The 72,089-nt window shown below is 35.8% G+C and overlaps 3 protein-coding genes and 1 pseudogene across 3 annotated transcripts; 2 read left to right on the plus strand and 2 right to left on the minus strand.

Moving 5' to 3' along the window:
* Nucleotides 1-10,030: 10,030 nt before the first annotated feature.
* On the minus strand, nucleotides 10,031-11,328 carry LOC145075419 (potassium transporter 1 pseudogene; annotated as a pseudogene).
* Nucleotides 11,329-23,267: 11,939 nt separating this feature from the next.
* On the plus strand, nucleotides 23,268-28,515 carry LOC145075134 (ribosomal RNA-processing protein 12-like). Its single transcript, XM_079021433.1, has 14 exons — nucleotides 23,268-23,811; nucleotides 24,517-24,909; nucleotides 24,985-25,283; nucleotides 25,372-25,582; nucleotides 25,664-25,848; nucleotides 25,933-26,127; nucleotides 26,217-26,411; nucleotides 26,483-26,533; nucleotides 26,606-26,740; nucleotides 26,820-26,888; nucleotides 26,981-27,088; nucleotides 27,194-27,376; nucleotides 27,455-27,583; nucleotides 27,657-28,515. The coding sequence occupies exons 3-14, from the start codon at nucleotides 25,101-25,103 to the stop codon at nucleotides 27,945-27,947; spliced, it is 1,935 nt and encodes a 644-aa protein (XP_078877559.1). The 5' UTR covers nucleotides 23,268-23,811; nucleotides 24,517-24,909; nucleotides 24,985-25,100; the 3' UTR covers nucleotides 27,948-28,515.
* Nucleotides 28,516-30,301: 1,786 nt separating this feature from the next.
* Nucleotides 30,302-31,402, plus strand: LOC145074830 (uncharacterized). Its single transcript, XM_079021153.1, has 4 exons — nucleotides 30,302-30,429; nucleotides 30,517-30,764; nucleotides 30,834-31,159; nucleotides 31,225-31,402. Exons 1-3 carry the CDS (start codon nucleotides 30,303-30,305, stop codon nucleotides 30,888-30,890), a joined length of 432 nt encoding a protein of 143 aa, XP_078877279.1. The 5' UTR covers nucleotide 30,302; the 3' UTR covers nucleotides 30,891-31,159; nucleotides 31,225-31,402.
* Nucleotides 31,403-40,673: 9,271 nt separating this feature from the next.
* Nucleotides 40,674-44,883, minus strand: KT1 (potassium transporter 1). The gene is made up of 8 exons (XM_079019027.1): nucleotides 44,668-44,883; nucleotides 43,356-43,599; nucleotides 43,020-43,265; nucleotides 42,894-42,944; nucleotides 42,496-42,809; nucleotides 42,304-42,418; nucleotides 41,973-42,227; nucleotides 40,674-41,878 (listed from the first exon to the last, which is right to left on the minus strand). The coding sequence occupies exons 1-8, from the start codon at nucleotides 44,719-44,721 to the stop codon at nucleotides 40,887-40,889; spliced, it is 2,271 nt and encodes a 756-aa protein (XP_078875153.1). The 5' UTR covers nucleotides 44,722-44,883; the 3' UTR covers nucleotides 40,674-40,886.
* Between the last annotated feature and the right edge of the window lie 27,206 nt (nucleotides 44,884-72,089).

The raw sequence follows: 72,089 nt of genomic DNA on the forward strand, positions 1-72,089 counted from the left end.
GACGTTGGTAGCTATGGATTTAGTACCTGTTAGGAATTGGTAGCTATGGACTTAGTACCTATTAGATGAACACTGGTAGCTATGGATTTAATACCCGATGAGTAGACTATAGCAGCTATGGAATTAGTGCTTTACAAACGAACATTGGCAGCTATGGATTTAGTGCCAGTCCTATAACCCTGGAAGTAAGGGACTTCGGAATAAATGAATGCAGGATAGATGATTCTTAGGTTAAATCCTTAAGAGTAAAGAAGATAATGGGGATGGGTAATTGGGTGGATTGTTTGATTGTTAACATAATAATTATATTATTGTGGGTTGAAAACCCTATGTACTCACCAGGTTTCCCAACCTGACCCACTCAGTTTATTTATATCACAGGTATTGATATGAAGTCACTTTACACTGAGAGATTTAAAGAGATGTAGATCACTAGTGTAAACAAATGTAAGTTCTGTTTATGCTTATGTTTCTGTATTAACGATGACATCCCAAACGTTTTAAGGTGAATAAAATACGTTTCTTCGAAAATGTTTTAATAACGTATTTATCGTGTTTTTCTGGGAACAAATTCCGCAACACTTTCATTAAAAGAAGTACTCTGATTTTTACAAAGCATAAACAAACCGGTCTTTTCTGGCCGTAATTTTGGGGATGTCACATAATCTTATCACATTATGTATTAAGAATCTAGAATAGAAGCTTAAAAAGAGTTAGTTAATGGATTTTACCTATATTGGAGCCATACATTTCAACTCTCCCATCTTTTAGATCTCTTAGGTAAATGGGGCAGCTTCGTCTCCAATGCCCCTTCTTTTGGCAATAAAAGCAAATTGACTCTTTTGGAACATGACATGGAACTACTTCAGACATTGCCTTTCTCTTATGATCAAACTTTTCAATCATAGCATGTCTTTCGTTGCCATTGTCTATATCCATAGAGGTCTTAAAGGCAGATTCACCAATCAACTTTGCTTTTCCATTGCGCCAAACCATTGCTGATTCAGCAGCAATAAGCATATAGGTGAGATCTATAAGGGTCACGTCGCGGTTCATCATATAGTACTCTCTTACGAACTCACTATATGAGTTAGGAAGTGACTGAAGAATCCAATCAACAACCATTTCCTCACATACAACAGATCCCAACATTCTTAACCTATCAATGTATGACTTCATCCCTAGGACGTGTGCACACACTGACTTTCCTTCTTTATGTTTACTTGCTAAAAGGGCTTGAGTGATCTTGAACTTTTCAAGCCTTCGAACTTGTGGGTTAGGGAGAATAATTGGAGGAGGTGGAGGAAATGAAGCATGATTTCTTGTTCCTCGATCGAATCGTGGAATATCATGTTCATGTCGAAAGCTTGTTCCACGGGATTTGGGAAGACCATAGTTGTTGAACTTTGACATCTACAAAACGGGAGAAAACGAATTCAAGTTAGTTGATTGATTGAGTCCTTAGTAAATCACCCAAATGAGATACTTAGGCTAGGGCCCAACACAATATTCTACAACTCGGGAGAGGGATACCGTAACCCAAATTGTAGAACATTTTAAGGTAAGTGAATGACGATTCACTAATTTCCACCATGAAAAACGAAAAAGTAATTTTAAGTTTTAAATCTATGAAAACTCCTAGATCCTTTGAGATTCATTGAACTTTCAATGGCATGTTTAAATCTCGATATGCCCCTCTTGTTTGTGACTGAGATGCCGAGGATCACAAAGCGGGTGTGAATAACCATGCAAACTTACATGGTTCCCTCACATGTTACAGTCACCTATTCGATGTGCCGGTAATCCACACACGCTCCACCGAACCATGACAAACATTGAGTCACCCTTTGCTACCTTTGCTTAGAACCATTTAGTGTGCCGGTAAACCACACACGCTCCACTAACGTCTTTGCAAGGGCACAAAGTGTAATTTCATGGAATTGCATCAATTCACTTTTGCCTAAATAACTAAGATTGGGAATTTTATGAAAACATTTAGTTACTTTAATAATTCATTATACTTATAATGGAAGGTTTCGTCCTATCCTACCCGTTCGGCTAACGACCCTCCACTAGTCAAGAGTGCGGTGGGTAAGAGTGGATACCCATTCAATCACCATTTTATAGGCAATTTCCTTAAACACCCCTTATAGACCAGCTTCGTGAATGAGGCCTACTAACGGTAAGACTGACTTTTACTCATACATATATATAATGTTAGACTTTTAATGTTATATATATATATATATATATATATATATATATATATATATAGTATAAGGTGTATTTTACACTTTTAAAATACTAGGTGGTTTAATTTAACAATTATACTTTTAATTCAATTAAATTGTTAACCTAAACTTTTATGGATTTATTAAACCTCTTTTAATTATACTCCTTAATTAATTAATAAAACCATAAGGGTATGATTTGAACTTTTCAAAACAATACTAGGGTTTTAGAATTTAACATTCCTAATTAAACTTTTAATCAACTTTTAAATTCCAAAACTTGAGGGCAAGTTTTTGAAACATTTCAAAACATTAGGGTTTAGAATTTAAATATACATCAAAATTAAACTATTAATCAAAATTTAAATTCCAAAACTTGAGGGCAAGTTTTGAAACCTTTTTCAAAACATTAGGGTTTCAACTATTTAAATTTCAAAACAACAAAACTTTTGGGTTCAAATTTAAACTATAAAACCTAAAGGGGAAAATATGAAACTTTTCATAACAGCAAGGATCAAATAAAAATAATCTTAATTAACATTTAATCACATAATTATCCATATTTGATTTATTTAATGATTTCTTGCAAAACAATTTACCAATTTAATCAAAATAATCAATCAATTATCACATAAGGAAATAAATATTTTATTAATTGATAAATATCTTCAATTAGATCATGAAAATAGTCAAATATATCATAAAATCGAATTTATATTGATCTAATATGATAAGGAAACTATCCTTAAGCAAAAACAGCAAGAAATCCCGGTTTTCCCTCCTTCTGACGAGCCGACTTGCCGAGTCAGGCATGGACTCGTCGAGTCAGCATGGACTCGGCGAGTTCATCTATGGATTCGGCGAGTCCAGCCTCCAGAATCACAAAAATCGAATTTTTCAATCATACAATGCATCAATACAATAGAAACCAGTCTAGGCTCTGATACCACTGATGGGTTTTGGTCATAAGACATCCTATGTGCTCATACAAACCCTAATGTTTGGATCTAGGTTTCTCTATTGTACATGCAAGTTATCCAAGACTATAAACCCTAATTCTAGCATACAAGTAATCATATTAACATGATAATAGGTTTAAGATGTTACCTTGATTGTTATGTAGCAATAACAATCCCAAATCTCCTTGTATTGACTTTAGAAAGCTTAGAGTCACAATTGTCACTCCTCTAATGGTTCACAAACACCATAAGCAAGAGGATGAAGAGGAGAGAGGATGGAGGCTGCCCAAAACGTGTTCTAACCCTAGAAGAATGATTCTCCACGTTTTTGGGTCATAAGGGTCTTATATATAGTTAAGCAATTAGGGTTATCTAACAAGGAAACCCTAATTTGGATGCTTAAGCCCTAAGCAACCCATGGACTCCTTTAATTAGGGCCTTGGACGATTTCCTTATGGGTTTCCCCATAGAATTCGTCCACTCCTTAATTTAAGACAATCCATGGCCCAAATTGCAATTATCCTATAACTACAATTCCAGTCCCTTAAGTTTAATTAATCTCTTTTAGTCACAAAACTAATTACTAATTAATTATTGACTAATATTAATTAAACAATATGATTTCTCCTTTAATATATTATTCTCATAATATATTAATAAATCATATTTAATCATTTCTCTCCATAATTCATCCTATCAAGTTGTTTTGGTGAAGGCAACCCAAAAGGACCATGCACCATCGGGTCAAGTACATACCAAAATAGTTATGGACTTAGACACTAATCCAACACTAACTCCTTCCAACATAGAGGGAAAAATGACGTCGTCGATCAACCAAGATGGTGGCGGTTAAGTTCGGCGGGACAAACCGGCGGCTAAAGGTCAATATAAGGAGAAGAAGAGGAATTCACAGAGGGATGGTGGTAGACCTGAGGTCGCTGGCGGCCATAGGTTCTCGGAAGTGAGTGGACTCGATGATGGCGGCTGGAGGAGCATTCCCAGCTACTAGAGAGAAATGAGCTAGGGTTAGGGTTTGCTTAAACCTTTATACCCGGCTCCACTCAATACTTTTTCATAATGGAAGTAATAGTCCTTCCATGCCCCTTCTATTCAAATGTAATCCATCTTTTACCTTTTAACCCCCTGCCATCTAAATACAATACAATTTAGGTCTGAGATTTACAATACAACCCCTTCCCCCACCAATCCTTTTCATATTTGGCCCATACTTTACCAAATACCCCCTGTCTTCTTAAAATCTTTACAAATAAATCCTAGAACTTACACTTTTAACCTCCAAACTTCTAAAACTGACAATTAGCCCCTCAAGGCCATCCTTTGATATATAATTATTTATTTTTGGGATACCCTTCGTACATTAACTAATTTATTTATTAAATAAATGAACGGGGTGTTACATAGAACCTTGAGTACAATGAGGATAACTCTCCTCGAAAGTAGCTCAGAAAGTAGTGTCAAACTCTTCTAGATGTAGCTCCAACTCCAACACCTATATTCACCAATATTCAATTTACCAAAATACCCTCAGAAGTCAACTGGTCAACCCTTGGTCAAAGTCAAATTCAACTGTCATAGTCAACAATCCATGTTGACCTCAACTCGTCGAGTACCCTTAGCTACTTGCCGAGTTCCTTGCATAACTTGCCAACTCGCTGAGCCACTCGTCTGACACGCCGAACCTAAGGCAATCTTCATCGGTCTCGCTGAGTCACTCTATTGACTTGCCGAGTCTACGACAATCTTCATCGGACTCGTCGAGTCGACCATGCCACTCGCCGAGTCCCTTTGGTCCTTCATCCATACAAATGCTTTTTAAGCCAGACTATGGCTCCATACTGCAGATCCAAGCTCCTAGGGCATGTTTATCACGTAAAGTTGCAAACTTTATGTGCATGCAAGGTGCTAATGACTTAAATCAAGCTAAAGAAGAGGTTATAGGCAAACGAGCTTCACCAACATGCTAATGACTGAGACTTTATGATGATAAGAGCCAAGATGAGCCTAGATCTGAAGTTTCAACTTCAGATCTTGGTTCATCACTCGAAATGCAACACCAAATGCCCAAAATGGTCCCAAAACTCAAATATAAAAGGGATCTAGTGTCACACCCCTAAACCGGAGCGATGGAAATGTTCGGGGGCGGAGGACGTCATGTTTAGTATCACAACACATGCATCATAGTAATGAAAGTAACAAACAACCATTGCATTAGTATGAAAGTGTTTACAAAGTATGTGGTTCACAAAAGATAGACTCCAAAAGTAAATAACAAAACAAGACATGAATCTACTATACTTCATCTTCTGAATCCCAGTGTGCGTACCTGTCTACTAGTTTCTTGAGAATACATGTTATTTTGAAAGAGTAGATCAACATTAAAGCTGGTGAGTTCATAAGTATTTAAGTGATGTAAAGTATGTTGTAAGTTCTTTTAGAAAAGTTCTCCTGTTCCTCCAGAAAATCTTATATTTCTTGATATGATGAATGAAAGTAAAAATGACTCTACAATTCCTTATATGAGTACTAAATGGATACAAGTTATATACAATTTACAGTAAACAGACAATCGATTGTGTGAATCGACCCTAAGCCCACAACCAAACAAGGAACAAGGAATGAGGCAGAAGTCACACATCCCATTGTTTGTTAGATCTTCACTGTATATAACCCTGGTGTATTCATTTGGTACTTACGAAGTTAACTGTAACAGTTCTTTATATTTGATGAAAACATTCTTTAACAAAATCATATATTTCCTATAGTAAAAATGGTAACCAAAATAGTTCCTTCTATAATCACTTGGTTTATACAAGCTATATATAATCTAATATCGAACGGACAGTTAAATGGGTGAATCTGCCCTAAGCCCACAACCAAAAAAGGAACAGGAAGTAAGGCAGAAAGCACACATCCAACTGCCTATCGGATATTAATTACATATAACCCTGATGTATAAACTAAGGTATTATAGAATTGACTACTAAAGGTCCTTTAAGTTATACTAGTTTAATAAAATGGATTAAACCCTTTTGCTGATAAGTTTCTAGTTTAGCCTAATAAATGTTCTATCTGAAAAGTATGTTTTTGTACTAGAAAACGGTGTATTGAATTTGTATGTTATGACCTGACCTGTACCTGGTACTCCTTATGATTACTTGGTGTATACAATATATATATATATATATATATATATATATATATATGGCTAAGATCAAATAGATAGTAGACTGAGTGAATCTGCTCTAAGCTCACAACCAAACAAAGAACAGGAAATGAAGCAGAAAGCACACATCCTACTGTCTGTTGGATCCGATTAATATATATCCCTGATGTATTTACTAAGGAATCATAAGATTAGCATTATAGGCCCCCTTTTTACTGAATGTACTAAGACTCGACTATACTATTTGTCTTTTGTAATTTTTCCCAAGTTTAAGACTATCTTTACTAGAAAATAGTTTGCATTACCTTTTATGTGAGAAGATCACTATATGAATGTAATGGGAAAATGAAAGTATTCAGTAGTATTGTATAAGTAATTACTGAAGCACTTACCACCTTAAAACTAGTTTGTTAATTAAGGTTAAAATTGTGATGTGGTTATAACCATACTGATCGAAAAGTGTTCAACACGACGATCTACTGGTGTCAAAACTAATGTGACATTTGTCACCCCTTGGCCTACCGGCCAAACTGTAGCGAACAGTCGGGATGCGGGCTTGTCAGTCTCATATAGATGTATACACACCATGTCCGTTCTCCCTCCAGGAGACTCTGGTTACAAAACTCGACCTAACAAGTATATTACTAAGCCGTGAAGTAGTCTCACATAAATTTCATTTTGTTCTTGTTATCGTATGTTCCTTCCTGTTCTTGTTATTGTATGTTCCTCCCTGTTTCTCTTTATAGTATGTTCTTTCTGTTTCTTGTTATAGTATGTTCTGAACCCCTAAACTATACTTATTATAGTTTACTAGTATGTTTGTTTTGAATTGTCTCTGATTTGTAGAAAAGACTCGATTATCTACTGAGTTATGCTTGTACTTTAAAAACGAAGTTTTATAAACAATAAAGTAACATAATTTAAAAAGTGTTTTTGAAATGATTTTGATCACTTATAAAAGCATAAGAAATCCTTTAACGTGATGGCTATCACAAATAACATTTATACAATTATCATTGTGCTCAACTTGTATTCCCCCCCCCCCCCTTAAAAACATTTAAAACATTTAAAAGATTGATTATAGGGTATGAACTCACCTTATGTGGTTGATTTAATTGAAGATTCGCGTAAGGATGAGAAGTTCCATGAATGAATTCTCGAGACACAAACGAGTCCTAAATGACATATAATGGCATATATAGGCATGTAATTAGTGTTTAAAACAACTAAAATGCAAGGAAACAACCTTAGGGACTAGGAAACACTTGTAAGGAAGTGTTACAATCACATGTGATTGTATGAAAAGGAGTTTACGACCAAAGGAAGATGTGTTAATGGCCATGTAAGGGTTTATGGCCATACAAGGGTTTACGGTCGTAAACTCTTGATGTTCATGCATTTTTGGGTCCATGATTCATGCTAAAAGAGTGTTTGCTTCATGAGGATTCAAGAGTTTCTAGTGTATAACAAGAATATGGAAGAATTCTTACGATTTGGAAACTTTTGGGAGTTCACGGCCACACAAGAACAAGTGTGTGTTCTTGGTGTTTTTGATGATAATTGAGAGAGAATTGAGTGTTCTTGACTTGAAGATGTGAGTAATGAAGAACAAATGAAGGAATTCTATACTTATGATGAGGGGTTCACGGCCAAACAAGAGCTTACAACCGTAAGCTCTAGTTTACGACCGTAAAATCCAAGTGATGGAGTTTTTCAACTTGAATGCTGCACAATGAACTCTAGTAGATACTTCCTAACATCCAATCCTTGAATGTACTTGGCTTAAAGCACTCAAAAAGGCCCTTAACAATGCTAAAAGATAGCAGAAACTAGTCTGACTTTTGATTGAATTGAATGGCTTTAATAGATAGATATTTTTGGGTTGTCACATCTAGCTAGATGAAGCTCAAGGTGATGACTTGATACCTTCAAATGATGATAAACTGAGGTAGACTTCAGATCCCCAACTGTTCCTTGCTCAAAGCTTCTTGATCTTTAAGCCTTTCCTCACCAAGATCCACCTTTCAAGCTTAAACACACAAGTATGGAGAGAAAATGGAGATTTAGGGTTTCTGGACTCACAGGGGCTGTAAGGGAAGGCCAAGGAGGGCAGATGATCCTTTAAATAGGGTGCAAAACCCCGGGGATTAGGGTTTCACCCTCCAGCTCCAACTCGTCGAGTCACTCTTCCAACTCGGAGAGTTGGTCACTTAAATACGTGGCCCAAACCCGCTCTTACTTGACGAGTCAGGACATCCACTCGTCGAGTAGACCTTGAAACTTGAAGTTTAAAGTCATACTATCAATACCTGAGAATTGGAGCGTTACAGATGTTTTGTTTGTTGTATCATCATGGGAATGCCTTCAAAAGACTCAGTAAGGCCAGCAATTAGTTGCAAGACAAGGCGCCGATTTGAAACCGGTGAACCCACGTTAGAAAGTTGATCAAATAACATCTTGAGGGCTTGGCAGTATGCTGAACAGTTTGGGAAGTTGGCAAGTTTGGTGGTGACTACTTTGTGTTCGAGATAGAGTGCCCATTCGTTTTGATTATCTTGAAAAATATTTTCAAGGGCAGTCCAAGCTTAGTAGCAATGGAGTTGGGTTTAAGAACTGTTTGGAGGAGGTCATTTGAGATGGTGCTGTAAATCTATTTGATGACAATGGCATCAAGGAGACTCCAAAGTTCTTTAGACATGACTGGAGGAGTTTTTTTTGCCATCTACAGTAGTAGGAGGAGGAGTCGATTCAGCTATAGGTTGAATGTGATCAATTACTTCAAATGCATGGCAGTGAATCTTGAAGGGTTCGACCCATGGTGTATATTGTGCATTCTCTATCTCGAGAGTGATTGGAATAAAGTTCCGAATGTTGGTTATCATGAGAGCGGGGTGAAGTTTTTCAGCCATGTAAATCACAGGTTGAAGGAGAAGATAGAAAAGAAAGACAGAAAAGAAATATAAATCACAGGTTTGAAGGAGAAGATAGAAAAGAAGGAGGCTACGATTAGGGTTGGATGTAGATGCGCTCTGATACCATGAAAGTTGATAAGACGATCTTCCATATGTTATTCCACCAATCTTAATGGTCTTTATAATACAAGAATGCTTGGCCTAATATAAGTTAGAAAAATATTGAATTTCATCATTATACAAAATATACGGTTAATATAAAATATATGGCTAATAGTAATAGCTAGGATGTAAGCTTGTTATAGGTAACAATATTTAATCTTGAGCTTTTGACCCTTGAAGCATAAGCTGGAATGGTTTTTTTTTCTTCTGAAATTGTAAGTTTTATTTATTTATTTATTTATTTTGAATTCTCAGTTGGTTGAGAACGGTTTAGACTGGTCTCGGTGCCATGTCTATATAAAATGTAACATCAACTTATTCAAATTGTTCTTCTGCTCGTTGTTAAAACCAAACAAAATATGGCCTTTACAATTACGAAAACACAAATACGAAGCAATGGAAAAAAGGTACGTATATTTGATCCCTTTAAGATCCATCTTATTTTTAATCTCTTCTGAGTGTAGTGTGATTCAATGTACATTTTACCTTTCTATGATCTATTATCTCAACATATACACTAAACTCCTAACGTATACATATCTCTATCATCTCCATTACTCCAAACCCAAAACCAATCCTCCATCAAACATAATAAATCATACCAACTTCTAGCAACAAAGTATGAGGCACACACAGAACAACATCGGTTCCCCTACAATTCCTGCTCAAGAACGAATAAACAACATCAATGGCAAACTTCGCAAAAATCGATGAAGATTTCTTAGCCTTCGCATATGAATGCCCAAGTATATATGCAATCCCGGATTCCTGAGCTTTAAGTATCTGAATCGATTCATCTTTAAGAGCTGAATGAGTCTCTAAACACCCCACAAACGACTCCTCAATATCCTTCAACGAATTCACCATTTTTGTTTCATAATCTTGAAGCTTAAATGTAGGCCCACCGGGGACACTGACATCTACATCGAAATTTTCACTGTCTGTGTCCCAGTCTTTTCTTTTTGTTCCAACATACTCAACAAGAGCCGACTCGACACGATTTTCAAAATTGTAATTCTCTTGTAGGACGTCTTTCTAACCGTATCTAACAATGCATCTAAACATATGATACTCATGGGGCCCGACCCCACCCACGAGTATCCGCTCCGCGGCCCAAACATATGAGACTTGAATCGATTTCACACAAACGAATACCAAAACTTGGTGGAATGCGGTCAAGTTGGTGACAAAATGCCTCAAAATCGCGAGGATTCCTGTTATCAAATTTCTATAAACGAGCCCGATTCCCAGGACCCGCACCATCCCGAGGCTCGGGCCTAATGAGAGAATCCGGTTCATTGAGACTTTGCTTTCTAAATCGAATTCATGTTTTTTTTTAATTTTCCATAATTGCATACGAACATGATGGACATGAAGGTTAGTGAGAGGATGAGTGGGATCCATCCACCTTCTGGAACCTTGAAAAAGGCGGTTGAGAGGTAAAAGAGTTCGATTGATCCAATGAGTACAAGAAACAAAGCAACGGTTACAATATGCTACTTCCACACAATTATCATAACCATCGTCAATAAACAAGTTGTCACGAACATCACAGTGGTCACCGCTAGCCCTAACGGATTCAAAACCAGAAACTATTGCTCAATTTTGACTTTCGAGTTAAAAGCCAATAAATTGAAAAGGATGAATGATATGATACCATAAGAATGGCCAATCATTTTCATGTCCCGTAATCCGATCGTTACAACTAAACACAAGCTCAATAACATCCAATTTACCTCCGGGATGTGCACCTGTCTGTATATTTTTCTTGATGTATGAACGATTTTCACATGGGGAGCTCCAACTCGACGAGTTGGGGATCTCCAACTCAACGAGTAGGGCTGCCTGAATGAAACCCTAATTTCAGGGTTTTGTACCATATTTAAGGACCATAATGCCTCATTGTGGTCTCCCTCATTGCCCCCTCAGTCTAGTAAACCCTAATTCGTGAGCTTGAGCCCTCTTGAGTGTGTAGGAGTGAAAAGAGAGTGATTCTTTGGTGATTTCTTGAAGGAGTTGAAGTTGGAGGTGCTTGGTTGAAGGAAGAAGCTTTGGATCCAGGGGTTTCTCTGTTAAGGCAACTATATTAAGGTATGATTCTGCCATGCCCTCCATGGCCCTCAACTAATATTTGGCCTGCTCTTGAGCCCACATCATAAGTCTAGTTTACCCCCGGGGCCTACAACTTATGTCTGGCTTGCTCCAACCTAGTTAGTCCTCGGACTGAGATTCCAATGTTCAACCCTCAACACGAGTCTGACATGCCCTCCCTGTCCCTTAGCTCGTATCTGGAATGCTACTGAACCCTTAGTATGAGTCTGGCATGCCCTCCCTGGCCCTCAGCTCATATGTGGTATGCTCCAGGGTTTGTTGGCTACAACACGGAGCAATACAACCTCAACCCAACCCACACAATATGTCGACATATAACAAATAATATTATATACAAATAAACAGGCAATATCACGAGTAGTACTATAGATCTACCAACCTAACATATCAATAAATAGCATAATAATGCATATCTATTTTATACTCAACATATCAGTGAATATCAGGATATCAAACCAATTGGCCGGCCTTGGTGCCGTCGACCCATAAGTACAGTGAGGAAAAATCACCTCACAGATTGATGAATAGTTGAACAAAACACTGCTCCAACACCAGCTCTACAAGTATTCTTGAATACCAGACGTAGAAAAAAACCCAATCAATATCACAAAATACCCAAAATACCCTTTTTGGTCAAACTTGGTGAAGGGTCAAGTTCAAACGAGTCAACCGAGTTAAACCACTTCGAACGCGGGGCGTTCACACCTTGACCAGAATTGCAAACTCGAACCGGAACGCGTTGCGTTCCTCCCACTTACTTGGGGGCGTTCCCACTGAATCCCCAAACTTTCTATTAAGGGCTTAATACCTTAAGTCCTTTTTTACAAACACAAATCTAGGTCTAATATGTTACTGAGGGTCATAAAGTTTCCAACTTTATGACCTTGCATGTCCATTAAGCGCTTAAAGTCAAAGTTTTAACCTTTAACCTATTAAGACCATCTAACACATGCATGGGTTGAATACAACACCCAAGATTACATTTTTATGCTCTTAATATCTCAATAATGGATAAAGTTTTCTACTTCATCCATTACAATGGTCCAAGAAGTCAAGATCTGATCCTTTAAGTTAAAAAGGGGACCAAAAGTGAATCTTTTTTCAACTCAATCCATTAAGTCTAAATTTCTAACTTCTAGATCTTATTTCAAGGGACTTCTTAAGTCATAAAGTTTCCAACTTCATCACTTAGCATAACTCAATGGAACCCAAATCAAAATCCTAAGTCCCAAGCCTCATCAAATGACCACCAAATGATGCATGGAAGGTTTATACTCATTAAGAGCCCAACTTTATGACTCTATAACCCCAAAAAGGGCCAAATATGAAGCTCAAAGGTTCTGGAGAAACTTATACTCACAAGAACCACCACAAAGGGACCAAAATCATAACAAATTTCCACCTAGCTAGATCTACATGAAAGAGTTGTCAAGGTTGAGACTTTATACCTCCAGAGGTTAGATCTAGGTGAACAAAGCCTGAATCCAAAAGCTCCAAGTCAAGCAATGACCCTTCAAGAAGTTCCTTATTCCTTCTCAAGCACTAAAAACACACATAAATCACTTTGAAGCTCAAGAATCACTCAAATGGGGGTTAGGGTTTCGTTCTTAGAGTCAGAGAGGATGAAGGCTGAAGAATGGAAGAGGTTTGGGTATATATTGATGCTTATAAAGGGGACAAACCCTAAAAATGAGTTTTTGAAAATGCCCAGCGAATGCCCTGCATTCCCAAGTTGGCCCGCGTCCATTTTCCTTTGAACGCCTAGCGTTGCCTCCTGGTACACCCTGTGTACCCGGTTTGGTCCAAAACCCTTCTAACTTCAAATGATCATAACTTTTGCATCCCTTATCCGTTTTTGATGTTCTTTATATCCACGGAAAGGTAACGAGAAACCCTACAATTCCATCAACTTTATTTAGCCTGAAAACCAACCGAACTAAAATCCAAAATTCATAAAAGGCCCGAACCAACGTCTTTTTCGATACCCTTGGCCTCTAAAGTACTAACTGAACCCTTTCATCACATAACCAACATCACCCACATCCAAATGGGTCTAAACCTTTCTTCCCTAAGGTCCTAAACCTTATGATAACTTATGATTGGGACACAACCCCAAATAACAAAGCGATTCGAAACCGAGTGTTACAATAAGCATTGCAAGCAAAGTTTTACTAGGTTTATTACGTGAAATAAAATCACTATAAATTAAAGACTTGAGAACGCGAGGTCCGGGGTGTCCCAAGCATTGGTGCCAAAGAGAAGCGGTGGTAATGAAGGCGGTCGCGGATGGAGTGATGGGATAGAGGTCTTCGGTGCTATCACATCTAAGGAGCTCTTGTTTGGTCAGCAACTCCTTCACATTAATACCAGAGGGATCAAATTTAATGGAAGTATCATTATATGTAGTAAATATGCGAACAAAAATAAGGTTTTTGATGATATCGGGTGTGACAAGAATGTGGTTTAAATGAAAGGGGCAATCATAAGAGGGAATGGTGGTATGACCGATTTGAGTGACCGGAATGGATGAATCATTGCCAACAAAAGTTGAATTATAGTGACTCATATTACTGATAGAAGAGAGAATACCTGAATTTGAAGCAAGGTGTGAGGTGACACCTATATCCATGTACCGGCTTGGATCCCCGAGATCGTTTAGAGTCATGACATTAAATGCAACGTCAATGTGTGACAATCGTGAAAATTACATCATTTCTATGTAACTCTTCCGTTTTGAAAACACATGTAACAGACCTAATATATGTGTTTGAATTATTGAATAATAAATTTATGAAAAATATGGTCAAACAAGTCAACGGTAAAAATTTTAAAATCACCATAAGTAAAATGTAAATTTGTTCGGTAAAAATCAAACCAAGAAAGTAAAAATACAATATTTACTATGTTAAATATTTGGAGTAATTGAAATATATAAAACATCAATCCATGTGGGAATTTTTATAAAAAAAAAGTATTTCTTTATAAAAACATAATTATACAAGTAGTTGAATATAAAACATTACATAATATAAGTTGTTGATTTTTTTTATCAAGTTAGTATTATTAAAATAAAAGTATATACTCTTATTTATACAATAATACGTAAACACATATTCACTTTTACTGGAAACTATCTAAATGAAAGTTGTAGTACTAGAAATACCTATAAGTGGATATGAAGAACGTCGAAAACGAAGCTCGTATGAAGAATATACGGATTTTACAAGTTAACTTATCAATCAACAAAGTTTTGTTGGCGGCCGGACCACCATGGCTTGTGGTGGTGGCGCATGCGAGAACATGGAGCATCTACAGATGCTGTTTTCGGTCACGTTCTGAAGCCAGTTCGATCTACTTTCTAGCCGTATTGGTCCAGTCGATGCATGTGAAAAATGAGCTGTCAAGAACGTGTCGAAACTGACGGATGTTTTAAGAACCTTATTTAAATTGTAATCTTCAAGTATAAATACATATGTATAGTATGAGAAATGAGGAAATTGAGCTAAAACAAGCTTATTATACACAACTTCATACACTATACTATATTATATTAGTATTATACGAGTATAATACAGAGTGCAAGCTAGAATAAAATATCAAGATTTCAATTGTTCGTGTTTGCTGTTTCTGCAAATCAAGTGAGTTTCACGATTCCCATTTCTATTAAACTCTTTTATTGCTTTCGGGAGAGAATACATGTCAACTATATTAATGATTTATATAAACTAAATTGTTTGTATTGTTTATATAAAGTCTAATTATTTGGTATATAAAAATGATTATAAAGATTGTTAGTTTTATAACACTCTTATTCCTATATTCATATGACTTGTATATCATCGTACTCACTATATACTCGACTAGTATAATTATACCATATATATATATATATATATATATATATATATATTATAATTATACAACTTATATGACTAAGAATAATTTATATATTAAATTATTCGTCGTCTCATATAACTCAGAGTTTGGTTATACATCACCTACATTTTGACTCGTATAATTATACACCGTAAAATATCACTACAGTCCTTTTCAAATGACTATTATTTATATGTTATCTTGTGTTTCATATAAATTGGATTTTGATATATATCTTAAATACTCATTAGTATATACATAAAAGCTTAAAAAGTTGGGCTACAGTATATTTTTTTCTCTTTCTAAAACAGACACCAAACTTTTCCCTCTTTCTTTTTAGGACACCGATTTTTCATCATGCGTAGAGAAACTTTTCCTCTCTTTCGTATTTGCACACGGAACTCTTCTCCTTTCTTATTTTTCCGCGCACGTATGTCTTTTTCTTTCTTATTTTGCCCCCGTAACTTGTGATTTGGGTGATGCTTATCTTCTCTTCCTCAACGTCGGTTGCCGTCATTCTCCTCCAATGCGGTTCGTTTCTCTTTCTTTATTTCTTTCCCGTTTCTTCTTTACTCTTCCTTCTTCTTTGCTTTTCTATTTTTCTTCCTGATATGTTCACCTGTTTGTAACGACTCTTTGATTTTGCCTTCTTCTTCGCACCAATTGTCTGTCTCCTTCCAGTTTTCTCCCTTTAATCAATGTTCGTCTATTTCGCTGAAAAATCTATTTGTGTCTTAGAGTCCCAGAGGCGGAGAGAGAGAGAGAGAGAGAGAGAATCGACACCTCTCCAGCTGTTTCTTTTCCCACCATATACTTTAAATTGTTGATACTGATCTTCATCGCTCCTGGGTTAAAGTAAGTTCGATTCATTGATTTTTTTCATTAATCTGTATATCTACTGTATTGGTCGAAATCAATTCCTAATAAGTTGTTAATCAAAAACACCCATGATATTTTTGGTTTGATTTCAAGAATATCGTCAACATAATTATTATTATTATTATTATATTTTTGTTTCTTGTAGATAAGGAGTTGTCGGGTGTTAGGAGTTGCTCATTGGTAACCATTAATGACATGCGATGATCTATCCAAAAAGTCATGTGGGGAACAAATGGAACCATGTACGTAATATCACTCAATTTTAATAGCACACACCAAAAAAAAAAAGAATTGTACACATTGTTTGTGCCTAATAATGTCCTTTCAGCCATCACCATAATTCAGGTCTCATGTTCAAGCAAGAAATCAACAGTGGAGGGTTACTATGCTTTGTTGTGTTTTTTTTATAGTGGTAGCCGTCCAACAAGAATGGAATGAGGAAGGAATGGAATTATTCATTCCGTTCTTCGTATTTTGTGTTTATAAAATTATTTACAACTTTTTATCTTCTAACATTATTCAAACCATTGCGAACAGCGTAACCGAATTCATTCTATTATCATAATATCATAAGATTGTTGTTCCACAAAAATTGGTTTGCTTAGGTGGTAGGCCTAGCCCAAACAATAGTCGGACTCTGACAATCTCATACACTTAAAATATGATAACATGGAGGCCTAATTATTTAAATTCAGGAAAATTCGTCATTTGTTTTACTTTCAACTGATTGAGGCCACGTTGGTCATAGGGGATGAAGAAAATTCAATATATTTACATAGAAAAAATTATCTTATATTTGATTTATATGGTTTCAAAAACAATTGCAATAAAAACCATTTTGGAGAATGTAAATACTATTTTTTTTTGTGAAAATACAAATATACTCATCATATATCTTCTCTTTGTTTTTTTCATCTCAGAACCTCTTTACCACACAGGAAGACCAATATTTGAAATTAAAAAACTTTCAAGTTTGCCTAAGAATGCAAAGCAACCTATCTGATTTTATTTAAACTATGACATTATGGGTCACTCACCTGCTACAGACTGCAGGAAAGTTGGGGATATAGTGAAAGTGAGTTTAATCAAACAAAAATCTTGAAATTTATTCACATTTTTTTAAAATATAAGTTTCTTGATTGTTTGTTTTTTTCTTTCAGTTAGGTGAACCCCCTCAGCTTCTAATTTGGGTACACCTTCTTGTAATCCTCAAAATGATCTACCAATTTATGGGGATTGTTGGTATAATTACACTTCAAATGATACAACAGGGGAGGATAAAAGGCATCTGTAACGTCCGTAGATCCGGGCTAGTCAGTTTAGAGACGATAAGCATCAAAAATGACTTTTTATGGAAGATTATTTAGAAGGATTAGTATTAAGTAAGTTATAGTATATGTTACAAGGATTCCGTACATATAAAGAACACCAAAATCCGAGTTATAACGAAGAAGTTATGACCTATTGAAGTTTCACGAAAGAACCGACACGACACAACGCGACGTAAATAGTGAATTTACGTTAGAGCGATATTTAGCGGAAACAATCTAAATGAGAATTGAAGATCTCATCGATAGTAGTGCAACGGCGGAAAGACAGACGAAAACGGACGTTAGACGAAGGAGTTATGAGTTTATAACGGAGTTTTTCCTGTCCCGGCCTACTAAAAATAATATATAAGTAATATAATTATAATATATTAAAAATAAAGTCAAAATTAGCCGATGAAGTCTAATCAAGAGTTGTAGAGCGTAATCTCACATTCACGTCGATATAAAGAATGGCGAAAACGGAGTTCGTATGCGAAAGTTATGAATTTCTGAAGTTCGGGGCGTGAAACCCCAAAACTGTCAGATACCACGATGTGGCAAGCAGTACCACGACGTGGCAAGTCTTCTGACACCTCCGGGAGTCCCCCAGATGCAACTTGCGATGACGCATGCAGTGATGACCAAGCCCACGACGTGGCAAGGGCAGATTTTGCCCTATAAATAGATTTGAAGGGCCAGTCGTTTAGGGTTGCTATTTTCTCTTCTCTCTCTCTCCCGTTTTACCTCGATTTACGTGCAAGAAATATCCCGAAGCCCCGGTATCAATCCTGAGACCCGAAGCAAGTCCCGAAGATCCCGAAGAGCGTTATTCCCGAGCCGAAGCTCTGCCTGCGAGGAGCCCGGTTTTTGTGAAGATCTTCCAGATCTACTGAAGAATACTACTTCTGCAAGTTGTAGAGTTGTCCGATCATTTTCTGATCAAGTGAGTGTGTGGTCACTTTCTTCTAACACATAAATATTAAGTATTTGCTATGAAATACGTGCTATGTGTATAATATAAAATTGTTTATATGTGTAAGTGTATAGTCCCTTTCATAACATAATTTTAATACAAGTATTGTGTGGATGTATTAAGTATATGTTTTGGGTGAGTATGTGATCACTTTCTTCTAACATATATATATATATATATATATATATATATATATATATTAAGTATTTGCTATGAAATACGTGCTATGTGTTTATATATTGTTGTTTATTTGAGATGAGTGTGGAATTAATGTTTTATATAGGTGTTAAATGAGTTAAGCTGTATATGTATTTTATATCTACAAATATGTTGGGTAGAACATGGGTAGATGATTTAGATGATGTGTGATGATAATTAGGTGATGAGAAATAAGTGATGATAACTAGGTGATGAGAAATAGGTGATGATAATTAGGTGATGAGAGATAGGTGATGATAATTAGGTGATGATAGATAAGTGATGTGAGATGAGAGGAGATACCATAACCTTGACCGGCGATGTGGCAATTTGGCGATGTAGTCATCTACCATAGTATAGATGGCGACCACGGACTATTCTAGATGACCCCGTGGAAACACCAGCAGGCTCGTAACCTTTAGGTGATGAATTACGAGTTCAGGCGATGTTGTAACTACGTATTCATGCGATGATACTCTAATCCTTATTATGAATTACGATTCCAGGCGATGTTGTGGCTGCGTATTCATGCGATGATAATCTAACCCTTATTATGAATTACGAGTCCAGGCGATGTTGTGGCTGCATAATCATGTGATGATACCCTAACCCTTACTTGACACATATTGAGGGAGTGATCCCCGAATTAGTATTGTCTATGCGATGTAGGCGATGATCCTTAGGAAAAAGTCCTTAGGAACAAACATATAAGGAAATGTGATGTAAGGAGATGAGAGGTAAATACGATGTAGGAGATGACCCTTAGGATAATTCCTTAGGGAAGGTACTTAAGAATAAACGAAGATAATTGGGATGGGTAATTGGGTTGATTGTTTGATGATTATATATATATATATATATATATATATATATATATAATATTGTGGGTTGAAAACCCTATATGCTCACCAGGCTCCCAAGCCTGACCCACTCAGTTTAATTGTATCACAGGTATCGATACGAAGCTGCTTTGCACTGAGAGATTAAAGGAGATGTAAATCACTAGAGTAAATGAATGTATGTTATGTTTATGCTTATGTGTCTGTATTGGAACATGACATCCCGAGGTTTTATTATTTAATGAAAATACATTCTCTTTGAGAAATGTTTTGATTAGTTTTTATCATATCTTGTTTTGGGAACAAATTCCGCAACCGTTTTCTTTAAACGAATACTCTGATTTATAAAACAAAGCATAAACAAATCGGTCTTTTCTGGCCATGAAATCGGGGATGTCACAGCATGGCCTTCAAAGGGTACTTTTCAAGTTCGCATTTTCCTTCTTAGGTTTTGTGTTATTTGAACCTTCCCATCAGATGTTAAGTTGATCAAAATAGTAATATCCTTCTTTAAACCACAAAAGACCAAATTTCCCTTTACTAGTTTTATTGCGCCAATCCCACGTAAAACCAAGCCACAATCTTATACTTTCATGTCTAGCATTATTTTTAGCCTCCAGAAGAATCAACATAAAATCAGAGATCATAAGACACACAAATAGACCAAAATGCCCCTCTTTTCTTCATCTGCATCAGAACTCATAATGTACATTCCCAGAAACCATCTTTTGTTAATGTACTTGTCGGATGTGATCATCTTTTTCTAATATAATCCTCGCAATGTAACTGATTTCAACCTCCGTTTTCATATGTGTAATGCCATTTCGTCAATATTATAATATGGTTGGTTATGTACTGTAGTTTCAGATTACCAAACAAAACAATGTACACAACGCCAACGACGCATCTAATTCCCTCTAGTTTCGTATAATTTGATATAATTTTACAACTTCAAATGGCTAATATTTATTTAATATGATATTATAAATTGTCGTTTCATATTTCAAGGGTTTCAACTCATATTTCCATATAACTATACTGGGCAATTGTATATTAGTAAAATTGGCGGATGCCTTTAGGGGCCCGGGGAGGCCATGGCCCCCCTGGTTTTTTAACCTGTTAATATCTGTTTAGATGCTGAAATTGTTTATAAGTGATTCAAAAGAAAGTTTGTAGAAACCCGAAAGAGCAAACCACCCTAAACATAAAAAAGAAAAACTAATTTTTTAGAATACCAATAACTCCTAATTTGTAGAAATACGTTGCTACCAAAAATAAAAGTTTAAATTATTAGATATTTAATTTAATAACAAAAAAAAGAAACTAAACAATCTCAAAAATAAAACTGAAAACCTTAACCCTCAACCATCATACGTCATTGTCGTTCTTCTTACTTCACATCCTTTCTCGTGGGGTTTCTCCGGTCTCAGCATCTTCATGAATTGTTTAACGATGTCCTGCTCTGGATCTCAGCGTCTCCGGCTGCCTGAGCACCTACCGGCTCCGGTTCACCTCCACACTCAGGTTTTCCCTTTTCTCTTGATCTTGTTTTTTCTCTTGTTAAAGTGTTTTACGGAATTTGGGGCATTGATTTTTATCCGTTCTTGTGAAACTCTTATAAAGAAGCATACTACACTGTCGTCTCTTGAGCCTCTATATTAGATTTCTTTTCAATATTGCTTTGGACTTTTGTGTAGATGCCAGACTATTTTTACTTTTTACCTAAAGCAGTGTTTTCATTATTCGTTATATTTTTGTAGTTTTACTTTGCCTTCATGTTTAGTTCTCTAACTATAAGTTTTAGGAGACATAAATAAATAATTATTATCAACATATGTTTGGGGAGGGAAAAATCACAAAAAATAAGTATGATTTTCAAAAGAAAATGCGTTAAAAGAATTTAGATCAACCTAAAATTTCATAAACCTAGTTCTTAACAGTTAGAAGTCAATTTATGTACAAAAAGTAAAGGGTTTTTGTATGTTATAACTTTAATTCAAATTAAGTTTATAATTTTGTTTTCAAGTTTTGGTTTTGGCCCCCTTAATATTAATGGTCGTGTTCCGCCCCTGAGTAAAAACTTGGATTTAAAACCTTTTGTAAATATATTATAATTCTTTTACAAATGGTTTCAATACATATACATACATATGCGCATACAGACACATATATATGCTTTGTGCATACATATACATAACTATGCCTTGGGTGCGTACATATACATACATATGTTTTGTGCATATAGATACATACATATGCCTTGGGTGCATACATATACATAATTACATACAGAACAATACATTTCGATGTAAATTAAAAATACCCAAACATATAACTACTTTTCAGTTGGTCCTACAACAATGACATCTGTAATTTAAACTCTGAAACGTTGTCTATTCATCCTGGAGGTGTTCTACGCATTCCGGAACAGTAATTGTAGATGAATAAGCACTTTATAAAAATAAGAAAACTAGTTTTTTAAAGTGAAGAACGTACCCATAAAATAACAGGGTCGTAGTGGTTTTCTTCCATGTTGGAGTTGCATGCTAGAGATCGAAGTTGCGTGTCAGAGATCAGAATCAGGATCGGGGTTGCGTGTCGGAATCGATCGAAAAGTCGGAACAAGATCTAGAATGAAGCCAAGGGTCTTGATTTTTTCAAATTATATTCCAGAATTTGAATTTCAAATTCTCGATCCGGAACACGGACAGATAGTACGGAATTTCCATTCCGGAGGCAAGGTAATGGGGCGACCCACCCAAAAATGAGTCTAAACTATGTTTTGGAATGCCCAATTCTCGACCAAGTGGTAATTTTTTAAAAAAGTTATATTTTTAAAAAACACCCAAAAGACAATGTTTATACTATTTTCCTAAAAACTAGTAAAAACCCGGGCTTCGCTGCAGGTCGTTTTATTATTATTATTATTATTATTATTATTATTATTATTATTATTATTATTATTATTATTATTATTATTTTTTAATTTTTTTTGTATTGTGTTATAACATATTTGACAAAGATTACCAAAAATACGTTGTGTACAATTCATATCTAACAATTGGTAAAAACATAGTATTTTTACAAAGGGTATACTGAGAATTTAAATGATTGATTTTTTTGTTTCTTTTGGTGTAGATGTTTAACATTTAAGTCTATTCGTAGCTATTAATGATGAAGTTGGTACCCAACAACAACCAATGATATTCAAATCCTTCAAACATAAAACACAATTAAAACTACAAATAATTGTATGTATCCAATCCATACATACATTTCTTTCATTACTTTGAATGGTCATTATAACTCATCTTCAAATGGCTTGTAATTAGGGGACTAAAATGCTAAGAAACAGTGAAATATGTTCGAAAAATGCAAAAAGATTGTTTTTTTTGGACATTGTAGCGAAATTGATATACTACAAGGACCAAAAGTGTATTTTTCTAAAAAATACTGTTTTACTATTCCTAGCTTCAATGCTAAGAAATAGTGAATAGGAACGGAAAATCCGCCATGCATATATTGTTTGTGTACGCTATATCATTATATATAAAGAGAGGGAGTCTTTTGTTAGGGTAAGGTCAAAGTATCTTCCGATATACTAATATTTGTTCTCTCGTCTCTCTCAAACCTGCAATTAGGGTTTCGTCCGTCTTTCTCGATTTCGTATTTTTATTCCCAAATCGTTTTTTTTTGATGGAAACTGAAACGCGCAGTACGAGTAAGGAAAAACGACGGCCACAATCTGATGATATATGCGACCAAGTCTTAGGCCGTTACGGCAAATCCGTCGCACCTCAACACGTCAAGCTCTGCAAAATTGCTACGCGTACCCGCAAATCCCTAAGATCTGGATATCAGCTCACGACTCCCCACTCTTACCTCCAAAATATCATTCACGCCCTATCTACAAACTATGACACCGGTGCAGACTCAGTGTCTGCGATGTGTTTGTTTTTGGAGTTTGTGTTGCCTCGGGTTCCTAAGGAGTTTATAACCAAGTCCGAGGCCACTAAGGCTATGGAGATTGTTGTTAAGGCTTTGCATGCTACGAGTGATAACACTTTGGTCGAGTGTTTGGCTTGTTTGCTGGAGTTGTGTGACTTGGACAATTGGGAATCTATAAAATTAGGCGTCGAGGCGTTTATCTACTATTCAAGTCATACACGGCTGGAGGTATTTAATTGTTCTAGCTATTCCAAACTCTTACGTAGTTGATATATTCATGGAGTGTTAATTTACCCCTCTATCTCTAGCTACTAAAACTATACAGAATAAATTTAAAAAACAAAATTAAATGACTTTTTTTTTGAGCAAGGCAGAAATATTATAAGTGATAGGATGCCAATAAGTTGTTGAATCAAAATGCAACCATCAAACAATTCAGAGGAAATCGATACTTTTTGAGGTCTATACAATTTGAAAAATGCATGCATTCTTCGTAGCAAAAAAAACAATTATCCTATCACATTAGAATTTTTGAAGCAAAGTGACAAAAATAATGAAAACCACACAAACATGAAGTTGGATAAACTAAACAATTATACAAAATTTTCCTAATTCACTAAACTAAAAGTTAAATCATGAAGAAAATCAAATCAATAACAAATGTTAATAATCACAATGGGCTAAATGTCAAATTTTTACTTGTTATGGTATGAATTTACATTTCATACAAAAGTCATATGAAATAATTTTATACATTTATAGTCATAAACACACACAATCATATACATACACATTGTATTGCTTGTTGATGTGCTCTTATATATCTACAGAAACTAACATTTTGTAAAATATTAAGATTTGCTTCTCTTTCAACAAATAATTGCCTATAAATCTATGATACTCGATCAGAAATAGTTTATTCTGTTGTTGCAGGTTAGAAAATCTGCTCAGATTTGTGCTGTGAAGGTCTTCCGTTCTTTTGAATCCGAAAAGGTCAAAGAATGTGCAAGTGAATTGGTACTACAAATGTTCACTTCCCATGTGTCTTTACCCATAGACGAATCGGATACAATAGATCCATGCATTCTTCACATGATGGATATGATGAGATTCCTAATACCTGATTTACCACCAAATTTCGCATCAAAAGCAATTCGAGCATTACCTATAGGAGCCAAGTCCTCAATGGTGATGAGGCGTATTTTAGATTTCATGGAGATTCTACTCAAATACTTTGAAGATGAATCCGAGCTTACACCGATAGATACCGAATAATAACAAAAAAGTGGATTAGCGAATATTCCTTAATCATTTGTCGTATAGCAGGTAGACATATATGATATAATATATTTCCTTGATATGATTAGTTATATGACAATATTATTTTGCATGTGCTTTTAGGTCTTCTGACATCTGATCATGCTACTGCTACAAGGGCTTCAAGTATTCTAAAAGAAAAGTTGGGACGTGTATTTATCTTTGAAGATCAAAACATTGTTGCACCGAAGGAAACAAAAATGGTGGTAAACATATGCGATGCACTTTTAGAAGTTCTCAGTACTCATGCAAACGAGCATTCTTTACCTGTCATTGCTGGTTTATTTCAAAATATCGGGAACAAGTCCATTGTCTACATGCACAAGATACTTCTAAAGCTTGCTGAATTTATGACAAAAGCATCTGGTGATGTAAAAAAACATGTAAGTTTTTCTTTCAAGTACATTTATGTCTTGCATGTTTCTTTTTTTTAAACATATATAATGACTTTTGATATATTTGATATTACAGGTTCAAGAGTGTATCGGGTGTGCGGTAATTGTTATGAAGCCGGAAAAAGTACATGAATTCATACCTATTTCCGTTGATCCCGATGAACTTACTTACTCAAACACATGGTTGATACCTATTTATAGGGATCATGTTGTTCTGTCATCCTTGGGGTTCTTTATTAGAACAATAGTCCCTCTCTCCGAATCTTTCATGGAAGCATGCAAAAAAGGTAGCCTCAAAACATACAAATTCTTAACATTAATTTATCATCATCATGACATAATAAAATTTTGTTTTTCTTTCTTGCAAGTTGAAGAAAACTCAGAAATCAGAAAACAATTTGAGTCTCATGCACGAGGTTGTTTGGGATTACTTCCCGCCTTTTGTCGCTATCCAACTGACGTGTGTGAAAGTTTTGGATCCTTAGCAGATCACATGATTAAATGGCTAAAAAAGGATGTGTTTATGATCGAGTATGTTGGCATAGCTTTGCAGGTAATAATTGTTTTTAATGTACAATTTGTTTTTGTACATAAATGGTTTTGTTTTACTAGTTTTGCTTGCCTTTTTTGTTTGTAGTATCTTGTCAAGGGAAACAAAGGCCTTCCTTTTCTCTCTGGTGAGGAACTTTTCAAAGATTGGGGGATTGAATACGGTAAAAAAGTCGAAATGGAAAACATGAAGGCCATGTTACCATGGTTAGAGGAGTTTTTGAAAGCTTTTATCCAAGTTTTCTTTCAATTGTCCCCTGAGAAACCTCCTGCTTTTGTAAAGGTCATGATAGTAACTTCGTCGCTTGGGTAATTTTATTTATAACTTGGTTTCTGACTTTATTATATATTAATTATACTATGCATTTACAGGACACGATTAGATGCTTGACACTTGCTATTAAATCTTCAAAAGTAAAAGTGATTTTCCGTTGGTCACTTAAGAATGTTTCTGTAGATGAAGGTAGACCTTCAAATTTGATACTGGAACTTGCATCATTGTTTGTTGAGGCAACTGGAGTTGATTCTGATGATATTATATACAATTCCATCGAAGAGTGTTTGAAGGTTTGTTTGCTTTTTGATGTTTTTTTTTTTTTTGGGTAGAATCAAATCATACTTATTTTGTTTTTATGTAGGAAGGGGTAGAGGATGGGGATGCATATGCTGCGCTTTACAAAATCTTGGTGGTAAGAACCAATACTACTTAATTAATTACTCTCACCCCATGAAATTTGTCACATAACATTTTTGTTTTTCAGGAATCTTCCGACTTCAGATCTTCAAAGTTTAAGCAAGTTATGGATTTATTACTTGGTTTGAAACCCCCTAAGGATATAACTTCACTTAGATGGCGGTTTTTGTGCTTCAAGATCTTGTTAGTTCGCTCAATGGAGGTTGGTTATATTCTGTTCTAGTATTATTTATTTCTATACCGTGTGAAATTCGCTGTTTGCTAATAATGAATTTCTGTAGATATTTCATGCTGGAAAGAACATTTATGGTATTCGTATGCTGTATAAAATCATAGTGAGGCCACAAGATGTAAGATCTTTAAGCAACTTAATTACTTGTTTCATTTCATTAAGTTCTTTTTCTTATAGTTGTATTGTTTGTATAATCTACTTTTGATCTAGAAAAAAAGTAAAAAGGTGGCAGCCGAGATCCTTGTAGAGACAAGTACCATTTTCAAAAAAGAATCATCTCCGTCAAAACCAGGAAATTATCAAGTATTCATCAGCATGGTATTTTTACCACTCGATCAATATATATTCAATTACATAAATTATTTCTTTATTAGTTTCTGAAATGATGAAAACATTCTTTTAATTATATTTTTAACTTTCCAGATAATGTTGTTACTCTTTTGGAGTCCTTATCACGGAAAAGCTCCTTCTCACGTAAAAGCTGATGCAGTCTCTGCGTTATCACTACTTGTATCTGATGACCCACAAATCTGCCTTCTCATGCCAGATGTTGTGCCATCAATCCTTGGATTGCTGGATAAGGAAGACAACATACAAGTTGTGAAAGTAGGTGTTTTTTTTTAAAGCTTAGCTGTGTTTCTTCTACCATTCATGAAATTTTTTTATATGTATATATGGTGACAGGATGTTTTAGGGTTCATAGAGGCGTTAACTGTCAATCTTCCAGTGAAATACTTGTACGACTTCCATGCTGATATTCTTGGTGGGATTCTTCCATGGTCGTATGTTTCTCTACATGATATCAAATCAAAGGTATGCGTGTTAAGTTATGTATGTATGTATGCATGTATGTATGTATGTGATCATCATGTGTTTTCAATTACAGGTGACTATGATTTTGGAGATTATGATGCAGAAGTGTGGTCCTGCATCACTCAAATCTCCTGTACTTGAGCAATACCAAGATTTTGTTATGAATGATTTTGGGGTAACAATCACATCACCCATTACCATTAGTAACTTTAAGCACCTGTCATCACTGGAAGGAGATGATGATGATGATGATGATGATGATGATGATGATAATAATAATAATAATAATAATAATAATAATAATAATAATAATAATAATAATAATAAAAAGAAGAAGAACAAGAAGAAGAAGAAGAATAAGTAGGCCACTGGGGGTGTGGAAAGCAGTTGGGAAGATACTCAGATAGCAGCCTGAAATGGAAATCTTTCAGGATTATGCGTGTATATGAGTGAGATGGAGATACATTATGATCTGAACCACTTTATACATGTACCAAAGTTGCTGCACAACTTCCTTGGTGGGCTTCTTCCAGGTTCATTTGTTCATCAACATAATATCAAATCAAACGTATGTTTTAAATTACAGGTGACTGATTTTGGAGAATATGATACAGAAAGGTGGTTCTGCATGCATCACTCAAATCTCTTGTACCTGAGCAATAACGAGATTCTGTTATGAATGTTTTGGCATCAATTAGTTTTATGCACCTGCCACTACTTGAAGAAGATAAGAAGACAGAAGTAGACAACAGTTGGGAAAAGGCAGTCTTTCACAATGTTTGCGTGTATAATGTGAGTGAGATTGAGATACTTTATGATCTGAACCACTTTATACATGTACCAAGGTTATTGCTTCTCACCTATGTGTGCATGTTACATGTTGAATGCTGTTGATACTTTATATAAAAAATTAAGTGTTTTTATTTTTGTAATTTTAATATTTACTTGTATATTTAATCTTACTTTTTACAAAAGAACACAAGTATCAAAAACATTAAAAAAAAGTCATTATATTTAGGAGAATCACAATTTATACCCTACATTTTTCTTGCATATTCTCTACCATAAGAATAAACTGAAAGCCAAAAGTCTAAACAAAAGTTAAAGATTTGGAAAAGCTTTGGGCGAATTGAAATCATACGCTCCAATTGGTCATCAACGGTAGGTACTTTATTTCATAATTACAAGAAATGGGGCATTAGCGGCAACACCTAGCATTAGCGGCTACATGTAATTGACGCGTTACATGTCGCCGCTAATAGTCGCATAATAGCGATCCGCGTCAAACGAGCCTCATCTGTTCGATTTGGTTTCAATCGTAGGGTTTAAACGGAGCAAGAAAAGGCGCTGATTTTTCCCTCCAGGTGGTCGCCGCTAATGCCTCTGCTTCGCCGCTAAAGCCCTTTTACAGATAACCCCCTTCCAGCTTCCTTTCTATTCCTTTCTGTGTATCATGTCTGTGAAACCCAGCGACTTAATTTCGTTCGACAATCAATCGCGTCCAGCCATCATTCCTGCCACAAGACCGCCAACACCGTCGACCCAGCCTCCATTTCGTCAATTTCGTCGAAGACTCGTATCACCGGCGACGACAAATCATTACTACCGGCGACGACGAAGTAAATCCGACGACCACAGGTGGTTTTTGCCTTCTTCTCCATCGTTTTTTTGTTTTAATCTTCTTCTCCTACTGATTTAAGAGTGGTATTGTTGCAGCCCTTGTAGACTTTTTCAATCTCCAGCGGGGTTTTTTCGTTTTCTGCCGGAATTTAGCCGGAAAAAACTTGATTGTCGGAAAGTTGTGTCAATACGTCATCACCACCCTTCTCCACTAGATTACACAACTAGGTTCCTTTATAACTTATGTATTTTTGTATTTATATTATGTGTATGTACATACGTCATCACCACCCTTCTCCACTAGATTACACAACCAGGTTCCTTTATAACTTATGTATTTTTGTATTTATATTATGTGTATGTACATATGTATTTGTATGTGTTTTTGTAATATGTATAATGTATGTATATTTGTAATGTATGTATAAATGCATGTTTATATGGTGAAAACAGAAAAAATTATATATGTTTATGTACGTGTGTTTGTTTGCCATATGTGTATATGAATTTGTATGTATAAGTCAATATGTTTATATATGTATATTTGTTACCATTTGTGATTGAAATGTATATATAAGTGTTTTTAATATGTTAATTTTTACCATTTGTGATTGATATGTATGTATAAGTTTTTTTTTAATATGTTAATATTTTACAATTTCTATGTATATGTAATATGTGTATGTATTGTATGCAATTTAGAAACTAGAATGCTATAATGAAAAAAATGAAGAAAAAAAACAAAAAAACAAAGTAAGATGCGATAATGGAAAGTATTATTTTTTATATATGTATTTGTATGTATAGAAAATTACATATGTAATTTGTGTATTTGTATGTCATTTGGAAACTATAATGTTGTAACTTTTATTCATATTGTGATTTTGAGTGTCGATCAAGCCTCTTGTTTGGCTGTAAATTGATGATTTTTGAGTGATTATGTATGTTTTATCATATTTTATGGAAAAAAAGTATGATGTTATATTGTGTATGTATTTGTATGCAATTTGGAAACTACAATGTTATAATAGAAACTGTATTATTTTTTTATATGTAATATGTGTAAATTCTATTCATATTGTAATTTTGCAGGCTATATATGGGGTTTAGTTGGGCGATACTCTTCTACGTGATGACGGATGTTATGGGCTTAGGACATGGAGGTGATGGAGCCGGGGATCCACCACCTCCCGTAGGCTTTGGTCGTGGTCAACACGAACAGGATGGTAAGTCTTATTATGATATATTTGTTAGATATTTTTATCCATTTATTATAAGCTATCGTGACTAATATTTTTAATTATATTTTTCAGCTGAGCTCCCTAAAAAAAGAAGAGGCCTAGCAAAAAACATTCAACTATCAAAGATAATACAGACAAACAAGGGAAAACCTGTAGATTTGGATTTCGATAGGGAGCTGACAAATTCCCCTGTCGGGAACCATGGTAATTGGTTTACCCGTGAGATTGGGAAGTATATATGGATGAACATCCCTTTGAACGTATCTGGTTGGGATAATGTTTCCCCCGCTTTAAGGAATGCAACCGTGGTTCATTTAAAGGTAACTTGGACAATATTTTAAGTTTAGTTCTAATTGGTATTTAACTAACTAACTTTTTTGTATTTGTAGAATAAGTTTGATTTAGATAAGGTTAACTTGGATCCCGAGCGTGCTCAGTTGTTGTAGAGCATTGATGCGACCTTGCAAAGAATTTATAGAGGCCGAAAAAATAAAGCGCATACTTATTTTGAGAATGTCGGGGGGCTTACAGATATCCCAAGGGCATTAGCCAACCCCCCGATGGTATGTCACGTGAAAATTGGCCGCAAGCAGTCGAGCATTTTCAAACTCCTGAATTTCAAAAGCGTTCGGCGTCAAACAAAGGAGTCTGTGCACAACAACAAGTTGTAAACAGAGGGGGATCGTGCTCGTATAGCAATGCATGTTTCAAAGAAGTAAGCTATGATATATTTAACTGTTTATTTAAGTTATAATTAATCTAATTTTTAATGTTAAATAGGACATCGCTCGAATCGAAGCATTTCGTAAGGCCAATACTGATCGCCAAGGGGTGTTTAGTAGTCCTGAAGTCGAGCAACAATACGTAAGTGGTTAATTTGTATTTTCATATAGGTGCTTATATCGTCAAGGGGTAGTTAGTAATCTAATTTTTATTATATTTATTTCTTTTTTGAAAATACAAAATGCTTTACTCTTTGAGATCAGTCAACAAACTCAAGCTTCTTCTGAAGCCAATGGTCTAACACCAAAGGATACACAAAATTGTTTTGAAAAAATATTGGGTGTTCGATGTGGCCATATCAGAGGCATCGGACGAAAACCTTCTACGGTTGTGTCGATGTAGGATCAGGAACAACCACTGACACAACCACCACCACAATCACAGGTGACAAGACTATTTAATTTTGGTAATTGTTTAAAATGTTGGTAATTGTTGGTTTAGTAATAGTTTCAAATTTTGGTAATTGTTAGTTATAGTACAATGTTATAATGTTTTATATGCAATATGTGGAATGTATATTTTGTATATAGAATGTTATAATGTTGGTTTAACTTATAAGACTATGGTGTTTTCTTTGTAGTTGGAAATGCTTCAAACAATGTTAAAAGATTCGGCATGAAGTGCTGCACTTGAAGATTGGTTTCGTTCGTTGCCACAACGAAATGAAACTGGAGGAAATGAGGAGAGCGATGATGACGAGTAGATAGTTGTAGGATTTCTTTATGTTTTATTTGTGCAAGTATTTTAGACTAGTATTTTCGATATTTTGTTATATGTTAAATCAGACGAGTATTTTAAATAGATATTGTATTAATATTTTGAAATGGAATGATGTAGGATTAGATTAATTAATCTAATACCAGTTTTTTTATTTAATTTTAATGTGAAACATATATATATATATATATATATATATATATATATATATATATATATAAAAGAAAAACACAAATACCGGCGACGCCTTTAGTGGCGACAACAGGATATTACCGGCGACTGGTCTTTAGCGGCAACATGTCTTTAGCGACGACAGACACGCATTAGCGGCGACAATTTGATTAATAGCGAAAAAACATCAGCGTCGACAAGCCCCACTTTTAGCGACGACGTCTGTCGCCGGTAATACTCTACTTTCTTGTAGTGTAATAAGAATTTGAGATAGAAACTGGTTTATGGATTTGATTTAGGAGAATGGATTTTATTGGTCACTTTTGTTTAACAATTTTTTTGGATGAAGTAACAATTTTTTTTTTGTTTAACAATTTTTTTATCGTCTAGTCCTTTGTATTTTTTGTGTGTTTTCTATTCTCCTATAAATAAGGGAAGATCTAGTAGATAGATGAAAACTTTTGCTACATTTCTGTCTAAATCTCATTGTATCAAGAAAGCATAATACAAGTTGAAACAAGATTCTATTTACTCTAAGTGTTCTTAATTATGTTTGTTTTCTGATCTCGTTTCATTACTCGATTAAATCACAACTACATTTGGTATGAGAACATGAATCATACTGCAATGATCTTATTTTCATCTTGTGTCAATCATATTTTGAGTCTCGTATTGGATTCAAAAGTTTCCGCACTTTTGATACTGAAAATCATCTTTGATCTTCAGTTGTGATTCGATTCTGCAACTAGTTTGTTTAATCGTGTGTTCTACTTGCTTTTTCTGATCAATTCATCCAATAATTCTCAAATTTCTAAAGTTTTTCTGAGAATTCATCCGTACATCAATGGCAAATTTCATTATGATCAATGGGATGATCGCATGGAAGACTACTTGAATGGATTGGCTGAAGAATGTATTGATGGAAATGTTCTTCCTCCAGCGAATGTTCAAACCATTGGTTCATCTGCTTCAACTCAAAGTGTTTATGAACAATCAACAAGGCTGAAGAATAATGAGAAAATATGTATAAGAGAGCTTTGTGGTGCTCTTCCTCCTGTTGTTTATAACTACGTTCGTAGTTGTAAATCTGCAAAAGAGATCTGGAATACTCTCAAAGAGAAGTTTCAAGGGAGTGAAAAGACGAAAATCAACTATGTGAAGCATTGTTTGGTGGAATTGAAAGAGTTCAAGCAAAAGGAAGGTGAATCTATCGAACTTTATTACGATTGCTTAAATGAACTCATCTACAAATGCAGTCGTAATAGAATAACCAGGACAACCATGGAGTTTAATCTCACTTTCATTATGGGACTAAGAAAAGAATAGCGAAATGTTAGTCTTATGGTGAAAACTCAACAGAGCTTTGATACCTCAACTTTGAATGATCTTTATAATTTGCTGAAAACTCATGAGCCTGAAGTTATCGAAATGGCTGAAGAATCGAAGATAAGCTTGGGGGGACCACTTGCTTTAGTTTCGAAAGTATCTGAGAAAGAAGCTACTGAAAAATACAGTTTTGATGACGAAGGCTTGATTGTTAACTTAGATGATGAAGCCATTGCTTTTTACTCTAACAACAAAGTGAAGAAATTTTATAAAAAGCCATTTGGTTCGAAAGTAAGGCCTGGAGAAGCGAAAGTGAGTTTTGCTGGAAAAGTGAATGAGGGGAAGAAGTTCGAAAAGAAAGATTCAAAGTATGAAGATTCGAAAGTTGAAAAGAAGCTCAAAGGTGACTCATGTGTCGACTGTCACTATTGTCATGGTGCAAATCATATGGCAAGTGACTTTATGCTTCGAAAGAAAGAGGAGAAGAAAAGTAAGATCAAAGACGAAGCATATTATGTCGAACGACTGGAGGAAGTAAGAGCAAAAATGAAAGGTTTATCTTTAGTGGCAAGAGGAGACGATGATGATAAAGGAAAGTATCAAGTTTGGTCATCAAGATCTGATGATGACGAAATGGGTAATCCTACGCATGGCGCAATGTATGCGAAGTTTGAGGATTAAGATGAAGAGAATGTATTCTATACTTCAATCTTTTAATATTCCTTTGAATGCTTATGATTTTGAATTGACTGCTTTTCATGACATTGTTGCTTATTTTGATAATTTGGTTATCTCTATTAGTAATGAGGCTAAGAAATCTAGTACTCAGTTACTAGAGACAAAGAAGCAGTTGGATTCGAAGAAAATGAAAGTAGAATATCTAAAGTTACAAATAACTAATCTCATGTGTGATAGGGACAATTTGAATAATGATGTTCGCATGTTAGTAGCTCAAAGAAACATATATTGTAATTCAGCTAAGAGATTATATGCAAAGTTAACTACTTTACATCACTCTTCTGATATAAGCAAAGAACAACATAGGACATTATTATCATTCTTAGCTTTTGAAAGAGAAAAGATTGATTGTGTGTCTTATGATTGTGAAAAGACAATAGCTGAGTTTGGTAAAGTTCCTGATAATAGGTTTGCTTATGGAATTGTGAAAATAGATGAATATTTGAATGCTAATGAATTAGTTGACATTGTGAATGAAACCTTAACCAAGAATGAACAAATAAAGATTTTGAAAAGGACTGAGAATTCGAAATCTGACTCTCAATCTAATTTTGCTGATATTGAAGATAATTCTAATAATGTTACGACTTTGCTTTCTTAGTTCGTACGCAACACATATATGTTCCTTCTCAAACTTTAGAAAAGGTAAGCCTCGCACAAGATCGCCTAGTACCAGTTTGTTGATGTCCTTGAAATTGAGACGCGGGAGCCTTTAGTGTCATAGCCAACAGTCATCTGAAGATGCTTCCATAAGTAGGCAAATAGAAGGCTTCCCGATGATTGGTTTTATGTTTAAAGGAAACATCTCTCCATTTCTTTTGGATTTCAGAAACACCGTTTTTGTTTTCTTCTCAAGAATCTCTGATCCTTCATCATCGAATGAAAATTTCATCCCTGTACCTACAACCAATTGAGAAACACTTATCAGATAATGTTGCAGGCCTTCCACATAAGCTACATTCCGAATGGATAGTTCGTCATTCGTGATCATGTCATATCCTTTAATTTCTCCTGTGGCATTATTTGCAAACTTTACTTTGACACCATCCTCCTACGGTTTTAATTCCCGCAGCTCTTCTCTCCTTCCTGTTATGTGACGTGAACAACCACTGTCGATGTACCATCTAGAGTCATATTGTTCGTCACACATTACCTACAAAATTAAGAGAGATTTAAGAACACAACCCTTCGTGGGTCCTAGTGAGGATTTATTAAGAACATGAAAAGTTACATTCGTATCAACCAAGAAGGTTCTTTTTAGCAAAACACTATTCTCTCCTTTGAGTATTTTAAAAACCTTCATTTTATTGTCACCAAGATTACTTTCAACCACATTTAATTTCCGTTGAATAAATTCTTTATGTTTCTTAGCCATTATTTTTATACAAATCTTTTTCCTTCTTTTTCAAGTTAGCTTCGTATTCCTTGAGAGAAATTTATGGTTAAGAAACAACTTTACTTTTGTCTTTAACATTTTTCGATGTGTTAGCAGATTTTGAAACATTCGTTTTTGGAGAAAAAATTGTTTTAAGCTTTTCAATCGGATTATAAACTAGTGGTTCTGAAACCGGTGATTTTGAAACATATGGTTTGGAAAAAGATTTGGATTTCGGTTTCTGAATTGGAGAAGAGTTCATATTTTGAACAAAAGATCTTTCTGAATTAACAGAATTTTGATTTGAATTCTTGTTTTTCCAGAAACGTTTTCTTTCTTGCAAGTTCTTCCTATATCTAACATTCAGTTGTCATTTCTTAGCAATGAGTTCCTCAACTGACTTATGAATGTTAGTTCTAGGTTTCTTTTTTCTGATTGGTTTTTCATGTTATTCAGAAGAGGTTTCACTAGGGATATTCTTAGTGCCACTTGGCCCTGCCTGATCATAACGAAGGTCAACACGATTCAGTGGTTCCAAAACGTATTTTCCTTTCGTCTAACATGAGGTCATTTCGGAAAGACCTTTTGTTTTGTCTGCCTTGTCTATTGGCCCAGACCAGAAAAATTCGTCACAACCATCAGCATTATCAGTATTAACAATGGACGTCAGTTCTGATATATCAGTTTTGTCCAGTCCAGTTTTTATGAAAACTTGATAAGGGATGGTTTGTACTTTCGGAAAAACCATGGCTTTGCTTTTAAAACTTCTGAACCTTTATTTTCAACAACACGAATATATTCGATTGAATTTTCAGAAATCAACTTTTTGTTTGGTTCAGCCTCATTTTGTACAGATGTTGAACAATCTATCTCATCATTTACAAAAATCTCATTCATGTCACTCTCGTCAAATTCAGAAACATTTTCAGCATTAAAAGTATTTTTTGAACTTAATTTTATGCACAACGAGTCAAATTTTTGCACAATATTAGATTTAATTTGTTATTTATCCTTATCATCCAACATTTGTTTTAACATATTTTTATGTTCTTTGGATTGAATATATACTTCTATTTTGTCAAGGCCAATTTTGTACGAATCGGAAACATCATCAGAGGACACAATAGATTCACACTTATAGCACTCTGCATCGATTTCATCCTCTTTAAATTCAAGAAAGTATAAAATCATTTTATGTATATTTTTTACCTATTTCACAATCAAGATGCAGTTGAATAATATTGAAATTGTAACGCTTGTTTCAGGTATCATTCATTTCTCAACAATTTAGGGTTTTGGACTGGAACTCGACGAGTTGATGAACCCCAACTTCTCGAGTAGAGATCTTTGTGGACACGAGATTTAGGATCTACTCGACTAGTTGGAAGGCCCCAACTCGACGAGTAGATACTGGAAAGGAAAACCCTAATTTTTCGGGTTTTATACCCTATATAAAGAACTTATGGCTTATTTGTGGCCTCCCTCATCACCTTTACAGTCCAGAGAAACCCTAGTTTGTGCACATTTCTTAAGACCGGGTGCTTCCAACCTCAAGGTTGTTGGTGGAAGAGTTTCCAAGACTTGGACCATTTTACCCTATTGGAGTGTAGAAGGAAGATTTGGAAGCATTTATTAACCAAGAAATCCACGCCTTGACTATTTCTATTTTTTGCCTTTTATGTATTTCCAAAACACATTATACATACATTTCCATAGTAGGTTTAAACCATATATAATAGCCATGCATGCTTGTACGTGTTGGATTAGGTGTCTAAGCCTATAACCATAAATTGTATAAACTTGAATTGATGGTAACACAGTCTTTTTGGTTGCCTTCAAACCTGGCAAATGAATAGGATTACTATTAAAGAGAGAAAAATGATTTATTAATTTATTACTTGGTTAATAAATTAATTAGAAATCAAAATAAATGATTTATTAATGTATTATGGAAATAATATATTAATTAGAAATCATATTTTTTAATTAATATTTAATCCGAAATTGATTTGGAATTAATTTTGGGATCAAAGGAATTAATTGAAACTGCAGGGACTAAAGGTAACAATGTTCAATAGTTGAGCATTGGGCATTCTAGAACCTTCCTAGGGGGGGGGGGACGAATTCTAGGGTGTTCTAGGGTTTTGTTGGACTCTAAGGGTGCCTTGGATGCCTTAAGTAGGAAGTTAAGAGATTAAGGTTATCTTGGATACACCTGCCTTATCCATACCTTCCAAACATCTATATAAACCCTCCACCATGAGGACTTCCGGTTATGCTCTACCAAGAGCCCTTGCCCGAAATTTTAATCTACCCTCTCTCTCTATATATAGTATTCCTTGGTAGCTTGGTTTGTTTGTAAGCTATTATAGGTGTCACATTTGAGGCACCTGCTCTCAAGAGTTCAAGATCTATAAGGATTAATTTTTATTACTACATAACAATTGAGGTATGTATCTAAACCTTAGTATTAGGTAAATTTCGATTATTATACATGCTTCCTAGGGTTTCTCTTTTGTATTCAAGTTTGCATGTTCAACTAGTGAAAACCTAGATCCAAAATTATAGGGTTGCATGAACACATATTATTTGTAGTTATTCTTAAAACCTATCAGTACGATAGATATTGTAATATGTCAACAGGCGATCTATATAACAATATATGTCTATTAACTTAAAAAATTATTATTCCATTGTAATTCTCATTTGTAAATTTTTTTTTGATGAAGTATATTATTAGTAAATTGTTTAATCTTATCTTACATAGCAATTTTTTTTATAACTTAAACTAGATGAAATACTAAAGAAATAAAAACTATGAGGATTAAAATATTTGAGAACTATTTATTTTAAATTAACTAATCATTCATGTGGCGGGTTATATGTCTTGTGAAGTGAAACAAAATACAAAATTAATAGTATTACTAACACCGGGGCGTGAAAAAACGGTTCCTCATTTTGAGTCCTTGGATCTCTCCAACTTTGCATCACAACCACATAAACTCTCTATTTACGTATATATCACGGCAATTTTCATTCCGATTTTCCTTCTTCCCCACGATCTCCTTCTTTTTCACGATTTGAAGATCACAGCCCTCACCCACGACACTCTCTATTTTCATTTCAAATCCTCCCCCACCTTCTGCACAATCGTCGATTCTTTCATCCCAGAGTCATTCAATCAATTTCTCAACCTCCTTCCCTCTTCTCTATTCGTGCCTTCTTCTCTGACTTCATTACCCCACAAACTCCTCTTATTTCTCTGATTGCGTGTGGATGTTGGGTTATAAGAAAGTCCTCTCAACTGACTTCATCTGACTTCAAACTCCATCCTACAACGTTAGCATCTCATTCGTCCGTTGGCCAATGTTTTTTTATTTAATACAAGCCTAAGGAACCAAATAAGAAACGACTTAAAATCTTCCTTTTCTCAGTTTTTCAGTTTTCAAAAGTCTGTCAATTCACAAGGAATCCCAAACAAGAGTCAAGAAACAATGTCCTTGAGTCCATAAAATCTAATAGTTATCACATTCTCACAAACAAGACTGAGATTTTTCCATCTTTATTTACTCGGATTTCAACTATATCTTTGTATGCTCCCATATTCTTCCTTTTCAAAGGCTTTAAGAATTCAAGTATATTAATGATATCAAACAACAATTAGCATTATGATTAGTGGTTTGAAAGTTTGGTTGTAATTTGTGAATTTATTTAGTGGGTTAATAATGACTTATGAAACATCAAATAAACAATTCCATTTTACTATTAATAAATAGTTTTATTCAATTGGGATCCCCACTTTGAAAAGCCAAATATTTAACGTTTTGGAAAAGTCTGATTAAAACATTTGACTAAAAAAACTACGTAATAATAGAAATGTCATCCAAAAAAATTATACGTTAATATAATGTTTAGAACATGTGGTTTTTATTATTCAGGTAGTTAAACAACCAAACATTAACTATAAGGGATCATGTTTGATGCTACAAAATAAAGTATAATAGATCCTTTGTTTTTTTATCAATCAACCCCACTAATGTATTGTCATTAAATAATAATAATAATAATAATAATAATAATAATAATAATAATAATAATGTACTTAAAAGTAGGATGCAATTATAAATAAATCAACAAATGTATGTTGTTCCCAATGCATTGTGTACAAAATAAAACAACTTTATTATAACTATAATTGGTTAGATTTATCATAGTATAATGACAACCAATAGGATGCTATAAAAGAAAGTAAAATCAATATATTTTTTATATCGGTCAACCCGGCTACCGGACAGGTATAACACTAGTCAACCCGGCTACCGGACGGGTATAACACTAGTTAAACCTGATTCATGCGAATTCTTACATTCAAGAATTTTGATTTGTCCCCGGAGCTTCTTTCCTTTTACAAGATCCATCCCTCGTTTTCGAATTAGACTCAGTGGAATGGATGATACTTTTCTTTTAGAAATATAAAACAGAAAACGAAACCTATACTATTCTCCACACATTGCATCATAAAATAGACAATTGGAGTCACGCCCTTGTTGTACCCTCACCACAGAATATCATCGGCCCAACTGTAATGGACCCAACAGTGTTTGGCTTCTCGGTTTCATGCACTCCAATTTATTTTCTCAGCAAACCACCAGATAGCCTCACAGCCATAGCCACAGAAGCATCTAACAACCCATTAGTGGGGTTGGCCCAATCAGTATAATCAGCCCACTTCAACATAGGCTAATTTTATTTTATTTTAAATTAAATATGCTGACCTACGATATTTTTTGTTGCGAAGAAAAAAAGATAATCAACTAGGATGTAAGCTTGTTATAGATAACAATGTTTAATCTTTGAGCTTTAGACCCTTGAAGCATAAACTGGAATGTTTTTTTTTTCTTCTAAAATTGTTCTTGAAATTGTCGGCTTTTTTTTATTCCAGACCTCGGTTGGTTGAGAACGGTTTAGACTGGTCTCGGTGCCATGGTATATGTCTATTTAAAATGTAGCATCAACCTATTCAAATTGTTCTTCTCCTCGTTCCTTTGTATTTATCTCGTTAAAAACAAACAAAATATGGCATTCCTTACAACTATGAAATGTGAAAACACAAATACGAAGCAATAGGAAATAAAAAGTACGTATATTTGATCCCTTTAAGATCTATCTGATCTTTAGTCTCTTTAGAATGTAGTTTAATTCAATGTACATTTTACCTTTCTATGATCCGTCATCTCAACATGTACACTAAACCCCTAATGTATACATATAACACGTACACGTATGTATCTCTATCATCTCCAATACTCCAAATCCCAAAACCAGTCCTCCATCAAACATAATAAATCATACCAACTTCTAACAACGAAGTATGAGGCACATTCAGAACAACATCAGTTCCCCTACAATTCCTGCTCAAGAATGAATAAACAACATCAATAGCAAACTTCGCAAAAATCGATGAAGATTTCTTAGCCTTCGCATATGAATGCCCAAGTATATATGCAATCCCGGATTCCCGAGCTTTAAGTATCTGAATCGATTCATCTTTAAGAGCTGAATGAGTCTCTAAACACCCCACAAACGACTCCTCAATCTCCTTCAACGAATTCACCATTTTCGTTTCATAATCCTGGAGCTTAAATGCAGGCCCACCGGGGACACTGACATCTACATCAACATCGAAATTTTCACTGTCTGTGTCCCCGTCTTTTCCTTCCGTTTCAACATACTCAACAAGTGCCGACACAACACGGTTTTCAAAATTGTAATTCTCATGTGGTACGTCTTTGTAACCATATCTAACAATGCATCTAAACATATGATACTCGCGGGGCCCGACACGGCCCACGAGTATCCGCTCCTCGGCCCGAACATACGGGACTTGAACCGATTTCACACAAACGAATACCAAAACTTGGTGGAATGCGGGCAAATTGGTGACAAAATGCCCAAAAATCGCGGGGATTCCTGTTATTAAATTCGTGTAAACGAGCCCGATTCCCGGGACCCGCACCATCCCGAGGCTCGGGCCCAATGAGAGAATCCGGTTCATTGAGACTTTGTTTTCTAAATCGAATTCGTGTTTTTTTAATTTCCCATAATTCCATACGAACATGATGGACATGAAGGTTAGTGAGAGGAGGAGTGGGATCCATCCACCTTCTGGAACCTTGAAAAAGGCGGCTGAGAGGTAAAAGAGTTCGATTGATCCGAAGAGTAAAAGAAATAAAGCAGCGGTTACAATCTGTTGCTTCCACACGATTATCATCACCATCGTCATCAAACAAGTTGTCACGAACATCACAGTGGTCACCGCTAGCCCTACCAGAATCAAAACCAGAAAGTCAATGAATTGCTCAATTTTGACTTTTGAGTTAAAAAGTCAATGAATTGAAAAGGATGAATGATATGATACCATAAGCATGGCCAATCATGTTCGTGTCTCGTAATCCGATCGTTACAGCTAAACACAAGCTCAATAACATCCAATTTACCTCCGGGATGTACACCTGTCCGTATATTTTTCTTGATGTATGAACGATTTTCACGTGGGGAAAACAATTCAGGGCACAACACTGACTTATAATCGAGAACGTGGCTGAAATCGCCGCCTGACTTCCGACCACCGCTGCAAATGTCGCCACTATGAACACCGGCCAAAACACAGCTTCTGTAAACAGACAAATAAAACGTTGAAATCATGAAATTGTAAACGGTTTATTAGTTATTTAGGTTTAAATTCTTACCAGGTATTGCTTTATAAAAGCTTCTCTGGATATCTTCATGATGCCTTGACAAAAACGCAGCCTCACCCAAATACGCAAGAACCAAGCAAGGATACACAAGAAACGTGAATGCAATCTGAAATATGAAAATTCACGCGCTTTAAAAATCATCAAGTTAATAATGAATAATGTTTGATATTTTTGGACGATTACCTTAACGGATAAGGTTGAAAAATGGCCTAAATCAGCAAACATGGTTTCAACGCCTGTGATTGAGAGAACAACTCCTCCTAACGATAGCCAACCTTCACGACGAGTCCTTTTTAGTAATTTCACCATGTAAACAGGCGAAAGAGCGTGAAATATTTGTGGGTTCCATTGAATTATGTTATATATTCCGATTCCAGCAATCGATAGCAGCCATGCTGTTACAATGGGAGCAAATAAGAAGGCAACTCGGTGTGTTCCGTGATGTTGAATCGAGAAAAGTCCAACTAAAAGAATACACGAGATCCCAACCACGTAATCTGACAAGAAAAAGTAAAGATTGGTGAAGAACACAAGCAAGAATGAGAATATATCAATTTATGATCTGCATAAGCTTGACTTACTTTCATGAAGACCTGCAACTTTAATTCTAACTCCAGATACCGCTGAGAGAACTGAAAAGGAAGTCGAATGAGAATATTAGAACGAATTTCAAGCTAAAATGCAGAATCTTGATATGAATCATTTACCCGATATAGCAGGAGTGAAAACCCCATCACCGATTGTCATACAGGTTCCAAGAAGAACAAAAATCAACAACCCTTTTCTGAACTTTCTGTGTTTTTCAAAGAACGACTTCAATTCAAAGCTTTGCCAGGTTTCTGCTGTTTTTGCGACACCATATGCCGATAGTTTCTCATCGGTTTCTTGTTGATTTGGAAGCATACTAAGTTTTGCATGCCGACAGAGTAACGAATACAACGCAAAAGTACCACCTGTTGCACCAATTAAGCAAATGTTCAAATTCATAGAACGGTTTCTGTATTTTATAAATGGAATTTATATTTATAAACCATTCTCCATACCTTCGCCATTGTCGTCAGCTGACATGACAATGAAGACGTATTTAAGGAGGGCAATTAGTGTAAAAGTCCAGAAGATGAAGGAAAGAACACCGTAGATTTCTTCATCGTCTTCATGAAGACTAAGCTTCCCTGAGAAGGTGGTTTTATATACGTAGAGAGGGGAGGTACTTAGATCACCATATACGACTCCAAGACTCTGATAAGCCAAACTCAAAACCGCTGAACATGATGCCTTGTTCAATTTCTGGTTCGATTAATTAATCATACTCATTAGTTGTTTTGATGGTTTAAGTGTCAAAAACGTCTAGAATAAGCCTAATTTATGAGAAATTTTCAACGGTTACAAGCCGTTCTTGAATCTTGATAACTTTATTTAGAGAAAAAAAGTATGACCCTTGAAAAGAAGATAAGACTGACACAGAATAACAGAGAGGGAAATTGGTAGGAAGTAGGTTTAATTGCAGAAAATACGTGATTTTGAAGGGCATATGAGAAAAGAACACAAAATAAAACTAGTTTTAAAAGGAATCCTTTTGGGTATTGTGTAATAGCAAAATCTAATCAACACCAATTACAATTCACACTCAAAAACATCCAAACAAGCCTGATACGTACAACATTTACACATTTGTACGCCGTCATTGAATCTTGATAATTCCTTACAAGAAGAAGGTTCGAAATAGTTCACCCATGATGATAAACATCTCAAAAGTTAACAAAATTGACACATAAACGAGTGGTTTTGAACGCAATATTGATGAGAAAAACCCTGGTTTTAGGAATTCCCTTGGTGCATTGTGCAATGACCAAAATTAATCAACAACCATTGCGACTCACACTAAAAAAGCATCCAAAATACATGTAATGGATGCAAAGTTTTCCCCGTGTGAGAGCATTCTTGGATCGTTTCAAACAAAAAATTATAAAACAATTCTCACCCACGAAGTAAAACATCTCAAAAGTCTCAAGAAAAATTGACACAGATTCATATAAATTGGGAATTTCAACTTATAGTAGGAAAAAGTTCCTAAAATTAGGAACACCTTGAATACATTGTGTAAGAGTCAAAGATAACCCATACCCAGTGCAATCAAACACTAAAAACATCAATAAACCTAACATAAACAGTATTTTCCCACTTTTGCAAACCATTATTGAATCTTGATAACTCATTAACTCCTACCCATCACGAAATACGTCTCAAAAGCAAAAACAATCGACACAAAATCACGGAGATGATACAAGTAATGAGCATGTTTTTTTTTTTTTTGCAAGAACGCAGAAAAGAAGAAGAAGAAGAAGAAGAAGATACCTGGTTTTGAAGGCCATGTTCTATGGACTCAAGAGAAGTTCTTGGATGAAACATGGGTGTAAGTAAGGTAATGGAGTTTATGAAAATGGGAAGAAAGCAGGAAGAAAAGAGGTTGAAATGAGTAAAAGAGTGAGTGTGAAGGACGTTAAGAGGAATGTAGGATGTGGGCACAAGAGTGAGGAAAGGAAAGGAAAGAAAAGGAAAGTAGTCAACAGGCATGTGTCATGCTCTCTTAACAATCTTTTTTCACACCCCCGTCTTTCTCTCTCGTTTTCTCCGCCATTTTACCCCCAAATTTCTTGGATGAAAAAAATGCACATGAACTTAGCACTTTCTTAATCAATATACATATATATATTTTTTATATTAGGTAGTTTTTATATTAGGTAGTAAATAAAAGAAATTTAAATATATGTAAATAAGATTTAAATCAAACTGTTCACTCAATGTAGAAGAAGGTAAGTAGACATACACAATATCTTTAGTAACAAAAACAACTTTAGAGTTAAAAAAAAATTGGTTTTTTATTATTTCATAATCTTGAAACACGAAAGGGACATTGGTTCAAAAATACTCTTTTGACCCAATTAAGAAACCATAATAAACTAATCATTTGCGAAAAGTCATGTTTAGAATCTGTCTTTTATATGATTTAACATTTGGCTAAAATGCATATAACTTATTGATGTAATATTACTAAAAATATCTTAAAAAATAAAGAAAATGTATAACTTTTTAAATCGATTTGATACGGTAAAGAATTACATGTGATATTGAGATATTTCCGTATATATATGGACAATTATGGAATTAAGATTTAAGCACAAGATGTGATAGTGGCCTACTTCAGTCGTACCTACTAATTCATCATGTGAAGTTAATGAGATATGAATTTGAGGCCAATAGAATCATTTGTACTTTATAAGCTATGACGTTATAATAATAGCTAGTATTCATTTGTGGTTGAAAAACAAAGTATTTAAATCGATTTAAAATGTGATCAATGTTTAAAATGATTGGTTTGATCTTAATTTAAAAAATTATTTATATAATTTTCATAAATAAAAAATTATGCTATTGTAACTTCAGAACAGTTATTTTAGTTGTTAAAATTTGATTTCATATTATCATAGTATATCTTTATAAAATAGGATAATGTTATAATATAACAACTTATTTTATAAATAATGTGTTTTATCTGACCATTGAAGTTGAAAAAGTATCCCACTCTTGTCAATTCTGGAGTTTGTTTAGCACAAGTATATTTCACTAGTTATCATATGTTTTTTTTAGAACGGGACTAGTTATCATATGTTTAACAATGCTTATATTAATTTGACTAGGTAATTTAAAATAATGAAATAATTAATTTGACTTTTGTCAATTTTAAAGTATGTTCAACGGCAAATAAGTGTTAAACAAATTCCAAAATTGACAAGAGTCAAATTAATTTTTAGTGATAAAATCAAAATCTTAGATGGGCACATAAATTTGATTAGGTAATTTAAAATAATGAAATAACAAAATGCTTTTCATTTTATTTTTATTTATATCATCATTTTTTTCAGACATAACTAGTTATTTTATAATCAAATTTTGTTGCATCAAGTCCCTTTTTAGTTTTTAGTGATAAAATCATCATGATTGTTTATAAAGTCTACGTGCAATTATTGTCAATTTTATAAAGATAGTTATGAACTTTTTAGATTAAAAATAATGGTCATTATTTTTAAAACAAAACAAAACTAGTTTCAATCAGTTGAATCGGTATCTAATCATGTTATTATTTTTAAAGACAACTAAGGAAGAATCTCCGCTTTACGGGATTGGATACGCCAAAGAAATGGGGGTCATTGGATTCTTCATTTTCTTTACCACCTTCATTTGGAAAAAAAAAAAGTCAAAATGCAATTAAGGACATTGTAAGTTATATGTCACTAATTAATATTACTGATAACAAAATGTAAGTACAATGCTAATATGGGTAACTAAGATATCAAAGACCTGTGATTCTTTCATGGCAACAGTTGGATCTGGTGTAGAATCTCTTCCCTTCGCTGATCACAAATTCATCATTACGCATAAAAAACATTTTATTTCCTTATATACTTTAGTTTTTAAAGTATAAACCTAAACAATGAGTATTATTGTATGGATTCGCAAACCATAAACATGTATAATAATTAAAAAAAAACAACTTTAACATAAGATAAAAAAGGCCTTATTTAGTAGGAGAAATTGTTTCTTTAAAAGAAATATATCAAAAAATAGAAATTTATGAAGTATTGAAGTGTAAAATGAATGAGTTGAGTATACAAAGTAATTTATGTGTCGATTTAAGATGTTGATGGGTGTGCTGAGAAAAAGGACCCACAAATATTTGCCACACCAACAACAAATAACTATTAAAAAGAAATATAATGTTTATATATAATTAATAATTAATAATGTAACCATGAGTATTATGAATCACTTTTTTCATTTATGAAACATACCTCTTGATTGGAGTCAAGTTCATATCCATTCTTTGCTGCCAAAGCTTTAGCAATCCACACAGATTCCTAAATTAAAGACATCTAATCATTTGCATGTTTGAAAAAAAACAGTTAATAATCACAACTAACTTTAGAGAAGTATGATATTCCCAGTATAGCTACACCAGCAATAAGCATAGCACTTGAGATTAAGTCCTTGAAATGACTAAACTCTTTAGGGACAGAAAATGGTGGAACCCCGTGAGTTATATTTCCCACCTGAGATATTTTTTACAAAAAATCATGTGGTAATATATAAATTTTAACAAATTACTTTAAACATGATATCAAATATTTTAAGACATATACTTTTATCATGTTCCAACAAAGTTAAAGGCATGTATGAATCCTTATCAGTTCTTTTTTAAACTTTAAATCAATGTATGTCTATTTATTTACTTAGGTTCTAATATGCCTAAGTATGTCACTTCATGCTCAAGCACATCACCAACATTTCATTCTTTATTAATTCCATTATTAAGTCATTACCAAGACTTATCTGCTGATATATCTTTTCATCCTACCCTTTTTGATCTTTACTGGCATTAAAGTCTCAAACATAATGTAGTATGTTCAACTTGGCTTGAACGCCTGCGAAAACACACTATGGTACACATATTATCTCATTTCTATTTCTATAATCGCAATTAATCCGTTGTTAGGTTTTATACTTATAGTCTAATAACTCTTCATAACCTCTCGTTTCTATATTTTCTTTTCTATAAGTCTTTATTTTCAAGTCATAATTTTGTCACTTTACCTTGAAGATATATTTCCAGTCCATTCATACTAATGATTTTCTCCTTCCACATTTACATATAAGACAAATCAACCATGAATATCACTACAAATATTATACTTTTGTACCAACAGGTGCCATACATTTCAAGTCCATGTCTGCTTTTCGCCTTATTCGTATCCTATCTCATTTACTTTAACTACCGTATCAAACCAAAATCTCATTTCAAGAGTTAACACATTTCTTAGACCTACAAGCCTCAACATACCATGACAAGAAGATCTAAAGCATGTGGAGTTGTTTCAACTCAACTTTCAAACTAATGTTAGGTCCGAATGATCTCGTCACCTGTAACTTACTTCTTCCCAACTATCTACCCCTTAAAAGAAATGACAACATTTCTTTTAAGGGTTAAATCACAAGATCATCCTTATAATGTAGCAAGGTCTTTCGTTTATTTCTTCACAGACACTCGTTGCCTCACATTTACTCCTTATGGACCTCGAATTCACCTTTGTCTTTCTCCGTTGACCGCATATAGCATTTATCATAATTTCATCATTCATGTGTCCTTCAACAATATTGATCAAGTACTCGACTCTTCCATTCAACACTTCATCAATTTAGCTTCTGTAGTAACATCATACTTTACTTCTTTATATTTCTTGTCCCTTACTCATGAATACATAACCAACTTTTATATTAATTAATTTATGTGTCCGTTAGTCACAGTCAAGTGTTCCATAATGCTCTGAGTCAAATTTCCATTTTCTATATTCATTCATAACAGAGGATTTCATTATCATAAGTCCATCCGCTCTTTGCATGGTTGTTGAATCCAGACAGTAGCAATACTCAACCCTAATACTCAAGTGTACTTGAGTGTGCTTGATTTTTTCATGTCACTCACAATTCCAAGCACTATGTTTTGTTCTTAATCAGCCTCTAGAAGGTAGTGATATCTTGAGACATCGTATCATCCCACTTCCGTATCCTTCTAACCATCCACCCCTTACAAGAAATGAGGGAATTTCCTGTGAAGTCCAAATTAGCCTATGATTCTTACTTGGTAGTAGTTCTTCTTTTTGACTAATTCATGGAAATTTCAAAAATTTCCTTTGTTCATCATCTTCTTCTTGATAGGCATATTCAACAAACTTTAAGTGTTTATTCTTATCCACACCTTGTTAGTACTATAAAATCTTTTCATTTTCAATTTCTATTCTTTGATATTCTATCATGTGGAATCGTCTTCCTCCTTTATCGATCATATAACACCTTACAGACACTGCTCCCTTATCATCGAGCTATCATACCTTGGAGCCTTATTTCTTTTGTCTCCCTCATCATGTTCCATGTGTAATTTTAACTTTTCATCACACTATAATACTATATAGAACTTGTAATTAGGGCATACAATTTTCCTTCTGTTAAATTGTTTACCACATTAGTCTAGTACCTTAGCGTAAGGTACTCTCATAGACTTATCATCATCACTTTTAGTTTCCATTATTTGTATGATTCGGGGCAATCCTCATATTGGTTGTCTTCTTTTAGACTCAAAAAATACCTTTATGTATCTACTCTTCTTTCCTCGTAATGAATTCACACACTAGTGTAGTGCATTAGGTTAATTCACCACTGCTCACCTTTTACTAGTGTCTTGATTTCACAAAGACACCCTTCTTCCATAACAACCATCCCGCTCGACACCTAATATTGTTGTCATCTGGTTGCCAACTCCTTAGGATCCTAAAAGATCTAATTGAGTCAACAACATAATACTCCTTCCTAACCCGTCTTGGTAACTCTTTCTTGTACTATCTCGCTTTCATCATCATATCACCATTTCACCAATTAGGTCATTGGGTCACCTTCCAATGTTGTCAATCACATCCCAGTCTTTCTTTCATCAAAGTATGGAATTCATGATTCCATTCCATTCTTTTCTCAATCAACTTTCTTGTAATTTGAAGTTATCACTCTTATATTTAATTAATTGTAACATAAGCTCATCCCAAATAACCAACTTCAACTAGTTTCTTAATCATAAGTTTGGAATCCCATTTCTTTTCCCATTTTAGACTCTTACTAATAGTCAACTTTGTCCCTTTTTAGCTAAATGTTTGTAAACAATTTAAATAGCTCAATTCACTTCATTCCTTGACGTTTCTAACTCATTACCAATGATACTAAAAGGGTACAAACTCAATTTAAAACATATATCAAATGTAAACCATGTAATTTTCATTCTTATACTAATTGTTTGACTTTGACAAAAAAGTCAAAGATATCAAAAATTTCTCATTATCCATTAATCATGCTTTAAACACATTCGTTTAGATCATCCATACACTAGTATTACTTCCATTACTCACCTTATAAGCACTCAATGTAGCATTATACAACTCCATCTAACTTATATAGAGCTTCATAAACATCTAGCATGGCATTTCCTAAGACATGCAATTTCTAATAATATTCATAGCATAAGTCTATCCCTATTCAAGGCATACCATTCCTATGCTCCATTCACACTTTCCATAACCAAAGTCTAAGCCTAGGAGTGGAATGATCGAATCCTAATTCGCTTAAACTATGGCTTTGATACCAAACTGTAACACCCCAAAATTTTCAAACTTTGATTGTTATGGTTTATACAAAATCATTATAGGTATTGACCCACATTTGAAAAAAATCGGTCCCACAAAAACATTTATGTTTAAAACATTGGGTGTTATCATTAAGCATCATACAAATCATAACAAGCAAATAAGAAATAATATCATTTAAAAAGGAACTTAACAAGTTCCACTCCATTCTCTATCTCTTAAACTTCTATCTTCCATCTATCATATTTTATCCTTAATCGAACCTAGGATAATGGAATTAAAAAGAGATAGTAAGACAAAAATGTCTCGTGAGCTATGCGGGTTTGTGACCCAAAACATTTATCACATTTACATTGAGAACATTTCATATTTGCAAAACATATTTCAATAGACATTTTCCACAATTCGTTCCATAATAAAACATTTCATTAGTTATAACATAATTCGAAAAAACATTTCTTTTCACATTCCATTTCTTCTTTCATTAACGGCTAATTTTAGTGTTAAACCGTTGCTAGTTTTATACTTAGGGTCTACATCTAATAAAGGAACCACTCCCAAGTCTAGACCAAGGTGGAAAGAACAAATCAATCCACTAAAGCATCATTTCTATTAGGACATCTATCTCGTGAATGGGAGGCACCACCCCGATAGATTCCTCTAGATCCCATTATGGGGACATCATGGCTCGACATTACTTTCAAGTTCTTTTCATTCATTTCCATTTCTTGTCATTAGTTTCCATGTTTCATATATTGGTATCAAAATACTCATTTCAAAAGTAAAATATCTATATTTCAAAACATTTCAAAAACGTTATAAACATTCGTTTTTCCAAAATGTTCTTTGCTTTCAAAAACATTCTTGCCTCCAAGACCTTCATTCAAAACATTCTGTCCAAAAGCATTTAACACTTTCATTTCAAAACGTTTCATATATCAAAGCATTAGTATTTAAATATCATAAAATCATTTTTCCATGTACCCTAAAGTGAGAAAAACGCCACCACGTACTTATCTCAATCACACGAAGGTTGGCTAGTCCTCTTCTAGCTTGTAACGTCTCGATTTTCAACCCAAAATTTTCATTTTTGTTTTTTAAAATATACCAGAGTATAATTACATTATGCAAAAACATGTTGCAAATGCGCGTGTGTATAGTTGAACCTTCTTTTTTTTACGAGTCAATAAAGTACCTGGAAAACATTTATAATCAACTGGCGAAGCATGAAGCTTAGTGAGTTCCCCAAAATACCATATACCACAATGCATACACATAATGGCCTTCAACATAAAGATGGTCCGCAATTAGCCTTTAGCACGAAGTTGGTCCGCCTCTTTTTGCCTACAGCATAAAGTTGAACCGCACCTTGGCCGTTAACATAAAACTGGTCCGCCCGAGTCTATTGGCCTTTAGCCCGAGGCTGGGCCACCCTCAACTCCCCACATAATATATCAACACATATAAACAATACAACAAGCAATAATCCAATACTACATGCGACTAACAGAACTATCTGAATGGTATCCTGCAGGGGAACTATATACTAACATACATATGATATATACTGGAGCACATAATATAATGAGAAAACTCACATGGATAATTTTTCAAATGATTGACAACTATCTGGGCGATTCTATTAGCGATCCAATCTAGTTGGTAACGCGCTTAACAAGTATTAACTTGTAATACTATAACTTATTGATTCCTATGTCAATCTGGTGTTGAAAGCTAGGTCTTTCACTAATTCATTGAATACTAAGAGTTCTATCAAATAAGGATAAACCAGCCTTTCTGAAATCCAATAGTCAAGCCAACATGACCATTCTAGACACATCTTCCGTAAGTAGATCAATCAACATTATAATTGGAATTATTGATAAATCTTATATATACATTCATAACAATGACTATGAATATAAATACAAGTTACACTTTAAGTGTAGTAAGTGTAGCATATTTACAGAGAGTTTTTAGCGAAAATGGGAATTTCTCGGGCAGAACTTCAATACTGAGCACTTCTATTTTCTCGGCCCTCTACCTCAGAGCTTCACTAAAGTGGAGTTCCTCAGACTCGCAAAAATACCCCAAAATTTCAGACCTTAGAGAGAAATAAAGATATATTGGTGTGTGAATTGAGATGAGGGATGATTTCTATTTATAAGCAAGAAAAGGGGGAGGTGTGCCACGCCCTGGCTCTGGTCGACCACCCTCCTCATGACACGTTGCAGGTTGGTAGTGGAGCATCGTGGAGGCTTCTAGAAGCTGTGCGTTGTGCAAAATGTTGATTTTAAAAATCTCATACCTTCTTTATACAAACTTCGTTATTAACTTTCTTTATATCCACACGTAGCTATCAACGAAATCTACAACTTTCATTTAGACTTTGTGGGCTAATTCTCGCTTTATACTTTATTTATTAGTTTAGAATGCTTTGAATGCTAAACTACATTTAGTATTCATATCTTATCATACAACATCCATTCTCGACTATCTTGACATAGAAGGACTCCTACCTACGAGAATTCCGACTCTATTTTAGGTTGTTCTCAACATAATTTCCCCCAAAACCAATTTTATACTTAATTCTACCATCAAGGATGAATTTGAGCATTCCAATTGGATTTTTTGATCTTAAACATCATCTAGGTCACTGAGTCCAAAACAATTCCATCAACAATTTCAATATCCCTAATTTAGGTTTTCTAGGGTTCATGAAGGTTTTCACCCAAATCCTCAAATCCATCGATAAGATGATTGGATTGAGATTGGGATCATCAAAACTACTTAAGGGAGGTTAGAAAACCAAACCCTAATCATTTGAAGAAGCTAAATTCGACGTGGGGTCAAACCCACTTCACAAATTCGAATTTCTAGGTTAGAATGGAAGACAAATTATACCTTGCAAGCCGTGATTCTTTTTCTTCTTTGCTTGGATGCTTAATTCCTAACTTGGAACAAACCCTAGAATCTCTTGAGATCAAAATCACCATTAGAGGAGGTGTTATGAGGCTTAATCACATTTTTGTTCATATAAGGGAATGGGTGCATCTTATTTCTCCAAATTTACAATTTGGTCCCCCCCCCCCCCCCCAAGTTTGCTTGTTTTGGTCAAAACTCACCAATTCTCAATGCTTGTGATATTATTTTAATTTTTGACATAAAAAGTCCTTATCCATCCCTTATGTAACTTTTGTTGTCCCTTCCATTAATTGAGTCAACCCTTTGGTCAACTAACATTTCCGATTTGAAACTTTTGGTCCTTTAACTTTTAAAATGTTATTATTTTCACTTCTAAACTTCTAAATTTCATATCAATTAATGATATGATTAACCCATAATGATTTAATTATGTAACATCCCAAAAATACAGACCAAAAATTTCATTTTTGATTTGGCGATTTATAAAACAATTTATAGAAAACATCATCAAGTTATTTCATTTCATAGAAAGCCATAGATCATAAGTCTCAAAATCATGTCATAACATAGTAACAATGTCATAGTACAAATCCTAAGAATCTCATATGCGGAAATCGTGTGTGTGATGCGCTGCTACCGTATCGACTCCTTTCCCTTCGAAGAAGAAGGACCTGAAACAAAAACTGAAACTGTAAACATAAATCTTAGTGAGTTCCCACATCATACCGCATAACATACCATAAACATACTTCCATACATATCTGGGTGCTCAACCTACCCTTGTCAGGCATACCAGGGTGCCCGACCTACCCCTTGTCAAGCATATCTAGGTGCTCGACCTACCCTACCAGACATATTTGGGTGCCCGACCTACCCTCCAGTTTATTTTAACCGGCTAAGGGTCTATTTCACCCCTATCACTACCACATAATAACCTAGCATATCATACTATGAGGCATATATGGGTGTCCGACCTACCCTGCCAGTAAATCTCAACCGGGTCCGGGGATTAGTCCCCTCCTACCACTATCACATAATATCATTGTTGTAAAAATCCCGACTAGGTCCCGATTAATCCCTAGGCGCTACTCGACCGATTAGAAGGCGTCTATCAATTAATCCATGCATATATAATGAGTGAAACATTATAAAACGGTAAACTTTTAACATTTTGAAGAAGTTTTATTTCAGTGGAAACAATCTGAGGCATGATTAGTGTTGTATTAGCCATATTAACCTATTTTATTATCATATTAGTGGTATTTTTGAACTTTGATATGATATTAGTCATATTTAATTTTTTTAAAATCAACAAATTAGCAATTATTGGTCCCCGATAAATCTCCGCCTAGCCAATTAATCCCTTGACCCCAGTCCACCAACTAGCTAACGTCGAGCATTTTTTACAACCTTGCATGATATAATAGCATACTAGCACAAATAGCATAACAGATAGTGGCATACCAGACAATCATCACAAATACAATCATCTATACTATAATCAATCTACTTGTGGGCCGACATTGGTGCCTTCGACCCACTTCTACTGGAAGGCAACTCACATCAATGTCGCATAGTATCTGAACTGTCCTCGGTGTTGGGATCAACTCCTCTCAAACTCCTACACATAACAAACTCCTTTAATTACCTTTTCATACTAATAACCCCTTTAAGGGTCAACTCTGGTCAATAGTCAAAGTCAACGCCAACATCCTGGTTAACTCAACTCGCCAAGTTGGTCCATCAAATCGTCGAGTTACATGATCCATAAAACCCTAAAATCTTGATCCCACTCTTTGAGTTCTTTCATGAACTCATCGAGTTTCATTCATACAGATTCGGGACATTTCGCTCACAACTCACCGAGTTCCTCCTTGAACTCGTCGAGTTCCTCAATCTTCATAACACAGTGGGGACCTTTCACTCACAACTCGTCGAGTCCTTCTGTGAACTCGTCGAGTTCCTCAATCTTCATAACATAGTTGGGACCTTTCACTCATAACTCGTCGAGTCCTTCCTTGAACTCGTCGAGTTCCTCAATCTTCGTAACCCAAAACCATGGCCAACTCACTAAGTCATCTCCTATACTCAGCGAGTTTACTCAGTAACAGTAAAGGTTGGGGGACCACGAACCAACTCGCTGAGTTGTATGAACAACTCGTCGATTCCCCCATAGACTAAGTCCATACAGTCGATTTTAATCAGGCTTAATGCATCCAAAACGTAGATCTGGTTCCCTAGGGTCGATATATCACGTAAAGTTTCTAACTTTACATTCATGCGTGGGTTATTTAGCTCAAAAAGCCCTAAAAAGTGGTTCATATGATGCATGGGACTCCCATGGCCATAAAGTTGGCACCTTTATGCCATGGAGTCCCTCAAAGACTCTGGATCTGAAGTTATTACCCCAAAAGATGCTTGCGTCCATGAATGGTTCCATAATATGCTCCAAAAGGCCCTAAACTACCCCATGAAGAGATCTACTAAACCAATAGAAAATGTATACACTTTATACCTCAAATGAACTGGAAATGAAGTTCTTCTTCTGGATCCAAATCTCTTTCCTTCAACTAAGCACTTCTAGCTTCCACTCCTTCAAGAAAACACCAAATAATCACTCCTTTTTCACTCACACACACTCACAAAGCTCAAGATCACTAATTAGGGTTTGTTGGACTATGGGAGGCGATGAGGGAGGCCATAATGGGGGTGTTAAGATCTTTAAATAGGGTACTAACCCTAAAAACTAGGGTTTCACTCTGGCAGTCCTAGTCGTCGAGTCGAGGCTTCTCGACTCGTCGAGTAGACTTCAAGTCCCGCGTCCAAAAATCCCATTCCTACTCGACGAGTTTGGGGCCTCCAACTCGTTGAGTCTCTTTGCAAAAATGAATAATTCTTACTAAAATATATACTAGGAACCAAACATTACAAATCTCTCCCACTTATTTTAGACTTCGTCCTCGAAGTCTACTGCATCTGGGAATAGCTCGAGGTAGTGCTCCCTTATTTCGTCTTCTGGCTCGTAAGTCCATTCTAAGCCCTTGCGGTGCTGCCATTGCACCCTCACTAACTCTAACTTCTTGTTCCTCAGATCCTTCGTCTTCCTGTCGAGGATGGCTACCGGCCGCTCGATGTAGTTCATGCTGTCGTCCACCTAAATATCCTCTAGAGGCACCACCGCGGAGTCATCTACCAAGCACTTCTGCAGCTGGGAGCAACGAAATGTACTGTGGATCTGACTAAGTTCGGCTATCAGATCCAACCTTTATGCTACCTTGCCCACCCGGTCTGCAAACCTGAAAGGACCAATGTACCTAGGCCCAAATTGACCTGCTTTCTGAACTGGATGATACCTTTCCAAGGTAACACCTTTAGGAGAACCATATCCCCGACTTGGAACTTCGGGTCTGAATGGCGCTTGTCGGCATAACTCTTCTGTTGACTCTGAGTAGTCTGAAGCCAGCTCCTGACCTGCGGTATCCTCTCCATCGTCTTTAGTACCACTTCGGTACTCCTCATGACCCTCTGTCCAACCTCACCCCAACATATCGGGGTTCTGAACTTCCTCTCATACAACATCTCAAAGGGAGGACGTTCGATACTCGCGTGGTAGATATTATTGTAGGAAAACTCTGCCTAGGGAAGGTAGGTATCCCAACTACCACCGAAGTGTAGGACGCACGCCCATATCATATACTCTAGAGTCTGGATGGTCCGCTCGCTATGACCATCCGTCTGCGGGTGGAAAGCCATGCTAAAGTGTAGAGGAGTACCTAATTCGTCGTGAAACTTCCTCCATAATCTAGAAGTAAACCGTACATATCTATCTGAAATCACAGAAACTGGTACTCCGTGTCGAGCTACTACCTGGATCCAAAGCTCCTTCCTTTAACCAAGAACTTCTAGCGTCCAATCCTTCAAGAAAACACCAAAGAATCAATCCTTTTTCACTCACACACACTCACAAAGCTCAAGATCATGAATTAGGGTTTGTTGGACTATAGGAGGTGATGACGGAGGCCGCAATGGGGGTGTTAAGGTCTTTAAATAGGGTGCAACCCCTGAAAATTAGGGTTTCACTCTGGCAGCCCTACTCGTCGAGTTAAGGCTTCTCGACTCGTCGAGTAGACTTCAAGTCCCGCGTCCAAAAATCCCAATCCTACTCGACAAGTTTGGGGCCTCCAACTCATAGAGACCCTTTGCCAAAATGAATAATTCTTATTAAAATACATACCAGGAATCGGGCGTTACACATTATATAAATCATCTTTCATTATTTACTTTATTAATTTAATAACCTAGTCTTAAATTTTTAGGATGTCACAAGCCTCCTACTTTTTATCTTTCCACGGGTCATGGAAAAGTGGATGTAGGTTTAGTGACAGTTTCTCATCTTTCCTAAAATTAGGCCATTGAATTCGTTATTCCATTTATTAACTGTTGGAGCAGAATGAGCGATTTTCTAGAGCAATTTGAGTTTCATTAACATTTGGGGGCATTTGATTTCATTTTGTAAGGACTTTAATTTCATTTTCTAGACTTGTGATCTTATTTTAGATATGTGTGGCTAGAACCCTAGTTTCTCTAACTTCATGTCTTGACCTTTTTAGTTGTGATTTCAATCATATGACTTGATGTTTGCTTTCAATTTCTATCTAGAGAATTTGATTTTGTTTTAATTGAATGTTTAATTCTAATTGCAATTCTTATTAGCCATTTGAATTAAGGTTAGGTCATTCAAGTTATCTAATTTCAAAATCCTTGTTTTTTTGTGAATTGGACTATGTAACAATAACTAAGATGATTTTCATTTAATGAATTTAGTTTAAATCTTATTCGCACACTCTTACGCTCCCGAGCTAATGAGGAGTATTGGGTATTGTTGGAAACATTCACATAAAACTTAATGAAATCTTTCAATATAACTCTAAGAGCTTGTTTAGGTTAGGTTAGTAAGGTTAGGGTTAATCAAAGAGCTTATTTTGGTTAATTAATATGATGAATGGAAAGAGTTAGATTTTGTTAACACTTTCAAGTACCAACTTAGGTAGAATTAAGTAAATATCATGTTATCTTGTCATACATAGAGTTGGAGTCTTTTATAAATTATGAATCTATTCTTATTAGTTATTTGTTTACTTGTTTCTTTGTTCATTTACGTGAATCATTTCATACAAAACCTCCCATTTACTTTTAGTGACCAAAGTACCTTACGCAAAAAGATATAGAATTTAGCCCTGCATCTCTGTGGATCAACCCTGGTTATCATATACTACCTTTTAGTGAAATATAGCAATGTTTTTTTGGAGTATATTGTACCATTATCATTTGTTGGGTTTTCCACCCTAACAAATTGGCACCGTTGTCGGGGAAACAGTGTTACTAATTGTTTATGCCTAGATCTTTTGGTATAGGTACACTAATGCCAATTGAAACATAAATCGAGAAAACACTGAAGAGGATCAAGAAACAAGCCAAGATTCATAAGAGTTAACCAGACTCTGGGACTTCATCTTCATCTGCTCCCCCAGTCATCAACATTTGGGAGGACGTACCCCTCTAAAGTGAAACAAAAATTGTAACATAAACCCTCCCACACTCACCTCAACCATCCTCACCTAGAGACACCACTCCACCTTCTTCACCCACTCATAGCATCCCAGACTCCACACCTGCAGGAACCTCAACTCCTACTTCTACCATGGGCGATAAAAGAGGAAACGAGGTAACAACAACAACAACAAATGTGGTCCACCAATAGTCCTAACGATGTATGATGGTCATTTGTATACCCATAGAGCCTATTAGTATCCAAAACCGTTTCAAAACTTAGCTTTTCATGATCATGGATATGAATTCAATATGGAACCTAATTTTACCCATGGTCATGAAAAGGGTTTGATTGCTAAAAGGACCTATTACCTATCTTGGTTGGATGTTGAAGTCGAAATTTTGGGTTCATATTTCATAAATTTATGTTATCATTAATGCAATATTAAAATAATGATTATTACATTCAAATGTGTAGGTATACACCCCTATCAATGTCCTACTGTCCCACTAGTTTTTCGATGTCTTGGACTTCCGTTCATGGACATTGACCATTAATGAATGACTTTGAAATGCTATTGTTATGATATCGTAAAATATTTATCACTCTTCAGCTTCACATCCACAGAGTAGCCTAACAGTTCCATGCCTCCGTTAGGCCCATCTTATGGTATAGCCACAACTAAAACATCATCTCCGTTTATTCTGCCCATCCACATGCACCATCAAAACACATATCCTATTAGGTATTTCCATAGCCAAAATTATTTTAATTTAAGTGTTCCTACTACCACTTCCCCCTTCCAAGAAATACAAAATAAATCCTTATCTGATCCATATTGGAAATATGACATGATAGATTAGTTTAATGATATGTTTAAAAAATAAAACAAAAAGTTTTGGTAACTAGAGCACCGAACATGCATTTTATACAATCATTTTAGATTTTTCAAACATGTACTGAATTATGATTAACCTTTTGAGTGTTATAAAATACTTATTATTAGAGGTTATCTCTTACAACATGTGGGGGTTGAATGAAATGAAATGTTTAGTCCTCTGGTCAAATTGGCAATCATACATGTGGTTGTAAGTCTTGTCACTTATAAATCATGGTTTATTCAACAATTAGAAATTAAAAACATCTATTTATTCAAGTTTTTTAAGACAAAGTATAATACATCAAATGGTGGGTTTTTGAGATCTTTCGCATTTTGATTATGTTTTTCTTTTATAGAAATCCATGTATGGCCTCAAATAGACACCACATGCATGGTTCACTAGGTTCATCGATTATGTTCCCATAATCAGTTTCATCCACGAAAAATGTGACCACTCTCTTTACATTTATCAACATGACAATAAAGGTGAATATATGTTACTACATGGATCACATAATCCTTACCACCTTATCACATTATCTTCATGATATTTCCATATCTATACATATATTTATGCATTATTTTAATACATTTTAAGTAATATTTTGGTTAATTGCAAATATATTTGATACTTATTGAATTAAATTACATTTGGCAGCCAAATATGACATTCATGAAGAATAGGGACCAAAAGTGACAAATATTGGAACTTGGAAGGACTGGAGCTAAAACGAGAGCTTAACGGATTTTAAAAGAAGAAGAATCTAGCAAAATACCAAACTCACGACGTGAGAATTACAAACTCACAACGTGAGGAACGACATTCTAGAAGATCATTACGTGGAAGCCACTAATCCACACGACGCGAGGAAGGATTTTTGGAAACTATATATACTCCTTTACTCATTCGATATTGGGAGTCTTGGGAGGTGATATTATGAAGAGATAATCGAGTTTGGAGGTTAGAAAGTGTGAAAAACATCTATTGGAAGAGGAGATCGTTTGACGATTAAGATTTGAAGATAACACATTACACATTCAGTTTGATCATGTTTAACTTTATTCCTATTGTGTTTTGTGCTTGATTAATGTTATGAGTAGCTAATTTAGTAGACTTTCGTTTAGTTAGATGAAACCTAAAACTACGAGTTAGTCTCTTAGTTTATGGATTATATGAATTCGGTTTATGCATGTGTTTGATTATCATTAATTCATTACCTAGCATGTTAAAGTTTGCATCTTTGTTGCTTTGATTCAACTTAAGTGTAGTTTATTGAAAGAACCCTTTCATAATTAACATCATTACTCCAAACATGCTACAAGCACATTCATAAATATATTTTACATATATGGTTTTGTTACAAAAGACTGGATACAAACCAGGTAACGAGGTTTTTACAAAGTTTTATATATGTATTACGTAATTTCCTAGGAATTTATACACAAAATACAAAAGCTATAATATTAACTATTCTACATCTTCTAATAGTATTTAATTATACTGGATGCTTATCACCTGCAATAATTAAACACTAAGAGGGTAAGCAGTGACACTTAATGAGTTCAATAATAGATACAATATAACATTATGTCATATATATACCAATATGACAGAAGCAATGAGGAACAAAGAAAAGGCATATGTGAATCATGTGACAAGCATTCCATATCAACAAACGATCCGATTCAAAGATTTACAATCAATGAGATACAACAATTTCAACTTGATATACATCAATAAGACTTCAGACCAAATGGCACAGAAGACATACAATTTCTGATTAAAATTTTTGGTAGATTTTGCATGCTTTTAGCCATATCTAACCTTCTGCCAATGCCATAGTGGTAGAAGTCATTCTCTTACGAGACATGCTCTACACGGCCAGAGGCTACATACCAATACCACTGTGATACTAGTCCTTTCACTGATCACATGGTCAAAGGTATAGCTTTGCTACCATAATAGCAAGGAAAAATAACACAGGATAATAACATGGAAAAAAAGCACATAGCACATATAACACATAACATACAATTGTTCATATAAATTGAACTCACCGTGAAATAACCGAATGATAAAATGCTAATTTGGGCAACACTTCGTTTCTATATATGACATTTATAGACGAAACCGGGGATTTTAGTTGAAATACGGCTTTACACTAGCAGAGTTTCGACTTGAAAATACCATTTTCTCGGAATCTTCGGGCTCTTCGGGACTTGCTTATGATGCTAGGATAGTATTTTAGGGTTAGGGGTATTTATTGTAACTTAAAGGAAAACATAGGGTAAGAGAAGTGAAAATATGTAAACAAAAATCCGCAGCCTTCGGTTGCTATTTATAAGGGACCAAGAGTTCGCATTACTCTGGGCGTAAATCTCTGGTACGCTGGGCGTACTGCGTGGCGGTGTTCTACGCTGAGCGTAACGTCGGTACGTTGGGTGTACGAGACATGTCTTCTGATTGGAACCCGGGACTTGGACGTGGCTGAGTTAGGACACGCATCATCATGCGAAGGTGCTTGGTGGCTAATATGTGTCTTCGTAGTACGCTTGGCGTACTTCTCCGACCATCCTCGTAATTTGTGCCATAAAACTTCAAAAATTCGTATCTTTTGCATACAAGCTCCGTTTTTTTACGTTCTTTATATGTACGTGTAGGTGAAATTATGCTCTACAACTTTCGTTCAGATTCCGTTGGCTAATTTTGACTTCATTTTTAATATTATATTTTAACGGGCAGAGACAGGAAAAGTCTGTTAAAAATTCATAACTACTTCATCCAACGTCCGTTTTCGTCTGTCTTTTTACCGTTGTATTACTATTGACGAGATCTTCGATTCTCATTTAGGTTGTGTCGATTAAAAAAATTCACTCGATCTTTATTTCGAGTTTCGGGTTGTGTACTGCTATGCCGAATCTTAGAAAAATCATAACTTCCTCATATGAAGTCAGATTTGGACGTTCTTTGTATGAAAATTCTCGGTTTAACGAATACTACGACTTTCATTTAGATCACTAAAGCTAAAAAGTAGTTTATAAACTCACTTTTTACGTCATATGGCGTCGTGCCGGTTTTGTCACGAAACTTCAATAAGTTATAACTTCTTCGTTATAACTTGGATTTTGATGAGGTTTTCGCCTAAACATTTCCAACGAGACAATTTACAACTTTCAATAACATTATTTCTACTTATTTCCAACTTAAATTTTTGCATTTTCGTTAATTTTAATATTTGACTTTCGATTGGAATCTCATAAGACTTACAATACCTTTTTAAATGATTCTAAACATAGTTTTACTTCAATTCTCATAAAACTATCTTGTTAGAACTCAATGCTCAAAACCATATATTACTTAATAATATTCATTTAAAACTAACAAAACACGATAACTGAGCGTGTATGTTAAATTTATTGACCATTTGAGTTACATGAACTTGTTTACCTAGTAGCTTATGACCATTAAAATCCTAGAGCTATTATTAATCACATCTTAGATTAAGTGATAAAGGTAGCAACTTTAGCTGTGTTGGAGAACATAAATTGACCATAATCGTGTTTATTTAATTGTCATATATATCTTACATAGTCCAATCATCATTAAAAATAAATTTTGTGTTTTCTTGTGTATGATCATTACATAGTAGTTCATGAATTGGTAAAAATATTAGTAGATCGGATCAAGACTGCTAATTACATATAAATTGGTAACCAAATTTATTAATCCATAAATAAGAACTAACCATAGGAAAAAGGTGGATTCGAAACTAAACAAAAGTGTTTTTAATACCTTGATAACTATCGATTTTTATTAAGTGTTAGCTATTTTTAAGTTAATCTAAACTTGCAAAATCAGATAAAAACCACCCACTTTAGTAAATTGCTTTTATATTAACTTTTGGTAATTATTTTTGTATACTAAATCTGTTCCCTGTGTTCGACACCCAACTTACTTTACCGGGGAACGACTATTTCTGATTATAAAATTAAAGTTAGATAGGTATAATTTGCGCACAACAAGTTTCTGGCACTGTTGCCGGGGAACGACTATTTCAGTTATTAGTTTAATTGCTTTAGGTTAATTGATTCTTTTTGTGGGGTAATAACCACAAAAAAGTTAATTTTCAGCAAAAATTTAAATTTCCTGAAATACTGAACTCACGACGTGAGCTCTGAAATTTGCATTTATTTCGTTTTTACATTTTGTTTTTCTTCTATTTGATTTACCACCTCGTGGAAATAATTACCACGTCGTGATAATTAAATATTAGGTTTTTCTTATTCTTTTTAGTTTGTTTTTATGTTTTTGTTTTGTTCTGTTTCAATAGTATATGACACGTGGATCAAAGAAACCATCGACACCACCATTTGAAGATCTTGAGTCGGCATTTCATAAAAAGAAGAACAAACACGTTGGAGAATCAAGTAACAAGCCAATAAACAAAGGCAAGTTCGAAAGTTTTGAGAAGACTCCTAACAAAAAGGAAGCTGGTTAGGAGCCCGAAATAGAATTAGAAAAAGAAAGCGAACCTAGAAGCGGGCCAAAAGACGAGATGGCCAACAGTATCGACTTGACTATGGAGGCATACAAGAAGCGAATTCTTGAGGACACCGGTTCAGGCCTTGTGCAACCCAAAATTCCTGCTACCACCAACTTCAAACTCAAGGGACACATTCAAACAAATAGAATCTTTCTTAATAACACCTATTAGACCAATAAGATCACCAAACAATCTTGAATGAGTTATTAGAAACCGATCCACATGGTAAACACAAATACAAAACTAGGCTCTTTTATCGATGACCCATATCTGGATCCAACCTACTAAAATAGCCTAGCTCCATATATACATTACTCATATAGGTCATATACATGTTATTAAATGTATCATCCGATACTTGCAAGTTGCAAGGCACTCTATCCTATACCTTATAATTGTCTATATCAGAATCTGATCATATTCTTTTTTATACCGATACGGATTGGGGACTACATGGATACCCCATGATCCAACTTTAGACATTTTTTCTTTCTTAATGACAACCTCATCTCATTTCCTCCAAGTGGCGACCCACTCTCTAACTCTCTCTCCCTCTCTCTCTCTTGGTCTAGTGTGTAGGTCGACTATCGGGGGCATTTCACTAATGTTTTTATCTGAAGTGTGTTGGTTGCTTAATTTATTACTTGAACTACATTTCCCATTCACTACAACCACCATTATTTATTGTGACAATTAGTGTAACACCCCAGTTTCAGGTATTTTCAAATTCAACCCTTGGTTTTAAGTTATGTCATTTTGGTCCTTGGATTGGAAGGAAGTAGCCATGAGAAGACCTAGTGGAAAGTTTGTAATTTTGATGCAAGAGGAGTACGCTAAGTGTACATGTGAGTACGTTGGGCGTGCACATATGTACGACGGGTGTACTCATGCCCGAATGAAACCCTAAGTTTTAGTGTTTGTGGGGTATTTAACCATCCTTATGGCTCATTTACCCAAACTATTCAGCCTCCAAAGCCCTTGAGTTATTTTTGGCAAACCCTGGTCCTTTAAGAGTGTTTTTGAGTTAAAAGGGTGTTCTTGGTGTAGATAAAGAAGAAGGAGTTGCATCAAGGAGCTTAGAAGTTGAAGCAAGCTTGTAGATCTTGGATCACTACCATCTTGGGATGCTTTAGAAGGTAAAAAAATTTCACCTTGATGCTTGGTTTGCTTGGATCTCGTTTTGGTAGCTTTATGTTGTTATTCTTGTCTCAAGAGTCCCATTATTATGCATGTTTGGTTTTGGACGATTTGGGTTATCCTTTCAGACCTTAGGAAGAGGGGTCCTAAGCCATAAAAATGAGGTCCCTTTAGCTAGTTTGGCTCCATGTTTCTTGTAGAAGGTCTTAATGAATATTTGAAAAGTCATAAAGTTGGAGACTTTATGACTTTAGAGTATATTTCGACCGTAGTTTTGAAATATAGGCTTAAGTGCTTAAGCCACTAAGCACTTAATGAATATTTGAGGACTATGAACTTATGACCAACGTAGATAGGTGGGAGTACGCCCCACGTACTCGGTCAACCACCCTGTAAGCTGGTCAATGCGAGGTTTCTTGTACGCTCAGCGTACCTCTAGAGTACGCCCCACATACTCGCATAGGTCAGCCCATGTTGAGTTAACCTGGTTGTGTTGACTCGGTTGGGCTGACTTAGTGGGTTTTATTGACTTTGACCATGTTTGACCAAGTTTTACTTTTGAGGGTATTTTGGGTATTATTGGGATTTTAATGGAATTGGTCACTTGGTGGATGCAGGCATTGAGTAGAGAGCAGATATTCGGAGTCAGGCCTCATCAGTTTTGTTCAGCTTTTGATGTGTGTTGTCCTCACTGTACTTATGGGTCGAAGGCACCAATGTCAGCCCATTGGATTGGTATCATGTTATGCATGCTACTGTACTGTTATGATCTGCTAGATCAGTATCCTGGTATATAGGATGTTGTTATGTTGTTATGATTTTTTAGATCGGTATCCTGGTAGATAGGATGTTGTTATGTTGTTATGATATGTTAGATTGGTATCATGGTAGATAGGATGATGTTATGCTTAGTGATCTATAGATCTGTTTGACTGGTTGTAGACTGTTATATGATTATATGTTATATGTGCACATGTTTGATTGGTGGCTGAGGCTTCTCTACTTTTTGCGTAAGCCAACAGGTCGGGGCATTCCAACCTGATGGTTGATTCGGCCCGAGGGTATTCTATCCCAAGAATGATTGGACCCATAGTATGTTGGCATTCCAACCCGATGGTTGAGAGGCCTGGGGTATTCCAGCTCTATGGTTGATTGGACCCATAGCATGTTGGCATTCCAATCTAGGGTATTATATCCCGAGGATGATTGGACTTTATGATTAACTAGGCTTGAGGTATTCCAACCCGATGGTTGATTGGGCCTATAGGCTGGTGTTATTATATATGTGTTATTTGTTGTGTTGGTACTTTGGGGGAACTCACTAAGCTTTCGGATTGCAGTGTTGGGTTATGTTTTAGGTACCTCAAATGATCGTGGGAAGACAAAGGCTTGATCGTGCACCTCCTCATGTTGGGTCTTGTGATTTTGGGAAAAACTCTGATATTAAACATGTTTTGAAAATTACTATGTAAACAATTATGATTTTTGGTTGGTTGAAAAAGTTTAAATTTTTATGATATTTTATGGATGTTACAAGTTGGTATCCGAGCCTTGGTTTGAGTGAATTTGACAAACACTCGTGTGAATCCAGTCTCACACTAAGGATAAAGATTTTCAAAACAATTTTCAAATAGTTTTCAAAATAGTTGAGGAGGATGCAAGGTGTACGATTAGTCGGAGCCACTAAGTAGACCCCAAAATACCATAATGTTATTGATATCGTGATATGTTAGAACATCATGCTAGTGATAGGCTATGGATCTTCAGGAATTTCATGATAGAATTTCCCTGATTACATGATGCCTGATACCCTCAGATCCTTCTTTTATGGAATTGACATCATTACTGTAGTTGCTTAGTGTATGCATCATGGTCATGCCTAACTAAGATCCTATAGCCTGAGAATGTTTGGTTTGGCCTTATTTCCTGTTCTTGTTTGATGAAGGTCTTAGGTTAGGATTAGATATTCAAATGTATATAGGGTCCAACGTTATGTATGGCTAGCATACACGAGTGCTACAGGATTAGTGGAAGTTTCATGGATGAGTTGTGTGGGGTCAGGCAATTAGTTTCGAGATGTTTAGCCTTTCCTATAGGGAGTGAGGATTGAGTGTATGTTTATGCTAGTGAGTATGGTTAAGATTTTGTGATGATCCTCTAGGACAAATACAGGCAGGTGTGGAAGGTAGTATGGGCTCGTACAACTAGAAGCACATGACTCGTACGCGTATCAAGGAAGTCACAACCCCTAGAGATTTATTGAGAGTTGGTTCCCCTTGATATGATAGGTGTGTTATCTGATATCCTCCTGGTTTATTTTCAGTATGGTGACTACGCATCGAGATGAGGTTGGATCCGATTTGGGATCAGGAGCTAGCAGTCAGGGTGGGTCAAGTTGCGTTGGATGATAGGATCAGGGAGATTCTGCAGGAGGAGGTTGTTGCTCGTTTCTAAGCCCAGTTGCCAGAGATGTTTGGGTCTATTAATACCGCCATGGTTAAGTACTTTGATGATTGCTATGCTGCTTTATCTGAGACTGCTGCTGCTGCAGCCATTACGGCTGGAGGGGTTGGATCGAGTCGGGCTTTTCAATATCGGGACTTCGACAATACAAAGCCCCTGAATTTCGACTGGGTGCAGGACTCGATCATTGCCATGAGGTGGCTATCTGATGTGGAGGGGTGTTTCTTCACTTGTTCCTATCTAGCTGAACAGAAGGCCAGGTGCGCTCTGAACCTTCTGAGGACCCAAGTGAAGGATTGGTGGAGGCTTGTTACTAGTTCGTATTCTGCAGAGCAGAGAGTTGTTGTGTCTTGGGAGCAGTTATCTAATATGATCCACTCCTTATATGTGTCTTTTGTGGAGCATGAGAGGTTGGCCCAGGAGTACCTAGATTTAAGGCAGGGTTCTGAGTCGATGACGGAGATCACCAAGATGTTAACGGAGAGGGCTATATTTTGCCCTGAGTTTGCTACATTTAAGCAGGCTCATATGACCCGTTACTTGAGCATGCTCGAGACGGAGATGATATAATTTGTTTCCACCCAGTGCTATGGTTCATTGTTGGAGATGCAGGAGGCCGCCATGCAGCATGAGATTTAGATTGACTTATAGACAAGGGAGCAGAGACCGGCCCCGACACAGTCGCAGCCTGTGTCGATGCGGTTTAGGACCGCTGATTCTAGGTCGGGGGGTCAGATAGGCTGCACTTGTTGTAAGTGCGGTAAGGTTCATGATGGAGCTTGTCGATCTTCTTCAGGATGCCACAAATGTGGCAAGCAGGGCCACATTGCGAGGTACTGTCGGTAGCAGACTCCAGCTTCTGGCATTAAACTTTGTTACCATTGTGATCAGGTGGTCCATATGAAGGCCCAGTGCCCATTGCTTGCTGCTAGGCTGGCACAGGTTCCAAAACCGGCTACTTTGAGGATCACAGATGAGAGTCAGGGCAGGGTGGAGCCTCCGAGGTTCGAGGTTGCGTTTTCCAGCTCACTGCTGAGGAGGCAAGAGCAACTCTAGATGTTGTGACTGGTATGTTTCTATCCGTTATCATGTTAATTATGTTTTGTGCTATGGTTATGTTTGTACCTATGTTAGGTACGTTCCTAGTGAGCTCTTTTAGCTCTAGTGTTTTTTTTACTCTAGTGCGAGTCGATCTTCTGTGTCTCGATCGTTCAGTAAGGAGTTTGATCTGCCCATAGAGGAGTTAGAGTGTCTGTTGCGAGTTTCTATCGACAATTAACACGGGGTTTCTGCATCATCAGTATATTAGGGTTGTATTCTGGAGATCCTCAAGGTGCCTTATCTGATTGATATGATCCCTATCCCCATGGGGGATATCTGCGTGATTGTGGGTATGGATTGGTTGAGTCGTTTTGGTGCTCTGGTTGATTGTGAGGGCCAACACGTGGTAGTTCGAACCCCAAGTGGGGGAGAACTTGTTATTTATGGAGAGGGCACCAGGATGGGTTCACAGTTTATTTTCTGTAGCCAGAACTCGGCAATATATATTCATCATGAGTGCGTGGGTTATTTGGATTATGTGGTGGATACGCGTGTTGCAGATCATGTTTCAATTTCATAGGTCTCGGTTGCCAGGGAGTTTGCCGATGTGTTCTCGGAGGAGTTTCCCGGTGTGCCTCCTGAGACGCAGGTCGAGTTCAGGATTGACCTCGTGCAAGGTGAGGCCCCGATTGCCAAGGCTTTGTACCGTTTGGCACCGCCTGAGATGGCGCAGTTATCATCTTGGTTGCAGGAGCTACTCGGCAAGCAGTTCATCAAACTGAGTACTTCTCGGTGGGGAGCGATGATTTTGTTCGTGAAGAAGAAGGATGGTTCACACCGGATGTGTATTGATTACCGAGAGTTAAACAAGCTAATGGTAAAGAACTGTTATCCTCTTCCACATATTGATGACCTCTTTGATCAGTTGCAGGGTGCATCTTGGTTCTCCAAGATAGATATGAGGTCTGGGTATCATCAGGTTAGGGTGAGAGAGGAGGACGTGGAGAAGACCGAATAATGGACTCGTTATGGGCATTACGAGTTCATGGTGATGCCATCTAGGCTCACCAATGCGCCTGTAGTATTTATGGATTTAATGAATCGAGTATGCAGGCCGATGCTCGATCGTTCGGTTATTGTATTTATTGATGATGTATTGGTATATTCCAAGATGAGAGAGCAGTATGAGGACCATCTTTGTGAGCTTCTGGGGGTTTTGATGCGAGAACTACTTTATGCTAAGTTCTCGAAGTGCGAGTTTTGGTTATGAGAGGTTCAGTTCCTTGGACACCTCATTAATCAGGATGGGATATTGGTCGATCCGGCTAAGATCGCAGCTGTGATGCAGTGGGAGGTTCCGAAATCTCCATCGGATATCAGGAGATTCTTGGGTTTGGCAGGGTACTATCATAGATTCATTCAGGATTTCTCCAAGAATGTGGTACCCCTCACTCTTCTGGCGAGGAAGGGGGTGGATTTCCAGTGGGGCCCAGAGCAGCAATCGACATTTGAGACCCTTCGGCAAAGATTACGTAAGGCCCCAGTCTTGACCCTCCCAGAGGGAATTGAGGATTTTCTGGTATTCTGTGATGCATCCATCACCGGTTTGAGGGCAGTCCTCATGTAGAGAGGACGGGTGATAACTTATGCTTCGAGGCAACTGAAGCCGCATAAGACGAGATATCCCACACATGATCTGGAGTTAGGGGCAGTGGTTTTTGCCCTCAAGATTTAGAGGCATTATCTTTATGGGTTCTGATGTACTAACTGCGAGATCCTTTACCATCTGGGTAAAGCGAATGTGGTGGTGGATGCTTTGAGCCGTAAGTTGGAGCCTCATTCTAAAAGTACTTATTTATGAATTCCGAGATCAAGAGTAAGTGCGTTTCGGTCTTTTATGGGCGATTGGTTTCTTTCGAGAAGGTTTCGGACCAGGGTGTGTCGTTAGGAGCATAGGGCTTCTCACCACCTTTTCGTGGATCTAAAGTTCGTCGGAAACGGACTTAAGATGAAGGAGTTATGACATTTTAAAGAAAGTGACATCTATGGCCCTTAATGGAAAAGGTTGTCGAAGTAGGCCATGCATGCAATTGGGACACGCGTGGGTACGCCCAGCGTAGGCTGGGTTATGCCCAGCGTTGTAGAGCAATTGGTCGCGGGTGCAAGGACGCGTACGCCCACCGTATGCTCAGAGTCCTTAAACCCTAATTTGAGGGTGAGCCACTATATAAAGAACATAATGGATCAAACCCTAGCCTCATTATCAGTCTCCCCAACCTCAGAGAAACCCTAGAACACCTCATCCTTCCTTTTTGTGAGATCTTGACCTTGGGAAGCTCATTTTGGTGATTTAAGCTTGGAAGAGGAAAAGAGGAAGTTGTCAAAGAAAGACTTGGGAAGTTGGAGCTTATAGATCTGGAAAAACATCATCTTCTGGAACCCTTTTGAGGTATAAATTCTCTTGCTTGACATTTATTTTGTGTAGATCTTGGTGCTATGAGGTCTTGGCACCATTTCTTGTCCCCAAAACCCCAAAGTGATGCATGATGCGAGTTGGTTAAGATTATATGTCCTTTTAGACCTTAAGAGAGGGCTTGAGTAAGAAAAATGAGGTCCCAATGGATTTGGTTGTCTCATGTGTGATATAACTAGGTCTTAATGGATTAAGACCTTGGGTTAAGAGCTTACTAGACGTCCCAAGTAATAAAGTTTGAGAATTTATGAATCCTAGGCATATTTGGTCTATGGATCTGAAGTTTGGGCTTAAGAGCTTAAGCCATTAAGAACTTATGTGGGATTTTAGTTCAGTGAGAGTACGCCCCGCGTAAATGGATGTACGCCCAGCGTAGTGGGTCTATTTCCCTACTCCAATCCGCGAGCATCGATGTATGCCCAGCGTACCAAGAGGGGTACGCCCAACGTACTCCCTCTGTTGGGTTTTTGATTTTGGGCCTTAAGTGATTAGGCTGTTATTGGGCTAGTAGGGCTTCGGCCAT

This window comes from Lactuca serriola, chromosome 9 (genome assembly GCF_051521515.1).
Source record: "Lactuca serriola cultivar US96UC23 chromosome 9, Lser_US96UC23_V15, whole genome shotgun sequence".
Lineage (NCBI taxonomy): Eukaryota > Viridiplantae > Streptophyta > Magnoliopsida > Asterales > Asteraceae > Lactuca > Lactuca serriola.

Bases quoted from the DNA above. Each gene is read 5' to 3' on its own strand.
- LOC145074830 (XM_079021153.1), top strand. From the start codon at position 30,303: ATGGGGTTTAGTTGGGCGATACTCTTCTACGTGATGACGGATGTTATG. The intron at 30,430-30,516 runs GTAAGTCTTATT...TATATTTTTCAG, and splicing joins TGGTCAACACGAACAGGATG to CTGAGCTCCCTAAAAAAAGA. The intron at 30,765-30,833 runs GTAACTTGGACA...TTGTATTTGTAG, and splicing joins CAACCGTGGTTCATTTAAAG to AATAAGTTTGATTTAGATAA.
- KT1 (XM_079019027.1), bottom strand. From the start codon at position 44,721: ATGTTTCATCCAAGAACTTCTCTTGAGTCCATAGAACATGGCCTTCAA. The intron at 43,266-43,355 runs GTATGGAGAATG...TTGGTGCAACAG, and splicing joins AGCTGACGACAATGGCGAAG to GTGGTACTTTTGCGTTGTAT. The intron at 42,419-42,495 runs GTAATCGTCCAA...TTCATATTTCAG, and splicing joins TTTCAACCTTATCCGTTAAG to ATTGCATTCACGTTTCTTGT.
- LOC145075134 (XM_079021433.1), top strand. From the start codon at position 25,101: ATGGTGGTAAACATATGCGATGCACTTTTAGAAGTTCTCAGTACTCAT. The intron at 25,284-25,371 runs GTAAGTTTTTCT...TTGATATTACAG, and splicing joins CTGGTGATGTAAAAAAACAT to GTTCAAGAGTGTATCGGGTG. The intron at 27,377-27,454 runs GTAGGTGTTTTT...ATATGGTGACAG, and splicing joins ACAACATACAAGTTGTGAAA to GATGTTTTAGGGTTCATAGA.